Source organism: Rousettus aegyptiacus, unplaced genomic scaffold, assembly GCF_014176215.1.
Source record: "Rousettus aegyptiacus isolate mRouAeg1 unplaced genomic scaffold, mRouAeg1.p scaffold_m13_p_4, whole genome shotgun sequence".
NCBI lineage: Eukaryota > Metazoa > Chordata > Mammalia > Chiroptera > Pteropodidae > Rousettus > Rousettus aegyptiacus.
The window spans coordinates 5,217,501-5,268,358 of NW_023416307.1; the positions used below are offsets into that span (position 1 = coordinate 5,217,501).

A 50,858-nucleotide genomic window follows, 5' to 3' on the forward strand; every position below is an offset into this window, starting at 1 on the left:
GGATGATGCACACTATAAAATAAAATTTAAAAAAAAGGCTTTTTCATATATATATATATATATGCTATTCTTTAAAAATTCTTCCAAAGCCACTGGCTGAAGGAGGCATGAACGGGAGCCTGACCTCACCCCGCGGTGTTTGTGCGTGTGTCGGGGGTGCACATGCGTGGGTATGTGTGTGTCAATGTGTGCGTGCATTGTGCGTGTTCGTGTACATGTGTGCTGAGTGTGCATCTGTGTTATTTGTGCACATGTGTGTGCTGGGGACAATGTTGTGTTACGTGTAGAGCATCTGTATGCGTTTGTGTGTGGGTGAGTGTGTGTCCGTGTGCGGGCGAAGGGCTTGGGAACGCATTCCGCTCCTGGGGATGGTCCCCGCAGATTGGAAGTAACCTACTGAGACCTCTGGTCTCCTAGCAGGCTTTTCCTGGGCTGTGGTCCATCGCTCCCTCCCCATCTGCTGGGCAGTGTCCAGAAAGTACGACTTTGTGACACTCTCGGATTCATTCCCAGCTTGTATTTGGAGATTGTGTTCAGGAGGGAAGCTGACTCTTTTCCGATTGTCAGGCTTCTCCCGGCTAGAACCTTCTCACATCAGCCTGGAAGGAGAGATTCCTGCTCTGTGTGTTGGCACCTGAGTTCTGTACGGGATGCTTTGAAAAACCGATGCATTTTGTTTCGAAAACCACACTGTAATAAGATTTTGGCCAGCCAAGCAGCCCAGAAACCTATCTTACCTTCCCGCATAAGAGCAGCTTTTGAGGGGCTCGTGAAGGAGGTGTGGGAGTGAGGAGCTGGGAGGGGAAGCCTCCCAGAAACTATCCACTTTCCGACAACTGCATTTAAAATTAAGAGCCTGTGGTATACAGCACAGGGAATATAGTCAATCATACTGCAAGAACTTTGCACTGTGACAGATGGTTACTACACTGAGTGGGGAGATCACGTCATAAGGTATGTAAATGTCGAATCACTAGGCTGTACACATGAAACTAATATCATATTGCATGATAAGTATACCTTAATTTAAAAAAAAAATTCTTTTAAATCAGAAAAGTCTGCAGGGTCTCTGTTACAGCCACCTGGACAAGAACAGGTCACCCCGTCTTTTCAGACCTCTTTAAGGCTCCCTTAAAACGTCTTTGTGGTTCACAATTCAAATGCAGATTATCTCTCATTCGGATACCACAAATCTCTGGTTCAAAGCTGCTCTGCCATTTTAAAGAAAACCTATTTCCGTTCGTTTTATCTCTTTAAATCTAACTGAAGGGTGCAAAGTTAAAAAAAAAAAAGTAAAGAGATCTGTTCCACGTAAACATTTTTATAATTGTTTAATGTTTAAGGCACACGGAGATCATTTTAACATCTAAAAATACAAAGTTAGCACTAGGTACAAGTGGTACGTTCACCATTTAAATATAACATGATAAACTAGTCTTAAAACTCCGACTCCTAAACAGATGTGAACGCTGTGTGAGCAGTGATACACATCAGAAGCGACGAGGACTTTGTTTCTCCCACCGGACATTTCCCCCTACATCGCAGAACAGTTACGTTCATCATTTTACTCTCTTCCAAACGAATTGCACATAGAGTAGACGTATACTATTTTTTTTTTTAAAGAGCATTTTAGCATCAACCACAGGCTCCAACCAACTCGACAAGAGGGTTTTCTCTAAGACGTGTGTAAATGTCACAGGAACACAGCCGGGTAGGGAGCACTTCAGCCCTGCGAGGTCCTGACGAGCGTCTAAAAGCCTCCCATCTTGTCTTCCAGGCCTTGAGCTGGAGCCCTGCAAGCCAGCCCACGCATGCAGATGCTGGGGACGGGCCAGCTGCAGGTATGGCGGAGTGAAAGCCACAGACACACCAGAAAATTCTTTTGAGTCAACAGTTTCCACTTCCTCCCCCGACTTGACCATTTACCAGAACTGCCCAAGAGGAGTCGCCACAAATTTTATCTCTCTGGATTTTCCCTTTCCGACCCTGAAATGACATGAGACAGGGCAGAGAAGCAGCGAGGACCAGGCTGGCCCCACACCACGTCGGCGCCGAAGAGATGAGATGTTGCTGGGTCGTAGGCCATTAGAAGGACACGAGGTGTGCCTGGTGCACCTTTCAACACAGGGTAGAAGATTCTCTGTATTCAGAGTCCTCCAGAGGGAAGGGTGTGGGGGAGGGAGCGAGAGAAGACAGGGGGGAGGAGGCTGGAAGGAGCGGCGGAGTAGGCGGAGTAGGCGTTCTCCTCTGTTGTCTTCCCGGGCCCCACCGAGGCGGTGACAAGGCGGAGTGGGGACCATCCACAGCTTCTGGTCCCTGCCGGTCCCTGCCGGTCCCTGCTGTCTGTGGACGCTGCAGCTCTCCACGCCTGTGAAACCTGACCGCGAGCATCCCCTCTAGCCCTGCAGGGCCAAATCTGTTTGTCTGTTCTACGTCCTCTCTGGAGGATCGTCAAGGCGTTCCCAAGAGGTCCCCTCACCAGTCCTTCGAAATACAGTAATGCCATACCACATGTGAATGAAATTGTATGTGCGTGAACGTGTGTACGCGAGAGGGAGACTGAAGATTCGGAAGGTGTTCCCCAATACGTGATCACTAGTTATCTGAGTATAATGACATTTCAGGTGATTTTTTTCCTCCCATCTTTATACCCTCTGACATCATTTTAAAATATTAAAATAGGCATGTATCATTTTGTAATTACAAAAACAGCATTTTCATTCTGAAAAATATTAATATACTATTTCAGATGAGAAAAAACAGGCTACACATGATTATGAAAACTATCAAAGAGACGAACTTTTTAAAAATTGAAGTTGGGGTTGAACCCAAACTTAATTTGCTTTGACTCTTAAACTGCAAAATACGTGTCCTAAATACTACGGATAACAATGCCAGCGAATGTCAAAGACATAAATTAACTAACATAAACGGGACAATTGGTCGTATAATAATAGATGCTGGAGCGGTTCGGATGCCCGAGTAAGTTGACAATTTACGAGGCCTCGTATCATTGGGTGTCGAGTGGATCAGGCTATGATATGTCATTATTAGGATGCAGGTGTTATTTTGCAAAGGATGGGTACTGGGGAGAAAGACAAGGAACACGTTCTTTTCATAGCTTAGCTCAAATAACCGAGGAATGAGACAGAAACGCCTCGGGGTCACTTCATTCTTTTCGCAACATCTGAATAGGCGTGTTCAATCTCCTGGTCAGCCGGACACGTGTTTGTGAACTCGTCCCTAGCATAGGCATTGTGCAAGTATCTCCAGATGCCGGTCATGTCAGGAGGAAATTCAAAGTCTCTGTATCTTTTGGCCACAATCTGAAAATGAAGAGGAAATGATCAGCGAAGGGAAAACCCACCAACGTAGGCAATTAGAGCAAGCTACTCTTTTGAGGTATGTAATATATTCTCTTTCTCAAGTCCCGATGTCATCCTCCCGTCGTTTGGGCCACCTGAGTCGCACTTTGACTTCGCATGGGACACACTGGGTACAGGAGAGGTGACTAAAGGCACTGGACTCAAAACGGTGGCTCCACACGCGCCCGCCCACGGGTGTCTAGGGCGGGCCCCATGATGGGCTGGCCTGGCTTCGCTCTGTATCTCAGATTTGCCTGCAGCGTTTCCGGTGGTTTTCTCTTCGTGCATCCTGCTGCTGCGTTACTTGGTGCCTAAAAAATTCAAGATGGGTCTTCGGTTCAGGTTGTGCTCAGACCTCTGGGAAGCGCCCCCTTTGGCCTACTCTCCAGGCCTCGCCTCCTGAGATCCCAAATACCTTGTACGTTTTCCCGTTTTCCCCCAGACCGCCGTCCTTCTGCCGCCGAGGGGATCCTTTCATCGTGCGTGGCCTGCCGTGCGCAGAGGGCGGAGCCGTGAATGACGTGGACACGAGCCCCGAGCTCGCGGAAGCAGTGGGTGCAAGGACGGGGCGACTGAGCACAGACAGCGCGAGCAACACCGCGCCTTGGCGTGTGCTTCCTCCGGAAGGTTCTTCGATTTGCTGGAGCGTTTCTTCATCAGATACGGGTATCTCATCTGTCTTCTGCGCGAGCTTCCCTTCTCTTTATCCATTCTCCCTCCCCTCACCCCCCGCTTGTATCGTCTTCATCCACAGAGGGGTCCCACTCGGATTCTCCCGGTTAGTAATCATCTTTGAATGAGGCAGATCTCTCAGACCCTACCAATTGCTTAAAGATAGTGTGGAGGGTCACCGAAGTAGACGGGGCAGCTAGTAGACCAACGTGGATATTTACCCTCAAACACCGTCTCACCAAACACTGCTCTGCACTCTGCCCTAGGGTCTTGCTGGGGTGAGCGTTAGGGCTACCATCAGGGTCAGGGTTCAGATTAGGGTCAAGGTCAGAATTCTGGGTAGGGCATCCTCCACCCGGAGGTTCACAAATGAGGCAGGAGGTCACCATGGCTTAAAAAAATGAAGTTGAGGCAATTCACAGTTCTTCTCGACTGGTTCGAGGCTTCTTTTCTTCTCTGCTGGGCAACCACGCAGCAGAACGCCACGCCCCCTCTCTCCTCCACTCGACCTGCCCTCTCGGGTCCCTTGGACTAGGGGACCGCGGCAGAATGCAAGGATGGCACCGCCTTCCGCTCCACCTCCCCAGAGAGCTCAGCTCGAAAGCGATCTCTGCGAGGGTGTCCTCGGCTTCTCACGCCCCACGCCACACCCTCGTCTCAGACGGAGAAGTGTGGGCCGGCATTTCAGGACAGTGAGATTCACCTTCAGAGCGCTCCGAACCTTGCTGAAGAATTCAAGAAGCATGCCTTGCCTCTGGCGCCTCGCGCTGGATGAAGTTTCTTGGTCTTCGCGTTGGTGACCTGCCCTTTTCTGGTTTTATGAAAGATGAAGCTAATTCTCTGTTTCTTTTTCATACTGTTTTTGCTGGGCTTCGGGAAGGTGAACAAATTATAAATTCCTTTACTCTCTCATCTCTTACCATGAATTCCTTTAGACCGAGTCTCATTTCCTTTCAGAAGTGTTCCACCCTGGAAGATTATTAAGCTGTTTGGTATTTTGAGTGCTAAACGGCTTTGAGGATTCTGCTGTTAGGTCTTCCGTTGGAGCCATGGACTGCTTGACTCTAAATAAATACTTCATCTTTCCCAAAATGTCAAATACTCTTTTTTTTTTTTTTTTGTAGGGGTTAAACAAGTAGCAAGTGGTGTCAGACGGCTGGGCATTTCGCTTGCTCTTTCCTAACCCTCGTGTGCGTCTATGATACGACGACACTGGTCATAGCAATGATCGGAACATTCGCTGAAGAGACTAAACCCAGACGCGGCTACGTAAATAGCTTATTGGAAAATGGCTCCCAAATTTCCGATTTCAACAAGCGCCAAGGTAGAAGGTTTAAGGGATTAACGTCCTTGCATTCACTCTCAGTCGTCAGGGCCCTGGACACATTATTTATATTGTTACTGTAACATTATCGAGTTATTTGTCGCGTTCTTTCAAACAGAACGATTCTCTTGCGGAATCAGCAATGTCTTTAAGGCTGGAATTTCAAACTGGCGCCCTGAGCACTGTGACAAGGAGAGGAGAAAGAAGGGACTGGGGCGGAGATTGGGAGGGGAGTAAGAAAAGGAGAGGAAATGCGGGCAGAGGACGGTAGGAGAACGACTCGGAGTGACCAGCGGTAGCCATAAGGGCCTCAGGGCCGCAGGTCAGAGAATCTAATTTGTAACGTTCTAAATGCCAATCAAATGTGCATTAGAACACGGGGCCCCTGGACCGCATTTCCCTGTGTCTTCTCTCCCACGGGCCCTATCCTTATACCAAGGACCCAGCTCGGGGCCTGGTGGGATGCGAATGATATAGGTGCCCCAGAACAAGGCTTGGGCTTCTCCCTGTGCCATTTGGAGCCACCGAGGGCCAAGGACATAACCCCTGTGATAATGACAAGAATAATTAACACCTGTAAGTAAGAGAGGGGCTGAGGGCAGGACTGAGGGACAGCCATAACGAAGCAGTCTCTTGGGGGGAGGCCATCTGCCTTGGAATCTCAGGATCACCCCAGAAGTTTTGATTTAGTAGGTCAGGGGCTGGATTGAGAGGCTTACATTTCTAAAAAGCTCCCCGAAACCACTCACGGGTCTAGAGAGCCTTTAAACCGTAATTATATATGACCCATGACTTTTATGTCACGTTTAAGTATCTGGGAAGACGGGGTGTCAAATCTGCAGAGGCACGGCCAAGGAGCTGTCAGTGCGCCCCAGCTGTCCTGAGGCCAATGTTAACAACAGAGAGAACAGGCCTTCCTAGACCCTAGGGAAAGCTTTGTTTGCCCTGACAGTCGCCAACAATGGACGGAATTTACATTTTAATACTACGTCATTTCCAAGCCTTGCTGGTGAAATGCCAGGTATAATCAATGTATTCCTTCAAGTGGCTTCCAAGTAACTTTTCTTTAGGTTTGGGGGGGGGGCGGGGTAGGGGGAGGCAAGACTTGAGAAAAGCAGCATTGAGCGTGGAGGGACTGGAGCCAAGTCCCCAGGCGCTTCTCGAGACTATCTGAAGAGCACCTGAGAACATCCACACATCTGAAACCTGGGGTTTGGCTGCCTCCAACAGAAACAGGCTAGACTGCTGACCGCATTTTAGATCGTCTTGCTGTCCGGCCAGGACACACGTCAGAACAAAATAAAACGAAGCCCCGTTCCCGCATGCGGCTCACGGGGCAGGAGGAGCGACGAACCTTAATGATGTGGAGCTTGGGTAAGAGGTTACAGTCGGCAAGCGTGAGCTCGTCTCCATCCAGGAACTTCCTCCCAGAAACGGCGACTTCCTCTGTGCTGTAGGCATCGACTTCGTCAGGCAGAGGGCTATTTAAGTAATTATCCAGCTTCTTCAGGGCCTTGAGCAGGTTCTTTTCATAAACTAGAACAGAAAGGCCAACAACGATGACGATAAGCCGTGCGAGTTAGTGTCCCCTTTCTCTAGGGACGGAGGAAGGAGTCTGACGTGGCCCCGCCCCTCCCCGAAAACTAACTCTGCTGTCTGCGCAACGGTGCTGCTTCTAGAACTCATTCATCTCTTCAAAAGCCTTTATGGGGATCCTACCATGAAGCAGACGCTGGCAGGAGCATCGTTCGAGCAAATTCCCATGATGCAGCTGGGCACTCTTGATGGTTATCATTCCCCGCCTTCCCCCCTCCCCCCCAAAAAATGTCATTTTCTGGGCTCTCAACCTCTAGAAGAAGCACTCAGTCTGAAACCTCGTGCACAGTCAAAGTTGGAGATACGTTTCCCTTATCGCTGGACACAGGTCCTCCACCCCTCAGCGAAATGAGGCCACATTCCCAGGATCGCACAGGAAGCCAGCCCAGAGGCCAGCCAGAGGACCACGTGGAAAAAACAACGGAAACCAGGAAGCGGGGACGCACTCACCTTCATGCACGTCCTTCTTGGTGTTTTTTATAAACGCCGAGAACTTCGCAAACACATCATTTCCTGCAGAGTTAGACTCAGGGTACTGGGTCCCCAACTTAGGGTACCTTGAAAAATTGGACATTAGAACATCACAGATGAGCAACGTTCGAGTTAGGATAAAACAATGGGGGAAAGTGTCCCACCGAGGGGGGTGGATATAAAAATGAAACCTTCCCCTCGAACATTTCCCCAATCTTTCTATGTGCAAGGTCCGGAGCCACACGATTTGGAGAAAAGCTCTAGGCTCACTGTTTTCACCCTGGGCTACCGGGCCACCAGGCCTCACTGGCCTCAGTGCCCTCCCTACTAAAATGAAGGTGAGGACTAGCAGGTCCTTCCGCGTCCAGCCCTGGGCGAGGCTGCATGCCGGCACTCAGTCCTGCCCTCCCAGCAGAGCGCCCGACCGCCCCCCACTTCCTGCCATCAAACCCTCTTCGCCGAACGGCAGCTGCAAAGACATCCAGGCCACCTTCGCCCACGGGTGCTCGTCTCACCCTGTGTTTTCTGTAGCACGCCATGGGGACAGTGAGGCCGCAGAAAACCAAGCACACGAAACCAAGATCTGGCGTGTCGGGGGAGGGGGCGGGGAAAGAGGGGGCGGGAGGGACGACCAGGTGGTTGTGACCCTGGTTTCACAGGGCGTACCTCGGGGGAGCTAATTTCTCCTCTAAGAACTCCTCGATCTTATTCACATCCGTCTGGACTTCGCCATCAAAAGTCATAAAAGGAGGGTTGGTTCCGGGAGCCAGGTTCTGCAGGTCTGCGGGCTTCCTGGGTGGGAGGGAACGTCAGAGTCTGTGGGCGGCCGCCAGCGTTCAGGGTCATTGCCACGGCTGAGCCACATCCTCCCCAGTGGAAGAGAAACGACCCTTGAGAATTTCAAAGGGGATCGCGCACTCATAAAGTGTCTGTCTCACTGGCGCTGAAAGTGGGGCCCCTTCTCTAGACACAGGACCCTCCCCTTTGGGAAATGAGGCCAAATTCCCAGGATCCGAGGTGAAAAAGTCAGCTCCCCCCCAGCATTGTCGCCAGCAGGGGCGCCCAGACAGGCCTGAGAGAGGTTCAGGGCTGACCAGGAACTGGGGGAGCAGGTTCCTCTGGCGCCCCCAACTCCCACTCCTTCCTTATCACGTCTGACCTGATGCCGTAACGACGGCTTAGCTCACGCTCGGCGTCGGGGCAGGGTGCGGAGGCGCTCCGGCATGCCCGCCATGACCTCACGGGTCTGAGGAGTGCCTGTGCGTGCGCGTGGAATCAGGAGCAGTTATCCACACAGCGCGGAAACCACGTGTTACCTTTTCAGGTCCACCGTCGTCACGTTGAAGATGACGCCCTTGAGCCAGAGAATCATAAAGAGACGCTGAGAAAACGGGCAGTTTCCAATACTCTCCCCGTCATAACCAGCCTACGAATGGGAAAAAAAAAAATCTTTACTGGAGCCGGATTGCGCAATGCCTGAGCAGAAAGCCATTATGAGTTTTTGTTAATGGTCGCGATACGGTAACTACCCTCCAGAGGCCCTTTCACTCGGCCTCCAGGCCAAGGCGGGGGCGGGGCGGGCAGGACATGGCCACGCTGGGCCCAACACGTTCTTTCTTCCTTTCCACCGCCTTGCCGCTTCCTGCTGCGCGGGGCCCCTGCACAGTCCGCAGAGGCAAGGCAGACAGACACGCCCTCTCCCCCTGGCCTGTCCCCGGGTCCTCTGCAGAAGCAACACGCCTCCCTTTCCAGGACGAGGGTGCCTAGCATCAGGCCAGCAGACTCCCCAGCGAGGCGCGACCCCTGACGGTCTCCGCCGTGCTCGGCCGCAGACCGAGAGGGTTGGACGACGTGCCTTCGGCGATGCCGGGACACTGTACAAACCGTTATGTCCCCTCTCCGCGTCAGAGGGCGGCAGGGAGAGGCGGAGAGATCGTGCCGAAAAGGCGGGGTGTTACGCAGTTGGCATCGGGGGCGGAAGGATGTGAAACGGGTCCTCTCCGACGACCCGAAGCTGGGCACACCCGCACGCACACCTCCCCAAACACAGGCACAGAACACACTGAGCACACGTCCCCCACCAGGGCAGAAAGACAGGTGCCAGGTGCGGGCGGATGGAGGCGGGAGACGTGGGCTTTGCGACCCCCGGGGAACCGGGAGTGCTGGAACCCGGCCGACGGCGGAAGTTCCAAACCGCCACTTTCTCGCCCCGGCCTCTCACTCCACGCGCCCCTGACGAGGTCCTCGTGCTGGGGGAACGCTGCTGGGGACGCCCGGAGGAGGCTCGGGCGTGCTGCTCACACCCCGAGATTTCCAGGGAACACGCCGCGTTTGACCCGCGAAGCCCGTTCCCGCCTCGCGCGGGTGAAAGAGAGGTCGGAAGAGCAGCACGCCTCGACCCTGCACAGGAGGGGCCCGCGGGGCAGGGCGAGGGCTACCGTCCGGGAACCTGAAACCAGACGCCTTGAGAAAACTGGACGAGGCGAGACATCCTCCGGAGAGGTGGTTCCCCGGTGTTACGTCGCCCGGAGGCTGTCGACAACGAGACGCCTCGACCGATCGAGAGGATGAGAGATCCACGGCCCGGTTTTTCAAAGCCTCGTCACTAAAGGCACCATCCCGATGGCCGGTGACACCTGGAAAGGTTCTAAACCTCGTCAGCCAGCAGGGCAACGAAAACTCGAACCGCAGAGACGCCGCTACGCGCCGGCCGGAGCGGCCGCGGGAGAAAAGGCCTGACCCTGCCGCGTGGGGACGAGCGTGCGGAGCCGCTGGGCTCTCGGCCATCGCCCGCGAGGGTGGGGACTGGCACGGCGGCTCCGGGACACCGTCCAGCAGCGAGCTGCCGAAAGCTAAACACGCGGCTGCCCAATGCCACAGCAAGGCCCCTCCCGGCAGCAACGAGCACAGACAGGAACGTTCCCGACAGCTTCAGGGAAACAGCACGACCCGGGGACAGCCCAGGTGCCATCGAGCATAGAACGAGGAAATGAGTTGGGGTGTATCCAGACGGCAGGGCACTCCGTGGAAGAGAATTGATTAGCCGTTGTGCAGAGGACGATGCAGATCAATCGCACACACACATACGACGTCGAGCCAAAGAAACCGGACTCCACAGAGTCCCGTATGATCCAGTGTAGGTGAAGTTCAAACACAGGCAGACGTTGCTGTGTGACGGGAAGGGACTCAGAACAGCAGGTGCCCCGGAAGCTGGGTGTCGTCTGGGAAGGATGGGAGGGAGCCTTCCAGGTGGCGACGCGTCCTATGTCTTGACCTTGGCGGTGGCGACATGAGTACATCCAACTCGTAAAGTCTTACGGTCGGGGTACTTTAGGGCATGTTTCACGTCAATCCAGAAGAAAAGAAGGTAAAAATGTTCATTCGAAAACAAAGACAGAGAGTCAGATCCAGTAGGTCTGGCACGGGGCCCGGGAATCTGAATTCTTACCAAGCGTCCCCCAAGGCACTGTGACGCTGGTGGTCAGGGACCCGTGAAGATAATGGGTGGACTTCACACACGTAAAGAGGCGCCAATACACCCAGATAACTGAAGTCAGAGTCCCCCGAGCTCTGGGCGCCTGCTGCACCCACTCCAACCCCTCCAGCTCTCCCGACCTCCCTCCTGCATGTCATCTCCTGCCTACTTAGTGAAGGGGCGGAGCCGAGCGCCCCCCGGCTGGAGTCTGTGAGGCTGCTGGGCGCCTGCGGGGTGGGGAGGTGGACGGTTAGGACCCGAGCGTGCAGGCGGTCCTCACGGCTCCCCTGAAATGGCGACCCCTCGGCCGCCTGAGCCCCGTCCTCCCAGCTGAAGGCCGCCCAGCTCCTGCTCGCTCTGCTCCGGAGCGAGCAGCAGCACAGAGCAGAGTCCTTGAAACTGCCAGCGGCCGGCTCCTCGGGATGCCTCCTAGACCGCGCCGCCTCACCTGCTGCAGGTGGGGGCAGAGTCGAGCCGCAGGGACACGAAGCCACATGCTGCGGCCAGTGCTGACCTGCCCCGCAGCCCGCCAGCCTCTCGTCGTTACAGCAGTTACGCCGAGCGCGGCGACGTCCGGGGTGAGCTCCGCGGAGTGGGGCCCTCAGGTTCCTCCCCCCGCTCCCCGGCGTCCCTGAGCCTGCAGGTCCCGTCGTCACACAGCCTGAACGTGGCGCGCCCCCGCTGAGCCCGCGCGCGCTCTGCCGTCACCCCTGGGTGTCTCGACTGCAGCGGACCCGACGACGGGCTCCGTGTCCGGGACAGGGCGGGACGGGCCTCCCCCCGGGAGCACACCGTTTTCTGCCGTGGCGTCTGGACAAGACCCACGCCGCGAGGGCCTCTCTCCACCCAGCTCCGGGTCTTTAAGTCTCCAGCTCACGCCAGGGTTCTGCTGGCCATTGCTGGAGTTCTGGCAGCTACTTCTCTGGGACAATAAATGGGGGAAGGAGCCGTGCGTTTTTTAAAAAAATAATAAAAATAAAAACTGCCTTTGTCATCGGACTCTGTAAAAACTTAAGACTCCTTACCAGGTTCCTTCCCAGAGGTGCAGCTGGGACGGGACACGTGGCCGGAGGGTGGGTCGCTGGTCCGCACGGCCACGCACCCCGGCTTCCAGCTTACGAGACGGCGACGGAAGCCACGACGCTCTGTGTGTGTCCCTCACCCTCGCCCCACCGCGTCCTCAGAAGAGGAGCAGCCACAGCGGCCAGGAAAGCGGGACTGACATCCCCCGGGTTGCCTCGTCTTCGATCGCTCTAAAAAAAACAGCAAACGTTCTGCCTCATCTGTCGTCAATGAGGGCGTTACGGGAACATGGCGGGGGCGGCCAGGACGCCCTGCCGCCTGATTTTCTTTCTTTCACGTTCGCTTCGGTTCTAGGACGTCCGGCAGAAGGCAAGGCGGACACACGCCGTCCCCAAAGCCCGAGCAACACGGGGGGCGCGTCGACGTCCCTGCGGGACGCGTCCGGCAGACAAGACAAGGCGGCGGGATACAGACGCTCGTGTCAGGAGCGAGCGCCCGACACCGTCGCCGTGAGCGGCGCGTTTTATCGCGCGGAGTCTCGTTTTCCGTCGCCGATAATGCTCTCGGGCTAATGACACTCTGGGCTCACATTTCTCAGCAGCGCTCTCAGCCTACGGGGGAGATTTTGTCTGTACAAATTTCCGATAAAATCAAACTAAGCGGTTTGAGAGCTCGGCGTGTCTTTCGTCTCCAGGGACGACCCGGGCACTTGGGATAACCCAGAACTGCCTGTCCGCCTTTCAAACTCCAACTTGTTTGAGCGCCGACGATGGCCCATCTCCGAAGAAAAGCCCGAGTGCTTCTGACGTGTGCCCAGAAATTCCGTTTGCGACTGAGACCAGCGGTGGCATCGGAGACCCAAGGCCGGAAGCGATTCTGCCGGGTGCGGCCCGCGCCCAACTCTCTGTCACGGGGGCCCAAGGTGTTAGGTTCCAAAGGTCACTGCAAAGGTCAGCGGTGCCTCTTCACCCCGGGCCTTCTTCAAATTAGAGCTCCTCCCACCAACTCTTTGTACACTTAACTCTCTTCAGAATTTGTGGGGAAATTTTTTTTCGTAATTTTCCTTTCGGTGCTTTTTGCTTTAGGCGAATGACCTCTGCAATGCTGGGCTGAAGTTCCACGCCAGGGGTACCACCCACTCCCCCAGCTTCCACTAAGTGACTCCTGCCTGGCCACCGCTCGCGAAGGGTCAAACAGACCCCAGGCACCCTGGTCTAGACTTGACAGCCGGGTGATGATGACCCTTGGATTTAGTCTTGGTGGCTCTTTGGCACCCCACCCACTCCTTCCTGCCAGAGCAGCAGCCCATGCACACACCATCTTGATTCCCCGCCTTCTTGGCACTGCCTTCTTTCTAGAACATTCTATGTAAGTCTAACTGGTAAACACATTCCGCAACGTAAGCACGTTTCCTGACTCTACCCAAACGTGAAAAATAACTTGGGTGGTAGAGAGAAAATAAAGAACATTGGGAACATTCTAATTATCCCATTTCTGATCGCTGGCTTTCAGCCAAAGAGGTGGGAAGCGCATCCTGCGAGCAGGGAACACTTCCAAGGCCTTCAGAAGACCAGGACACATCTGGGGACACACAGCTAGCTCTGCTGGCTCCATCGCGGGGATATGGTGAAAATCAGTGAGGAAAGATGGCCTGCTCCGTTTCCAACATTCCACAGGGACTGAGGCTGAAGGAAAACAGTAGCTGACCAGAGGGGTCAAGGGTCAGAGGCGGATTTTGATGTGGGAGGCCTTGGGCAGCCACCAGAATCGGTTCTCCTCTGAGAAGAACAATGTGGTCAAAAGGACCGGCCAGGACTCTCCCCCGCTGGCCACTGGCCCAGTGGGAGGCTGGACACCGCGCGGCCGGAGAGAGAGCTCAAGCCAGCCGGGCGGGAGATGACTCCCTCTCCCCGAGTCCACCCACAGGTCCCCCTGAATTCTTCCTGCGCCTTCGCTGAAAGCACGGCGGCCTCCCACCCTTGGGAGCTGGCAGTGGGCACGTGCTGTGTGGCCAGGCACAACGGTCCAGGCCTTCTGGCCGAACGGTCAGCCTCCCCGGTTCTGATGTCTTTCCTGGACCTGTCCGCGGAGGCCGAGGCCCCTCTCCCCTGCACGTGTAATATCATCGCACATACGGCCGACCCCGGAGTTTGATGACCACCTCTCGTGGCGGGCGAGGGCCTGAGAGTCGCCAGGACCAAACGGGGCGTGTGGAGCAGCAGCTGCTCGTCGGGGGACGGTGAGGGCTCCGCGTGGCACCCCACCGCACCCGGTGTCTCTGCAGCAGGCTGGGCTGGAAAAACTGTCCCCCGCCCCGGCGAGCAGGCCTTGTGGGCTGGCGGGGGACACTCTTGCTGGTCTTTTCTTGGCCCCGAGAGGAAGCGGATGGGAGAGCGGGCATCTCGCTAACCCCTCAGACGGCGGTGTCTGGAGTCAGGGCCCATTGCACTCCTCAGAGCGGCTCCCGCGGGCCCCGGCAGAGGCCCTGGCGTGCACCGAACGACCCAGAGAAAGGACCAGGGGCTCGAGTCCAGGCGCTCCCCGCGTGGCTGGAGCCCGGTGCCCGCCCTGCTCTCCCTTTTCGGAGCCACTTCCGTGCGCTTTTCCCTTTCAGAAGCTCAGAGTCTCACCACTCAGAGATCACCCGGCCATGGCGAGTGATATCCAGCAGGCGGGACGAGAGCAGCGTGAGGAGGAGACAGGCGGAGAGCGGAGCGTGCAAAGGGCCTGAGTCACCCGCGGCAGCGTCTGCCCCAAGCCGCCGGAGCTAACGGTCTGACTTAAAACGCGGGCTTTAAATAGATCTGCGACTTCCTGCTTTTGAATAATTCTGTGAGTTTCAAGAAAAAAAGTGTGTGTGTGTGTGTAATTCTTTCCATTCGCCTGATAAGTTGAAGTTTCCACTTTCAAACAGCGTCAGGTGTCTCCGAGGCGACGTGGCCGAGCAGGGGCAGGCCTGCAGCCACGGAGAGCGAGCGGGCGCGACGTCGGCCCCGCTACTCACGACCTGTGTGGCCTTGAGCAGGCCTTCGGTTCTCCCTGAGCCTCAGTTTCTCCATGTTAAAAACAGGGGTAGAGATTCCAACGCCTGGCAGGGCCTTGTGTGCTACGCCCGAGTCTCCCGGGCACCCCATAAAGGCAGCTATTACTGTCATTATCATCGTCAACATCATTATCATGACTCCTCCGAACCTGCGTGAGCCAGAACAGGCAATTATGGAATTTACGGTACTTTTTAATAAGGCTCAATTAGTCTGATTTTCATGCCGAACCATACAGTCCTTAAAGAACCACCGATTCTTCCCCCACCCCCAAAAAAGTAACGCCTCTGATACCTAGTCCAAGTGAAAATTAACAACCGAAGTCATTTTCTTAATTGCAAAAGCGAGCGTCTCTTCCGTCGGGAAGCAAAAAAGGCAGGATCCTGGCCTGGCATTGGTGCCTGGGAGTTACACCAGCTCCAGAGGAAAGGCCCCGATGAGAGCACAGCTGGAGAGCCGTGTGCCCCTGACCGACGGCAGGGCCCACGGGTCCACGGGAACTGCTCTCTTCAAGAACTGGCACCAGAGGCCTCTGTATACAAAAGTTAAAAGGCCGATCCTTCTGCCTTTTGCAGCTGGCGCTAAGTAAGGGAATCTGAGAAGTCGCCAGCCGTCCCCTGTCCCCTGCCGCCTGGGGGAGAAAGAATTCCACACAGTGGGAGAAGGAGGCAGCACTACCCCGTCGGGGTGTGAAGTTCGACACGCTGGGGTTCCAGGCCCACGTGAAGACAGGTCGCCGCAACCAAGTGGGGGAGAAACCACTTAGCTCAGCCCTCACCGCCCAGCGAGGACGACTCTAAAGGAAACATCCTCCAAAAACCTGTGATTTCGAAGGCGATTTTCAGGACTGGTAACAGCGAACACTCATCGCTCTGATTTCAAGGATGGACTATTACTGGTCCCATTTTACAGATGGAGCTCGGAGGGACGACATCACCTGCCCAAAGGCATGAGCAGGACTAGCGGAAGAAAGCTCTCTCCCGGTCTCCCAACCCGGATGCCGTTAAAGGTCCCGGCGTCTTTGCAGGTCCCCGAGATGGGAACCGGACTCTCTCCTACCCTCCTCCAAACGTCACCATTTCCACCTCTGACGTCCCCCTCACCCAGGTCTTCGTCCTGGATGTCTGCTCCCTCTTATCTTTCCCGTACCCCGCCCAAGGTGAACCCCGATAAAGCGTCGTTTTCCTTAGATCGCCCTGTTGGACGTTATTCGAGTACAAATTCGAATTCCCTGGCTCTCGAACCCCCCGGCCGGGGCACAGCCCCTGAGCTGCCCACTGCAGCCCACCCCTGCCTTAAGGGACAGGACAACCGCCCCTCAGGGCTGGATGAGAACTAATCAGACGTTGCGTGGACGACGCACAGAATGACGCCCGACACTCAGACACAGCCGAACGCCCTCCCTCCCTTCTTCTCCCTCCCCATTCCTGGGGGCCCCCTCCCCCTTCTCTCCCTCTCTCACTCCCCTTCCCTCAGCCGTCCAGCAGTCCTTGGTCTGTCTTTCCTTCTTCCCTTCCTTCTCTCCTTCCTTTCCTTTCTACTTTCCAATATGTGCCCGTCAAGCCAATCACCCTCCTCGAATGCTGTCTCCTCTCAGACCAACTGCTGTGCCCTTAACTATCCCACGTCACCTCCTGTCCACCTCCTCGCCGCACGGCCCCTCCTTCCGGCCTGGCAGGGGCGGTCTCCCACTCGGGGTCCCTTTCTCTGACTCTCTCTCTCTCTCTCTCTGGTCAGCTTTACTCTCTCCCTTTTTTGAAGTCCACTTAAAATATAGGCAGCTCTGCCTGGTTTCGCAGCAAATTGTTTACTAATTGTTTCCTGTTGGTTACATTCCTTCGGGGTGGACCTCTGTACAAAACGGGTGATTAACTGTTCCCTTGAGTGCCTGGGACAAGCTCATGTTCTTCCCACTCCCCTGACAGAGTCCACAGCACAGAGCCAGGCCCATGGAAGTCACACCGTAAAACCATACATCATGGAGGAAATGGCGATTCTTTAAAAATGACGAAACCTGAGGGCCCAGCAGTCCTGCCGGCCTGATCGGGCCCCAAATGTCTCCCCAACCTGCCTGTCTTGGGGCTCCTTCCCCATGCACCCAAAATGACAAGCTCTGGTGGGCCGGGACTGTCCTGATTTTAAAACTGGGAATCGCATGCCCCATGTAAGTCCCAGGTGAGCTGGGACCATGGGTCACCCCACCACCTGCCCAGATGACAGCCTCATTTTTAGAGGAGGGGACATTATGAAAGTCCTCACAGGTGCCCCGGAAGCAGGGCTGTGCCCCTCCCCTAGTGGCAAGTGGGTACAGATCAGTCCATCGGTCAGTCAGAGGAGGTGGCCGATACCCGCGAGGGCTGAGGAGGCGGAACCTGTGAGCTCCCTAGGAGAGGGGACAGATAGACGGGCTGAGCTTGCAAGTCGGAGGAGAAAGTGGGGATGCCAGACAAGCCTGGCAGACTCCCTACGTTACGTGGGGCCAGCTACCGGGCTGTCCCTTCCGCTGTCAGGCCACCTTCAGGAAAGAGAAGCATTTAAACTCAGGGGGCAGTCGAGGGGGCAAACTGCACCCCAGACTGGCCCATCTCTGGGTGTGACAGACTCTCCAGACCAAAGGGCACTGCATGAAGGGGCCAGAAAGCAGGACCACCTCATTTTTAAGTCCCTAAATCACTCTCGACAAAGGCCACAATTTCTCTTCGATCCTTCATATTTCCCCTTGGATTAAAAAAGAAGAGCAAGAACCTCTGTCCCAATTCAAATAGGAAGACTACCCGGGTGTCCCCGAAGTCAGCAGCAGCTGGGGAGACACCCTGGTGCACTCGAGTGTCTGCCTCTTGGGAATGTACGATCGAGAGATCGGTATCAATTCGTGTTACCTTGGAATTCAGCTCTCACCCCTCATTCAAAAAGGGAAGATACATCTTCTCAGAGACCACAGATTCCAGTCATTGACAAATGTCAATAAAACAGCTGCTGTGAAATAGAAATGATGATGGTGATGATGATGGTAATGGTGATGGTGATGATGATGGTAATGGTGATGGTGATGATGATGGTGATGGTGGTGATGATGATGGTGGTGATGGTGATGGTGATGATGGTGATGATGATGGTGATGATGATGGTGGTGATGATGGTGATGGTGATGGTGATGGTGATGATGATGGTGGTGATAGCAACTACCACTTTCACAGCATTTACCCTCCACTACTCACCGTTTTGAACACTTTGCTTACAGTAACTCAATTAATCCTGACAACGACTCTATTCAATGCAGGACCTGTTACTATCTCCATTTATAGGCGAGAAAATGAAGACAAAGGGAGGTAGACTAACCTGCCCCAGGTCACCCAACAGGATTCGAACCCAGGAGTCGGCCGGAGTCCGTCCCCTTCACCCCACTGCTGACATGGCCCATGTCCAAACGGAGGGGCTCCCCCTGTTGGCGTCACCCTACCTCTTTCCAGTAAGGACCGGAGGCGGCTCGCAGGAATCCACAGTAACAAGAAAACGCACTGGAAGCAGATGAAAGCGCAAAGGACAGAAAATGGAGCCGGGCTGAGGTTATCCAACACGCACGCCCCGTGTGCTAGGGGAGGGTAGGAGCAGTGGCAAGGAGACATGGGACACTCCTGGGGACAGCTTCTGTGACCGAGTGGGCGGGGGGTGGGGCACTCTGGCCATGTGCTACGCGGTCTGTTTCCTCTCTAGGAAACTTGCGCTAGAACTCGAGGTGAGATGAGTTTGACATTGCAACCCCCATCACCACACTTAGAGCGTGAACGGTCCTTCTGCCCGATCGATGACAGGGTGCCACCACACCCACGCGGGCCCGGCCCCGCCTCAGGGACCGGGGCGTCCTGCAGGGCCGAGCCCCTTGGCAGGAGGTGCTACCCCTTCCGCCGGCAGAGCAGGTGGGACCAAGGCGCTCCTTGAAAGAGCCTGTCGAATCCACGCTAACCCGAGCCATCACGGCCCGGGAAGCATGTTCCGGGTCGTGTGGACAAAAAAGTTTCTTCTTAAGGCAGGTAAAACCAAATGCCTGATCTTGGCCTGGCATAGCTTTCAGTAAAAGCAGCCGGAGAGCGCCGAGCGCAAGGCAGGGCCACGTCCTGCGGCAGAAAAAGGACCTTTCAGGTTCACGCTCCTCATTTCAGGGTCTGAGAAGGCCAGCAGGGCAATCTCTGAAGCAGCCGGGAATATACCACCTGCCGACTCTCCGGCTAGGTCCGCCCTTGACCACAGCTCATTCTGGCCATGGCTTAGGGTGTCGATGACAGAATATGAAAAGCTCTAAGACGATTTACTGGTATGGTAGGCAGAATAATGGCCCCTCAAAGATGTCCACACTCGAATATGCAGAACCTGTAAATATGTTTCCATACACAACCAGGAAAAAAAAGATAAAAACAGGACTTTGCAAACGTGGTTAAGATTATGAATTCGCGATGGAGAGATGATTCTGGATTATCAGGTGGGCCAAATCTGATCACGTGCGCCCTGAGAAGTGAGAACGTTTCCTAGCTGTGGTCAGAGAAGCCTTCGCTAGGGAGCAATGGCCAGAGATAGGAACACTGCAGGCTTTGAAGAGGAAGGAAGCCACCACGAGCCAAAGAATGCCGGTGGCCTCTAGAGGCTGGAAAGGCAAAAGCGTGGGTTCTCTGGAAAGAGATGGAGGCCTGCTCATGCCTTAGTTTTAGCCCAGTGAGACCCGTGCCAAGCTTCTGGCCAATAGAACTATAAGAGAATAAATTTACAGATGAGCTGTTCTGAGCCACCAAGTTTGTGGCAAGTCTCTAATTCTTTTGCTGTTAGCTCCCCCTAGTGGTCTTGAGATGCACATTCAAATTTATCGCCTTCACTTACACCTCGTCCATTCCTGATTAGGTTCTGTTAAAAAATGTCGCAAATTCGTTTTAAGCCCCTGTCAGAAGTTACACCTCCCCACTTTATCCAGGACTCTGGTTTCCCTCAACCTAGGATTTTCGGTTTTAAACCTGGGAAAGTCCTGAAAAGACTAGTGCACACTGGTCTTCAGACCCGTAACTTCCCTGTTAGACCCCGTGGGAAAACCACCCCAAGAGAGCGATGTCTTTCCACCCTAGACGCTGCCATGACGGAGCCTCAAATACAACTGGCACTTGGGCAGTGCGCCTTTAAAAATGCATCTCGATTTGAGATCAGCAACGGAAGTGCCTACTTTGCTCGTGGCAGGAAAACAACAGTCGAAGATTTGTAAATTATTTCTCAACTCTCTTTGAAGAGGAATGAAGAGATGAGGGAGGATGCATGGGTGCGGGCGGGCGGGGGTGGGGGCGGGGAGGGACAGAGCAGGCCAGGAAGAAGAAATCCTGATCATCTCTAAAAGTGTTCACGTTCAGCTTTCTCAATTCGTTCATGATTCTCTAGCACTGTTGCAAACTTCTTTAGCAACATGTACCTTCCTGAAAAATAAAAAAATGGTACCTGCTTTCTCCCTACTACTCTCTGAAACGTTTATAAGTTTTAAGGAGGCGAAAGGCCTGAGAAAGCCTAGTACCTCAAAGACAAACAGGTTGGTTTCAATGACCGACTTATGAAAGTTCTTTGGGCTGGGGTTGGGGAGAGCTGGTATTTCTGTACTTTTTGTTCAGATTGAAACTAGTCAGTTAATCAGAAATATGTTAAAGGTTACTGAGGGAATTCTTACGAGATAAGGTTTAGGATCAGTGTGGCTTTTAGAATGCTTTCCTTTTAATGTTAAAAGATAGCAGAAATCAGAGGCTTTGTGGTTAACTTTTCAGGTAGAAGACAGGGATGCCCTTTGTGGCATGATACGTGAGATCCGGGAGAATCCACCTGACTAAAAATGCACACCCAAGCCTTCCAAGAAAGCCTGAATCTCAGAGAATTACCTAGAAAAAAAGCCACAGTCTGTGAAGGTGAGTGGAGGTTGTGACCCTTGCTTTCCTCAGGGCCAACCCAGGAGAGGGTACCAGTTCCCGTGACCACTTACCTTCCCACGAGCTGATACTGTCCATTTCCCCACACACAACACCAAAGGGTCCATTCTGGTGGCTCTCACTGCAGCCACCTACAGGTGTCCGATGAGGCAGCCAAGCCAGATGAACACTCATGTCTTATTTTACTGAAGTTCGCTTTGTGAAGATATGCTTGTGGATCTCTTTCCGAAAGGTCTGAGGCACTTTGGAGAAGCCGCAGTAATGACTACAGCTGGTCACCATAGCTATGAAAGACATTCAAAACCTAAATCCAGAAGACCCCAAAGAGCCAAAGCAGTCTTAAGAAAGAGGAACGACGCTGAAGGCATCACACGCCCTGATTTCAAACTGTATAACAAAGCTATAGTAATGAAAACGGTACGATGCTGGCATAAAAACGAGAGCACGGATCAACTGAACGAAACAGAGAGCCCAAAAATGAATGCGCAAACACATGGCTAGCTAACTTATGACTAAGGAGCCAAAATATACAGTGAGGAGAGGGCAGTCACTTTGATAAGTGCTATCGGAAAACTGGACAGCGCCATGCAAAAGAATGAAACTGGACCACTATCTACACTGCGCGCGCACACACACACACACATATACGCACACACACCTACCTCAAAAAGGATTAAAGACTTGAATGTAAAGCCCCACACCATAAAACTCTTAGAAGAAAACTCAAAAGGTAAGCTCCTTGACATTGGTTTTGGCAATGATTTTGTTTTGGATTTCACAACTAAAACAAAGGCAACCGAAGCAAAAACAAGCGAGTACACCACAACAAACTATAAAGCTTCTGTACGACAGAGGGAACCATCAACAAAATAAAAAGACAACCTACTGAAGGAGAGAAGACGTGTGGAAATCAAATATCCGATAAGGGGTTAAAATCCAAAACATGTTGGAAAGAAAACTCACCCAACCGAGTAGCAAAAAACCAAATCACCTGATTAAAAACTGGTGGAGGATCTGAGTAGATGCTCTTCCAAAGACATACAGATGACCAACAGGTACTTGAAAAGATGTTCAGCATCGCTGGCCACCAGGGAGATGCACATCAAAACCAGAGCGAGAGACCAGCTCGCACCTGTTAGAATGGTTATTATTGAAAGGACAAGAAATAACTAGTGCAAGTGAAGATGTGGAGAAAAGGTTATCCTTGATAAAAAGCCACTATGGATAGGTTCTCTTAAAAATTAAAATAGAACTATTCAGCAATTCTACTTCTGGGTACTTATCTAAAAAAAAAAAAAAAACTGATTCAAAAAGACATCTGCATCCCCATGTTGTGTTGCAGCATTGTACACAACAGCCAAAATACGGAAAAAACCTAAGAGTCCATCAACAGGTGAATGCATAAAGAAATTGTAATATATACGTATATGCAATGAAATACTATTAAACCACAAAAAGAAGGAAATATGGCCATTTGTGACAACATGGATGGATCTCAAAGGCATTATATTAAGTGAAATAAGTCAAACGGAGAAAGACATACATCATATGTCTCCCTTATATATGGGATCTAAAAAAAAGAAAAAAGCTCAGACTGGTGGTTGCCGGGGGGAGTTGGAGGGGGAGGGGGACGGGGGTCAAAAGCAACAAACTTCCGGTTATTAAATAAATAAGTCCTGGGGATGGACTGTAAAGCACAGTGACTACAGTTAATGACACTGTATTGTATATTTGAAAGTAGCTAATCTTGAAAGTTCTCATTGCAAGAAATAATCAATTCGGTAACTATGTAGGGCGCTGGAAGTTAACTTATTTGTGGTAATCATTCCCCAATGCAGACAAACATCAAATCATTACGTTGTATGCCTGAAACTAATATAGCATCCTGTGTCAATTACACCTCAATGAAAATAAGTAATTAATAAATAGACAAACACAAAATTAAATCACCTGGTATACTGAAAAATCGCAACCTAGGGAACTAAGTAGATTTGGCTTTCTAAATTAAAGTTCGCGATAGATCTCATGGACGACAGTGTTCACTGAAAATGTTTGCTTTGTTTTCAAAGATAAACAAAACAGAGCTATTTCTAGTCAATTAGGTGATCAGTTTCTCCTGCAGTTGTCTCGCTTAATGGAATAATGGAATTCTTTCTGAAAGGCTCTGCAACTTCTGCAGGGATAGCAAACAAAGGAACCACTCCCGGCACAAACGAAACTCCTCCTTAAGGACAGAGCTGACTGCATAAGGCTCTGTGGGACAGACTGCCAGATTCCTGCCATAGTGGGTCGGTATTCTTTTATTTAAATGTAAATTTAATAGACTTCGTCCTCCCTATTCACGGTTAAGAAACCTAAGCTCCATCAAGTTGCTAATTGTCCCTGCTCTCCTTGCCCCTGAGAGTGGAAGGTAAGTCTGCATTGGTAAATCGAAACCTCAGGTTTCTTTCACAAGCTTTGGGCTCAAATCAGCCCATCCTTTTTGCATTCATGAAAATAAGACAAAAGAATCAACCAGGAATACATAAAATCACATTATGTATAAAATAGGAAAACTCAAAAGCAAGTAAATCAGAGTCAGCATCCAAAAAAAAAAAAATGTGTTGTTTAGGAAAATCACTAGGTTTTACTAGGATTAGAGATGGTAACTACCCCAACTTTAACAATTAGATTTCGTTTTGCATTTCCTCATAGTTTCTAAATGCTTGCAAGCTCAAAGGTTTCTAGGTCATGGATAATTAATTTGCTGAACTTGAAAGGTCTCTGTCAGTGAGCAGAGACACCTGGTACCACCCTACAGGTGTTAGCAATTTAAACAGAGATTTTTAGAAGATGTCAGACATTATAGAACTATCTGGAAGCTTCACCCACCCCTCTTTCCCACTGTTAGATAAATGACCATATTCTATGGCCTGACTTGATCCACGGAACAAGGAAGCCTGTGGCCAAAGGAGATGAGCCACTCTCCAAATAGAAACACCAAACTGGCCGGACAAGGTCAAGGCTAACGCCCTGGCTTTATTATAAGGAAATCTTTTCTGTGCCACATGACTTTTTTTTTTGGCAAATACTCACTCCCTGTCCACTCTCACCCCTGGGAAAAGAAAAGAGGGAGGGGTCCTGATCCTGTTTTAAGAGTCCCTAACCCTGACCTATTAATTAAAAAAAAAAAAAAAAAGACAGTGAACTTGAGATCAGCTTCACAGAGTTGTCCACAAAGCAGTCGCGAGGAAAACTATTCCGAGGCTCCTGTTTTCAAAAGGGGCAGCTACGCTAAGTGGCCAGGAAACCAGTGTCCCTCATTAACTGTACACCGTCCTGTGGCCAAAGCAATCCAGTGTCAAAGCTTTGCCCACCTCATGAACACAGTGACACCACACGAGGGAAGGCTAGAATTTTCCGAAGATGTTCATTTATTACCCTAAATTCGATCGAGGCAAGTCCAGTCCTTGAGAACTGACACGTTTCAGTTTTATGTTACAGGAGAAAGTAAGGCTTGGAAAACTGGACTTCGAAGATGACGCAACAAAATACTGGGTTTTGTTTTGTTTTTTTGTACAAAATATCGACAATATTTTACACCAGGGGGGGTCTGTAGGTAATTAACTAAATAGGAAACACCAAGTGTATTTCAGGAAGGAAACGGAGTGGGAAGCTTCTTGTCTGTTTGTCCCTGATATAAAGGCATCCGCACAGGTAGGAAAATGAGAGAGCTGAGGAGGTTTAAGGGGCAGGGGGAGAGCCTGCTTCGTCTTAGGTGGCATTGCCCCTGAGTAACCCACATGCCTTAGCCTGTCCAGCCCACCCCTGGGCATCACCCGAACCAGACCCGCTCTAGTTCCTCGGACCTCGTTTCTGTCCAAATCCACACTGACCGAGAATGACGCTCGAGGGTGCGACCCTGGTCACAGAGCCCCTCCAGGGACCACCGGGAGAAAAGGGAGCTGCGAGGCGGCTGGTTTGGCGCTGTCGTGTCTCTGAGTCTGTTTTCGATCAAGGCCGACTTGACAGAATGAGGCGCGAGGGCAGAAATGGCACGAAACAGCGGCTACCCCCAAACCGGGAAGCGCCGCGCCTCGTTCTGAAAGACAAACGTGTCCGAAACTAGTATGAAAAGATTTTCTTTTATGGAACCCGGGATGCTTAATAACGGTTGCCGATTCGATGAATGAACGAATCCGTGACCCTCAAAACGAAAACCGTGCGGGCAGCACTCCGCGGCGCCGAGAGCACAGAGACAATGGGGCAGGAAGACAGGTCCCCTGAGAGAAGGGCCGGCCCCCGGGGCGTCACACGCGGCTCTCCACTCCTCGCCTGGTTTGGGGTACCGCCCGCGGTGTCCAGAACATTCCGAAATCCCACCCACAGGGGCTAGCGGCGGAGAAACCCCGAGCCGCAGACGCGCTCCGCACATTCTTCTCTGTGAATCAGCTGAACGCTTTCAGGGGATGTTTAACGCGTTCCGTTTGCATTCAGGTGCTCTCGGTGCCAGAAGTGAGAACACAGTAAACAGTACTCTGCGAAAACCTCGAAAAGCTAAATTCACCTAACTCGCCTGAATAAAATATGCCATGGCTCTGAAAATCCAGACGGCGGATTTTAAAAACGCCCGTTTCTGAAATATCGCCCACTGGTCCCTTGAAGGGGAAGGGCATCCTCGGTCAGCGGACAGGACGAGTTGAACTGGTAGCCTAACGATTTCCCCATGGAAACGAGGATGTAACAGGTGATTTTCTTGGCCAAGAGCTAAACGAACAAGGTTTCTAGCAATGTCCAATCGAGTTGGGGGAGGGGTGTCTTATGAAAAGTCAAGTGTCCTAGAGGATATATAAAGAACATGACACGGGGGGCGGGGTGGGGGGGTACTGACAGAAACATGGCAGAGCGGGCCAGTCCCTGAGGCGCGGAGTGCTCACCGAGTGCCCCAATGTCCGTGAGGGCACGGGCTGCAGGAGAGCCACTTTCTCTGGGGGGGGACGCCGACCTTGCCGCCACCGGAATCCGATCCCCCTGCTCAAACTCCGGGTGTCCTACATACAAGGTCCCCCTGCTTAGAGAGCGCGGGAAACGGGTCTTGTCGCATCACGGTCGCCAGCCACGCCGCTTACGCGGGTCCGATCGTCTCTCTCGTCCACCCTCTGTGCAAGCTTTTCTCCGCTCAGCGTCCCCTTCTCCCTTCCTCTACAGCGTGTGCCAGCGAAGCAGGGAGCCTCTCTGCTGGGTGCAGGGCGGGGTCCCATGGGGGTGAGTGGGGGGGGGGCAGGCGCTAAGCGGGCTGCGTCCTGAGCCCGTCCAGCCCACCCCCTGGGCCTCTCCGCAAGGTAGAGGAACGGCTCGCTGGTCGGCCCGGAGACCGCCCCGCTGGCCCGGAGACCGCCCCGCTGGCCCTTTGTCCCCGCCAGTGCCTTGCCTTCCCTCGCCTGCCCCCTGTGGAGCAACACAGAGCCACCGAGGATGGTGACAACCCGCAGAGCCCAGCGCCGGGAAGAAGGCGGAACGTGGATCGCAGCCACCGACCGGGCTCCTCCTCGGCCGCGCGCGGGGCAGTGAGGGGAATGGCCGCCCGCCCCGCGTCTCGGCTGGGCTCGTTTATCCACGCGGCACCAGCAGATCCCGCCAGGCGAACGCGACCCCGTTCCGTGTAAGCCGGTCGAGGAAAAACGTGTCATCAGCGCAGCAAGGCCTACGTCAAGAAACAAACACGCGGTATTTTTTTTTTTTTCGTGAATAAATGAAAGTTCGCCCAGTTGGTAACGGTCTCTCTACCGCCTGGGCCGAGGCCGGCCGGCCCGGCGGCAGGGACGGCGACGTGCCCTGGCTGAGAGCGACGGCCCCTCACACCTGTGGGCTGCTCTCCTCACGCCAGGCCACAGAGCGGGGCTCGCTCGGCCATTCACGGCACTCCTCGCTCCCGGTATCCTCTGGACTTCAGCGTCCTTCCATTCATCTTTACACCCACATCCTAAGAAACGTATTCTAGATCTTAAGACTGGGAAACACAAATCGGAGCTCTTCGGAGAGCTTATCCATGCTAAAGATGACCCCCGGATGCATAGCATTTACTCTGCTCAATTGTCACAACCATCAGTGCGTTATCAGATGGACCAGGTGGTTGACCGCCCTTGACCCACACAAGCTGAATCATTGGACCAGTTGCTCTTAGCTTTACGTTCCGGCCGAGGCTCAGTGTTCCTGTCCCAGTGGGTGGAATCAAGTCCCAGGAAGTACGTGGACAACCAAAATGGAACTCGCTGCTTATCCTCATGGACGAATCATGCTTCAAAGACTCCAGGGCTATTTCTAATCCGTATTTAATAACGTGGCCTGATACCAACTGAAGCTTTTACGTGGAGACGAAAAGCTTATTTCCTTGTAAAATGCTCACAAGGAATTATTCCAACAAAGGAACGTCTTGTTCTGGATGGAAAGCCTGCCCGACGGGGCAGCCTGTTTTCACATACGCTGGTAGTTTACATTCTTGATTGAGTGGGAGTATTTCAACCCCTATAGTGACTCAAAGGGGGAAAAATGCACACACCAAACGGAAGAACTGGCCTCACAGAGGCCCCCTCAACCCCCCCCCCCATCATCTGCACGGCCCCCTCCTTCGGACGGCTTTAAACCGCCCTGTACCCCGCACCTCGCCCCCGTCCGTTCACTCACCCAGATCTCACCAAGCTTAGAAAAGACACGTGTCCCAGCTCTCTACTGCCTTAAAGCAAATGCCCCTAAATCCAGCAGCCTGAGGTGTCTGTCCTATTCTCCCTCGCGATTTCGTGAGTCGGGAATTCGAACGAGGCCGTGACCAGGTGGTCCTTTGCTCCATGCGACATCTCCGACAGCGAGGTCTCTGCCCTCCGCTGCGTCTCCCCCTGGAAGGTTGCGCCACGCACGACGGACTTGTGAATGGACCGTGGCAGTGCCCAAGCACAGCCATCGTATCCGGCGGCCAGTTCGTAATGACACGTTTTGCAGAACGTAAACTTTATAACCCCATAAACTCTCTCCGTTGAAGCCGGCCAATCGCTCGCCGGTCGGATTGCATTTACAGACACGGGCGGTAATTGGACCCTGGTGAGGCAGGGACTGTCAGGTGGAGCACGTTCCGGTGGCCCCTCCACGTGGCGGCCTCGAGGTGGTCGTATTTATTTATCGATCCAGTTCTTTACTAATGCGAGCTGGTTCAGGAACACGTTAGCAGCGTCGCAAAGCAACGGAGCTGTTTGGCTTGGGTTTCCATTTTCGTTGGGCGACAGACCTGCAGCAAAGCCCGCTGTCCGGAGAGTGGCGTAGCGATCTGGCTGTATTGCTGCTGCTTATGACGCACAGAATCGTAATCCGTCGGTCGAAACGGCAGTTGATGAAAACGTATCTGATGCGTTAGGACCTCTGAGTTTTCCTGAGTACGGAGCCCTCTGTTTAGAGGGATGAACGACACAATGAAGCCATTGAGTGCAGCCCCGAACTTCACCCAGGCTAGCCGTCCATGGGAACAGAGTCAAAGGCATCAGCCCGGAGTTCAAGCAAAGGGAACAGAGTCGGGGAGAGATTAAGTCTTCCCAAGAGTCTTTGAACTCACCGCTGCTAATGCCCTGACACCAAAGGCACCGAGAAAGTATTAATTTTCCTCTCCTAGGGAGAAAGCCCGGTGCCCCTCGACCTCCAGACCAAAAGCGCGTGACGGCTGCGTGTGCTCGATGATCATACACGCGGTGTGGCGGTCACCCTGAGGGCCGCGTCAGGAGCCCTCGTGTGTCCCCGCCAGGACAGCCATGACCCCCCGCCCTGCTCCTCGTCCCCACACCCCACCGCAGTTAGAGGAAGGCCAGAGGCGTTGTTGATGGGGGCTGTTACAGGCACAGAACGAGGGTCTTCCCCCCAAACTCCTGCACCCAAAGCCCCCAGGACGGTTAGAAAAATAGGGCCACACAGGTCCAGGGTTCCTCCTCTCCTGGCAGGGGGCCTCCCCCTCTTCAGCAGAATCTTGCAGGTTTATGAAAGGGGGGCCACCTCTCCCGCTCCTCAGGGATGGCCCTGAACCTGCAGCCTTGGAAAGCAAAGGGGCGCTGGGAATGGTATCCCCTTAACCAGCCCCGTATCGGCTCTCCGTCTCAATAAACGCGGCTTCTTAGAGATGGCAGAGAAACGACTGCGTAAAGGGCATCGGCAGCGGCCCCCACCAGGGCTCAGGGCCCTCTCTGCACGTAAGTCACGTGCCGATGACGTGTCGCTGAGATTTGCTGTAGGCGACACTGCGGGCACGTTGCTCCGCCCGCCGTTGACTGCAGAAACGAAAATGAAAGAGAAAAACAACTACTCCGTTGCTTTTAGCCGCTGCTAAAATGTTCTCAAACCAGCTCAAGTTAGTAAAGAACTGGAGCTATAAGAAAGTGGTTTGGACATTTAGGCACCTCCGGAAACCACACAGCCTGCGGCTTACAGGTGGCTGTGAGACTCCTCCGCTGGGAGGCGGGTGGCTCTCCCCTCTCCAGATCCGGCCTGAGCTTCGCAGCCCCCCGGGAGTGAGGCCGTGTGACTTTCCTCAGAAAAGGCTGGTCAGTCCCTGCTGCCTTGTGCCACTGACCACCTCGAGGCCACCACATGGAGGGGCCACCTGAACAGGCTCCACCTGACAGTCCCAGCCGAGCCCAGCCTGCCGGTCATGCTGCCAAGACACCAGCCAAGCACACGAAGCCGTCTCGGACCCCTTAGACCACCCCAGCTGCCAGCTGACCGCCACCGAGCGACCTTTGTCCCTCTTGCCGGTGTCGGCCTTCACCTGCACCCCGACTCCGGTCTCCTGCCACAGAAATGGAAAGACCAGAGCGACGGTCGACGGGCCGGCACTCTGCCAGGGTCCAATTACCGCCCGTGTCTGTAAATGCAATCTGACCGGCGAGCAATGGCCGGCTTCGACGGAGAGCGTTTATGGGGTTATAAAATTTACATTCTGCAAAACGTGTCATTACAAACCGACCACCCGGTTCTTTCCACCCGATACAGCGGCCACGCTCGGGCATCGCCGCCACCCACCGATGCGTCCGTCGCGCACGGCACAACCCTCCAGAGGGAGACGCAGCGGAGGGCGAATCTCCCCCCCGGCTGTCCCCGCGCAGCCTGCCGTCCTGCTCCGCCCTGTCTCGGCAGCCCCCGGGCTCCCCTTCCTCACACGGTACCGTCATCGTTTGCTCCTGTGTCATCTGCCAGGCTGAGGGCTCCGGAGAAGCTGTGTTCCTTGCCGTTGGTCCCTGCTCTGCCCCCAGCCCCAAGCGCGTTGTTCGATACACGACAGGCAATTAATAAATGTTCGCTCTCGATAGCCACTTGGGTCCAAAATATCACTCGTAGTTTGGGAAACTGAAAAGCGGCTTTTACTTCTCCCCACCCCAAAAGACTCAACGTTCATGTGGTTGACCGAGCACAGATGGCAAGAGAAACGGTGAGCTGGGTGGAGAGAGCCCACAAACCTAGCAAGAACTGGGAATTAGAGGAGGCTTCCATCTGATGATTTCTTGCAGGCAGCGATAGGGTTAGACTCACCGTTGCAGACAGAATAAGCATTCGACAGCACAATCTGTGTTTGTCCGTAGAGCTGCTTTCTCCAACGCTTCGGAATTCTCTTTCCAATCAGTTCTCCTTCTCACTCATTCAGCATAAGCTGGAGGTAGGCTCCCCCAATTCACTGGACCTCTACAAGTAGGGTTTGTCATCGGTCTCTAGAAGTTTTGGTCAATGCTTTCAACAACAGGGAAGCGTACACAGAGGCCGTGTCTGGGAAACGCAAACTCACAAATGATATTTTGATACCACTTAATCACAGACGATGACTTTTCGCGATGATTTTTATGTGCTGGAATTAAATTCATTTCAGTAGATGGCGAGCCAAGATCAAAGATGGAGCTGTGTGGGCATGAAATGATCCTGCTATCCATACGTTGCAAGCTTTGTTTTAACTAGGAATCCTTACGATGTGAAAAAAAAAAAAAAAGAGTTTGATCCTGAAAGACATGTGCTTGATAAACTGGAACCTGCTAATTAAGAAGAAAGGGAGAAAAGCGAGACTTAAAAGACCTAATCCCTCAGGATTTAAGAAGTCATGGAATGTAAAGCAAAACAGAGCATTTAAAGACTCCGGTGAATGAAGGTGGAGTCTCCAAGGATGACGTCACAGCCTACGCTTTGTTTCTTCCATGCGTCAATGACGAGAAATTACTGAGACTAAAAGGATAAATTACGCCAGTACGAACAGTCAAAACAGCCCCATAAAAATATATGAAATGCATATCACAGACGAAGGTTTAATTTTCTTAATATAAAAATCAGAAAGGATAAGGCTAAAAGGCAATTCGAAAAAAAAAATAGCAAAGGACATAAGCAGCCAGTTCACAGGAAAAGTTACCAACAGTCTTTAAATATATAAGTATACTCAATCTCACGCGTACTAAAAGAGATGTGAGTTCAAGGACAATGGACGTCATTTTTTTACCTTTTACATTCAGAAAGTTGGGTAATAACACTGAGCAGGGAAAGTTGGGGAGATAAGGCATTTGTATAGTGTCAGGGGACCACTGATCGACAAAGTCTTTGAGGAGGAAATTTGATAAAGGTCATCGAAATCTTAAATACACATATCCTTTGCCCTAGAATCATATTTCTAAGCATTTAAGTTCTGTATATGACTGCGCATCTGTGGAGTGATGGTCTCTGCAGCACTGTTCAGCGTATCAATGAGAGGAAACTACCTCAGCATCCATCTGTGGGGATCCAATTGTAGAATGCCATAATTAGAAAACTAAGAAATTCCTGGCAAGAGGCCTACAGGCACCAACAGAGAATGATTTCTAAGATATGCTGTTAAGAAAGGAAGATGTAACCCAACGTATTTCTGCTGTGCTACTCTTTATGGGGTAAAAAAAAAAAAAAAAAAGGTGGGTATTATATTTTTATAAAATTAATTTGCTTTCTCTTTAAAAAGCAGAGTTCAAGTCTACTCTTCTTGAGGGCTGGTCTTAGTAAATAGAATAAGGCAGAAATGACAATGTGTGACTTCTGAGACTAGGTCCTAAAAGGCATTATGGCTTCTTGTCTCTTGGATCCCTCCTCTGGGGAAAGCTGGATGCCATGCTGTCAGGACACTAAAACGGCCCCGTGGAGAAAGTCCAAGTGGTGAGGAACTGAGCCTCTTGCCAAGAGACGTGTGAGTTGGCCATGCTGGAAGCCCCAGCCAAGCCTTCAGATGAGACCACAGCCCTGCCGACATCTCAACCACGATCCCATCAGCCGGACTACCCGGTTAGATGCTCCCGAATTACACACACACACACGCGCGCACACACACACACACACACACAAACTGTGAATAAAAAATGTTTGTCATCTAAGTCTTGGAGTAATTTGTTACATAGCAATAGATAATGAAAGAAAGCAGTGAGGATATTTACATATATGCTCGAATATGCACAGGATATCTCTGGGGAAATAGTTAGTGGTTCTCTCTAGGGAGAAAACTGAGATGCTGGAAGACTTACCTCACTGTATCGTATCTTCTTATATTTATAAATGTTTCATTATCATAATGTATTATACATTTTTTTTAAATCAGTAAGTACATTTTATAAAGGAATTTCATGGACTACATGAGTGACCAAGTCATGCACAAATATGTTTAATCTCTATTTAATTTCAACCTTACCTAAATTAATATTCATAAGTAAAAATAAATTCTAACCGTATATATATAAGATGTTCAATATATAAAATGTCTTAAACATTTTTAACTGTGGTAGACACTGTTGATTCCTCTTTCTCTTTGCTAAATAAAATGACTTTGTGCCAAAAGCAATGTATCTAGCCCCCAATGATAAATCAAAGTAGATTTAAGCTAGGAATTAGCAAACTTTTTCTAAGAGGCCTGATAGGAAATATTTCAGGCTTTGTGGACTCCAGCTAAAGATGTAGTCAGACACTGCCTCCCTATGGGGAGGAGACTGGGCTGCCAGAAAACAAGCCAACATTTTTTCAGAAACTGTCTATATTGTAAAGAAAATCTCTCCTCCCAACCATGCCCCAACCACGCCCAGATACAGAGCCCAGTATATGAATCACTGCTCCATCAGAAAAGGTGCAGAAAAAATTAGTGATGGAAGAGACAAAGTTTAGCTGTAAGCATCTGCCTCCCCAACTCTCGGAGAACATTTGTTATGTGTGTGCTGGGTGTCACGGCAGCTCGGAGAATGGCTACCGCAGAGCCAGCCTATTTTTATAAAATCTTCAAAGATGTGTGCTAGGGATTATCAAGGGTCTCATTTTCTGTGTCTTCCCAAACACAATGAAATCAATAACTATTTAGTGATTACTGCTGTATCTGCAAGTCTCCTTGCGATATATTCTTTTAGCGTCCTATTGATCATCACGCCTGCCTTCCCTCCCCACCAGCATTAACGGGGTACCTGTCATACGCCAGACCCTGTGCTGGGGCTGGGAGAACAATGGCGAGCAAAGCCATACAGTCCTGCTTACTGCAAGCTTTCAGCCCGCTGGCGATGTTCAGAGATTGCTGAACAATGCTGCCGAGATTATCACTCCACAGATGTACAAGACATGGCTCAATATCTGTCTTCTGTGCTAGACAATGAGCTGTATGTGGGCACAGAAGCTCTGTCAGCTTTGCTGGCCACCATGCCCCCAGACTCTAGCACAGTGCCTGACGCACAGTGAGTGATAAAGCCACATGGACTGAGTTAACGGATTCACCTGCTGCACTATGGCCCACTTGAACCTAAAGCGTGGATCAGAGCTTTGAATTTTGCACACTCACTCCTTCAAACTCTGGGTGTTATTTTTCCTATGTATCAGAATCAAAAGGGTAAATTTACATGCTTCAAAGACCCAGTGCAGTGTTTCTGGAGGTTTCTCGCTGATCTTCAGAAACTCTGGGAGAGAGGGTATCGGGGAGGAGCTGGCCACGGGGAACTGGGCATTAAAAGGGACTCCATGAGGAGAAGGAGCCCATGCTGAAGGCAGGCACATGGCTCACTTACCCCCAGGAGTCCAGAGCCCTGACAGGGACGGGAGCTGTGGCATCTGCACATGGGACAGGGCCGAGCCACAAACTGCCACAGCCTCGTAGAATTGCAGCATCATGAAGCCGCTAAGATGTCTTTGTGGAGGGGAACAGCGTTGGCCCCCTCACAGGGGACACTGGATCGAGACAGTGGGAAACAGGACTTGTGTCCAGCTTCTCGTCAACCAAGTCGCCTTGAACCAGTCATCCCTCTATCTGGCTTTTAGCCTATCATCACCCAAAAGCGCTGATTGACAGGTGCCACGAGCCCACTGCCGTGCCCGGTGGTGAGCACACCGTGCGGACCTCAGGGCGCATGAGCTGTGTGTGCATGCGTGCGCAAGGGGTTAGCGAGACGTGCCGGCCCACCTCAGTTTCCACCCCAACGAACCCTCCACAGATTTCATACACGCCCTTGGGAAGCAAGTCATAGAAGACGCTGAGAAAACAAATGGCAAAGAAGGGTTCTTCTGAAGAGAACCAAAGTCACCGAAGTGCATCTTTGCTCACGTCCCTTCAGAATACACAGTCCGCACACGCTGTTATGAAAACAACATCTCTCTCTCAAGCTCCTTGGAGACCAAGCCCACAAAACAAGTCTCAACATGCGCTCTCCTGGCCAAGTGTCCACGGAGAGCTGAAGCCTTCTGGTCTACCAGGAGTCAATTAGATGCTGGTCCCAGCAGATCCCCGACCTACTCCCATTTTGCCACGTGGTGTGACAAAGCTTGGGTGACTTGATTGATTGATTGATTGATTGAGAGAGGCATTTCTGAGCGACAATTACTCAAAGACCTTGCCGTTTTTGAATTTTACTTGCTCTACCCTCCACCTCTCCGGAGAATCCAAGCGAGATGGCGGATGCAAGTCTTCAAGCTCAGCAGTAGCTGCACGTTAGTAGATAAATGTATGTCTAAAACATTATTTAAGAAATTATTAGACGTGGGCCCAGGATTATTCACTGGTCACACTGAGGTTTTTTGGTGTGGGTTTTTTTTTTGGGGGGGGGGGGAAGGGGTCACACTAAGGTTTTTTAAGTCACGAGAAATTTGTCAGAAAATTCATGTCTTGGACTGGTCCCACGCCTGGACCTTGCCTCAAAGTATGCACGCCGCATGAGAGGAAACAAGCCTGCAGGCGAGACTTCCTTAGTGACCAAATCCCACAGCTACGGAAGTCCTTACTTCACTCTTTGTCATTAATGCTTTATTTGTCCTTAGTTGCTATTACCTGGTTTGTTACCACGTTGTCGCACGTCATTATGAGTAAAGAAGAAAAGAATCTTTCTTATTGTGGCCCCATAATTTGATGACAAATTAACACTTCTTTGAGAAAACAAAACTAAAAATTAGCACCATGCAGTGGTAACTCAAGGAAACTGTCCTTGGCCTGTTCTATGTGTTCCTGGATGTTTAATGTCCAAGAATACATGCTTACATACTTACACACGATAAAACAAATGACAAGTTGAGAAGATGAGGATTCTCACTAAGATGAGGAATATAAGCCACGAAGTAGCTAAAATTAGTAGCTAAAATTACACACACACACACACACACACACACATTTCGGATATACCAGAAAGTATGACCTATGACCCAGTAACATGTCATAATAAAATATATATTTATATATTTAAATATATATATTTATATATTTTATATATTTAAATATAGATATTTATATTTAAATATATATATTTATATTTAAATATAGATATTTATATATAAATATCTATATTTAAATAGGAAGAAATGTAAAAGTTAAAAGTGTACAAATATCATCTGATTAATCTCAAACTGTTCACTGTGAGGCTGTCACATGAAGGCTAGAGGAATGCTCGGAAGAATGTGTGGCATTCTTCGTAAGGAATAGCTCCATGAATTCCACACTCCAGCGATGGCATAGAAAACGCACCACGACACACCCGCCTGGACATGTCTACGGAACCCAGGAGGTCAGATGTCCACTATGGGAATAAAAAGTCCGAATAAAGCAGGAAGGAACCTAGAAAAGGCTAAATCTGGCAAAGAACCCCTATTCTGAACTAATTTAAGGATTTCAAAACAAGTATTACAATCTCGAAAAGTGTAAGAGTCTAACTGGGTTTTGCTTGTTTTTTTTTTTTTTTTTTTTTTTTTTCGCTCTGGCGCCTTTGGTTTTGTTTTAAAGAGAATGATTAGTAGGATAAGAAGAACGTGAGATGCCTTCGCAGTTCTATGAGACATCTTAAGTGACCCTCAGAAGTTGGATCAAGTAGTAGTTGCTTGAAAACCAATCTCACTGTTTGGAGATCTGTTTGTTTCCTTAAAGGGAAAAAAAAAAAAAAAAGAATAACAGCTGATCATGAAATAATCTTCAGAGGAAAACCTTCTGGATAAGCTGTCCATGCTACACATGCCTCTTGCCTCTGCCTACACAAACCACTCCCAAGCAGAATCTGAGAAAGCAGCTCGTTTCTACTTTTCGCAACATTCTTATCCCCAGAGAATGGAGGTAATTAGGTGCTTTGAGGGATTCGCCCTAAAAATGATTGAATGAATAAATGCATGCATGCATGCATGAATGAATGAATAAAATGTCAGGGATGGAATAGGAAGGGGATAGTTTCTGGGCAAAAATCAATGAAAGTTTATGAGAGCTCGGCAGATATAACAATAAGAATTCCTGCTTCTCCTATGCTTCAAGCGGGGTACTGTTCTAAGTGCTTTATATAACAAATTCTTGAATCTTCTCAACAACCTCACCAGGTAGGTACTATTATTGTCCCCATGTTATCCAATACAAGCAACAAAGGCACAGGAAGGTTAAGTAACTTGCCCAAGGTCACACAGCAAGAAAGCAGCAGAGCCAGGATTTGATCCCAGATCTGCAAGCACTAAGGTCTGTAAACTACCGCAGTAAACTACCTCATGCAGGCAGCCACCACCCAACCCTCCATCACACACACTCCAGACCTGCGCTCCACACCAGACACGTAAGAATAGTTTCACACAGTGAAGGGAAGAGACAGAGCATGCAGAGGGTAGTCTTGAGTGTGAGTGGAGCTTCAAGAGAGAGACAGCCAACCTAGGCTGAAGTTGGAAAAGGTTCCCCCAAGGAAATGATACCTGCTCTGAATCTTGGACACATATCAGATAACAAGGCTGGGGGCATGGGGAGGAGTAAGGGGGAAGTCACACTTTCAAGGCAGGAAAAAAAAAAATGTGTTCTCTCAAGGGACAGTAAGCAGTTCAATACAGCTAGGATAGCGGTACCATGGGTGACAAAGGGTGGGGACACCCAGGTGATGCCAAGGAGGCAGGAATGACATCACGAAGGGCCTCGGGGCCTGGCGAAGGAGTGAGGATTTACCTGAAATTCTGTAACAAACAACTGGAGAACTTTGGACTAAGAAATGAAATGATCAGATCTTTTTGCCCTAGCTCACTGCCTGTCACGAAGGGACTAGAGAGGAGAGAGCAGAGAATGAAGCAGGAAGACTAGCTGGGAAGCCGTTACTGTATTTCAAAAGTGTAACAGGAGGCTAGAGTCACCACGCGACCAGAACGTGGCAACGTCTTGAACCAAGGAGGAGAGCTGGGGTGCGCACAGCAGCATCGAGCTTCAGCTTCCCGCCTCTCCCAACTTCCCTGCCGACTCTCAGCTCCCAGCGGCCTTCCTAGGAGTTATGCCTTCAGTTTATGTCCCAATAAATAACCCTTAAATGCCCCCAAGGTCTTTTTTAAAATGCCCGGAAAAGCACCTTCTCACTCATGAGGAAGCAAACGCATGCCCTCTTCCTCCCGGACCCCCTCACCACCCAAACAATTCTTGTAATTCTGATGTTAATCACTTTGGGAACATTTCCCTTTTTTGCTTATTATAATTTGCTTACATTTCAGTCAAGGGGGTTTAAGCGGTAACTGGTTTCTCTAAACCTAAAGTATTTTGGAAGGATTATGATTCAACATGCAATGCACATTCTTGGTCTTATTATCTGCCGCTTTCCTGGTCTCAAAGAGGTTTTTGAACAAAGATCCTCGTGCGAGCTGTGGCTGGACCTTGTCCCTGATTTTTGATGCCTTGTGGAAATGCCTATTTAAACTTTCAACTTCTTGGTCGTGTCTCCTACAATTCTTCAGCAAAATCATTACTCTCTACTCATTTGAAGTCAGGCTGAAAATATGACAGAAAGGCAAGTCACCAAAAGAAACTTCCACTTTCCTCCCAAACATACCTTATAGACTCTACCAAAATGGGATACCTTTCCAGAGCTGAAAACATTGACAAGATCCCCTGGGGTACGTATGAGTCCCCGATGCTTCTCACATTCCAGCCTACCTGTCTGCATTTTTTCACTTCAAGCATTAGAGCTTCTTTGGCAGAAATGGTTTGGAACATCGATAGGGCTTGTCACTTTTTTTTTTCTTTTTAAGTCAATTCTTTAATAACCTCCTGACTAGAAGGGCCAGTTAGGATTTTCAGGACAAAAGACAGTGGGATGTCGACCCTTGCATCGGGACTTCCCACCACCCCCACCCCCACCCCTCTGCCACCAAATCGACTTCTTTGCCTTCCAAAAACGCTCCTTTAACTGTTCTCCGTGAAACCCAGGCTGTCCCGCACCCCTCCCACCCATAAAAGCGCTTGATGACAATCAGGACACCTAGGGCAGGGACCTCGTCCTCCCTCTTGCACCTGAGAAGACCAGACTAAGGACGGGAGGGGCGTCCTTAGCGTCGGGGGAAGCCGGGCTTACCTTCACGAAGAGGGTGATGTCGTGCTCCCGACGCGGAGCCCCCTCCTCGGACGCCTCGCGGTCTTCCCCGCGCCCGTTCACCCGCGCGGCCTCGTGGGCGTCCTCGGCGCCGCCCTCCTCCGCCAGGTGGTTGCTGAGCGGGCCCTCGGGCTCCGCCGCCCCGGTCTGCGCGGCCGCCGCCGGCTCCGCGCTGCCGCCGCCGGGCGCCTCCGCGCCTGGCCCCTCGGGGCCGCGCTCTCGCCTCTCCTCCTCTGCCTCCTCCTCCTGGGGGGCCCCCTGGTCCCCGTCCTCTCTGGCGTCTGCGCTCGCGTCCCCGGGGCTCGCTTCCTCTGAATCCTCTTCCCCCGGGGCCCCCGCTTCCTCCGCGGCGCCCACCCCTGCGCCGTGGGGCTCCCCGGGGGCGCACTCCACGGTCACCGCCGCTGCGGCCTCCGTCGCCCCGACGTGGGGCTGAGGGCTACCGTTCCCGCCGTCCCGGGGCGCCCCCTCGGCGCTCGGCGCCGCTCCCTCGGACCCTTCGGCCTCCATACTGGCCCCCCGCGAGCCCCCCACGTCCACGCTGGTCGGCGGCGCCCCGCACGCGCTGCTTCCCGGCTCCTCCGGCCCGCGCTCCGCCTCCTCCTCAGCCTTGGGGGCCGCGGGCTCCCCGCGCTCGCCCTGAGCTTCCTCGCTCTCCGCTCCGCACCCCACGCTCGCCTCCTCCGCCTGCTGGGCGCCGCCCGCCTCCCCCCCTCCCTGGGGGGGCTCGGCGCCCTGAGGGGCGCCCTCCTCCGCCTGCTCCACGCACCCCGCCTCGTCGCCTCCCTGGGGGGGCTCGGCACCTTGCGGGGCGCCCTCCTCCGCCTGCCCCGCGCCCCCCGCCTCCTGGCCCCCCTGGGGGGGCTCGGCACCTTGCGGGGCGCCCTCCTCCGCCTGCTCCGCGCACCCCGCCTCCGCCCCTCCCCGGGGGGACTCGGCGCCCTGCGGGGCGCCCTCCTCCGCCCGCGGCTCGCCCTGCGCTCCGCTCGAGCCCGGCGTCTCGGTCCCCGGGTCCCTGCCGGTGCCAGGCGCCGGCTCGTCCGCGCTCCCCCCGTCCCGCACGGGGCCCTCTCTCTCTGTCCCCGCGGCGATCGCGCCTACACCTGTCCCCTCGCCCCTCGGCGCCCCCGCGGCGCCCTCTCCCGCCTCCTGCGCGCTCGCCGCCAGGCCCGCGGCCCCTGGCTCTCCGGGCCTCTCCGCCAGCGGCGCGGGGCCCCCGGGCGGCCCCTGCGGCCCCGGGGCGCCCCCCTCCGGCTCTGTGGCCTCCGCCATGGCCGCAGATCTCTGTCTTCGACCAAACGCCCTTCCTGGGTGCTGCTCAGGGAGCAGGTGGAGCTGGCCGAGCGGCTCCGGGGCCGGGGGCCAGTGCCCCGCTGGGGGCCGTGCGCTGGGCTCCGCGCCCGCTTCCTAAGTGTCGACTCTATGGACTCTTCGCCGCCGGTGCTTCTCTCCGATTCTTCGTCTGCTTCTCACCCGCAGACCCTAATAACGACGCGAGTTCCCTAAACGCCCAGGCCTCAGCAGAGCAGCGCGCGGGTGGGGAGGGCCGCCTCGCTCCTGCGACCTTCGGAGTGCCTGGCCTGCAGTCCTGGGGTTGTGCAGTAAAGTCCCTGGTGCCAACTCCATCCTTCTGGGGGTTGGGCGGGGTTTTCACTCCCTCCTGTCCCCCGATCGGATAACCTGGGAGCCTGGCCAATGACAGCCTTTCCCATGGCCCTTGTGGATTTCAGTGGAAAGATCCTGGTTTTACTGGCCGCTTGAGTGTTTTCTGGAACAGCTTAAAGTTCCAGAGACATTTAAATCACCTCCCAAACACACACCCCACGGCCAAATACCTAATCCCCACTTATGCCCCAGGAGCCAGGCGTTAAGCTGCTCAGCTGGTACCCAACTGCAGATGCCCACCTGGTGCCTCAGCGTCCAAGAGCAAGGGTGGTGCATCTCGGGAGAAAAGAGAAGGCGAGGAGGCCACACGGCCTCCTTCCAATTTTGCAAGGCCCTCCTGAGAAGTTCCAGGGGCCCCAACATAGACTCAAGAGGGGCCCCCTGAGCAGCCCTAACCAGACAGGAGCTCTGTTGTGCATGAGGGACCCTCCCTCTCCCCGGGAGACAAGCACTGGGGATCTCGCGCTGGGAGAAGTTCCTACGCTTCCTCTCTCTGCTCTCTGAGAACTGAGAGTCTGTGTATCTTGCGGGTTCGCCCAGAATTTCTAAACTCCTGACGAATGCTTCTGCCTCAAAGTTGTGTGTTAAGAGCTTGGGGAGCTGGCAGTGAGAGATGGAAATATAAGACTTAAAGCAGGAGAAGCTGTGGGGTTCACTGGGTTAGGAACCTCCCTTGACCAAGGGCTCCCGTGCCCCCCTCCCCCACCTCTAACCACCGTTCTACTCCTTTTCTTTGCCCTGGACTGTTTTAGATCCCGCATGTCAGTGCGATCACGCAGCATTCATCCTGCCTCCGGCTTATTTCGCTTGGCGGAATGTTCTCCAGGTTCATCCATGCCGCCTCGAATGGCAGGGTTCCCTTCTCTTGGTGGCCGAATGTGCTCTATATAGCACGTCTTCTTTATCCAGTCATCTATCAAAGGACACTTAGGTGGTTTCCATAGCTTGACTGTCATGAATAGTGCTGCAATGAACAGGGATATAAACGCCCTATTTTAAAACACGACGCCTACTCTCTGTCACCTTTTCCTGCCTTATATTCCCCAGCGCAGTCATCTCCACATGACATAGGACACATTTTGCTTATTCATTACCTGTCTCCCCTATCCCACCCCGCTAGGACGGTGGTTCTGTAAAGACTAGGCTTTCTATTTGTCGCTGCTTGGGACAGGACTGAAAACACGGTAGCAGCTCAATAAATATGTACCGAATGAATGAAAACCTTCATGCTTTCACATACATGTGTATCAGCCTGAACCGGTCTTCAAAAATATTTTTCTTAGTTGGTTTTATACAGTAGGGGACAAGCTAAAGTCACAAGGCATACTGTTCACAGAAATTCTTATCTACTGACTTTGGTGGATACTTCAGCGAATGCTTTCAATTATTAGCAGAGGCCAAGTCAGTTCATAGAAAGGAAGTACCAAGTAAATAGAATTGTGAAGGTCACTGCGAAGTCACTTAGAGATTTGCACATTGTTAACTGGGCAGCCAGCACCAGATTAGCTTTTTAAATACCAAGGAGGGTTAAACAGAGGTGACAAATTCAGGGATGGTGGAGCAAATCAAAAATGCTGATTATTAAGTGGCTTTTAGTCATTGCAGAGTTTTCCTACGGTATATTACGAGGAATCACGAAGCAAGGTAACTCGGAAAGAGAATAACCTCAGGGATCTATAAATAAACAATTCACAGGTGTGTCGTTCCTGCTGTTCTTGCAGAAGGGATGGGCCCACTTCCTCAGAGGCCCCCTCTCCCTCTGCAGCTCTCGCCTGTCAGCAGAGTCGTTGGGATCCTGATGTATCGACGACCTTCTTCGGATGGCAGGATGCACGTCCAGCCGGACGAGAGCTCCCCTCGCTCTGCCTTCCCCTCCCACCGCTCCTCCTCATGGAAGCGTGTCCCCGAGCTGCCTCAATCTGCCTGGCTTTTCAGCCCCTTGTCAAGGTACCTTTCTGCTCAAAAGACGGATATTGCTGCCGAACAGACCTAAACGAGGAGGCAGGGACTGAAGCGTAGATACGGCACCTTGCGAGTCAAACAGAACATGACGCAGACCCAAGACAAACCGCGGCGATGCGGGTGCGTTCATAGGTCACGTCCCTCTCTCGTGCTGACTAAGTGATCCTAAGGTTTTCACCCAGAACAGTGGGACCATTGTAATGGGACCATTGTCGTTGTGAGTTTTAAACCGCAGTGACAGTCACAATCACAGCGTCTCATGCTCGGCACTCGTTCTGGTCAACATTGTGACCTCATTGTCAGAGTTGTCCCAGAGGACAGAGCTGTCACATCTTGACTGTACAATGTATTAAAGCTCTGAAAGAGCCACAGAGCACTAACGTGACACTTTGTTTCACTTAGGCCCGATAGTTCTGCGTTACGCTTGTCATCACGGCAGCATGATATAAGAGCATCTCCTGTCACTCTGGAAAGTGTCCTAGTTTGAACAGTGAATTGCAGGGCGACCCTGCCGTGAACTAACTCATCTTGCCCGTGAGAGCTTTTCCTGTTTCCTTCCCACATGATCTTGCACTGTTCTCAAAACAAACTAGGTTTCCAACAGATACTTGTCAGTTTGTAGAAGAGATTTTTTTAAAGGAGTAGAGAGAGAGGGGAGGAGGAGGGGAGATGTGGAAGTAGGGGAAGGGGGAGAGAAACCCCCCAAATTCTATTACAAACCACTTGCTGGGAGCCCTTCTGGAAAAGCAGCCTATAATCTGGAAAGGAATGAATATCAGAGGCCTCGACATAACCATGGGAACAGTACTAACACTTGAGATCGAAAGTCCGTTTTAACCCTTCCACCTCTATCTGTAAAGTTTTCTAATTTAAGCATTTGGGGATTTTTCTAAAGCTATCCAATCTTCTGTATTTGCTTCCTACACGTTTTAGAAACCTGCATTTCTTCGAACTCTTTTTAAACTCCAAGGTTTTGATCTTCTCCCTCTAGTTCCCAGAACCCTGAAATTGGCATTGGTGGATGCTGACTTGACAAAGCAGATCTGTGGTCACGCGCTCCAGCAGTGGGTTTCAAATGGGGCCAGCGCTGGCCCTCATGGGACACTTGCCAATGACGGAGCATGGTTTTTGTTGTCATGATTGGAGCGTGCTACTGGCATCTGAGAGTTAGATGCTGCTAAACCTCCTCCAAGGCATAAGACAGCATTGTCCTCCCCCATGACCCAACAACGCCCATGACAAAGAATTCACCATCCCCTAATGCTAACCATTGTGTTAGAAGGACAGCCTATCTCCCTAATTACAGGTCCCTAATTACAGGGTTTCCCATAGAAAGTGTCCTCCTCCAATATGTTGACTCAACCAAACACTTGAGGCAAGGACATGAGGGGAGGTGTGCTGCATCGGGGGACTGTCACCCCTTGAAACAGCTCCTGCAGATTACTAATGAGTCCTTTGGGAAGACAGAGAGATTGTGAGATTTGCATCTAGAAGTGCAGGCTCACGTCCAAATTCTGCGGCTTTCTGGCTGTGTGACACTGTGAGAGCCACTTCGTGGTCCTGGGTCCCTCTGAGCACCAAGGGTGATAATATGTGAAGCGTTTTGTAATTATGCAATATCTACACAATCGCCAAGTCATAGAATTAATTTACCTTCGGGCAAGGGTTGGCCCTATCGTTTGTCACTGCTCGAGCATTGGAATTGACCTCGCTCTTCTGGCACAGGACATTTATCTAAAATATGAGTCCCTCAACATGCCAAAAAGTGAGCTTTCATGGCCCTGATCATCTACTGACTCATGAGGGTTTAGAAAATTCTATTTCCTAAACTTTCATTTTCCACAGGAAACACTGATGAAAAAAATCTGTCAGAATGAAAAAGATAGATGAAACTGGAGAGAAAGAATGGCGGTAGGGCACGTCTTGTCCCTACGTGTCCAGAAAGTGCCCCTCACCCGCCAGGACCTAGGTGATCTCCGCGAGGCCAGTAGAAGCAAGAGCCGACCGTCGTGAGACTTTCTAACTCAGTTTTCATTATTCCACCTGTGAATGTTGAGGTTTGCAGCACACCTCAACATTCATTAACCATCTCCATGTGATATAGTCATGAATTGTCATCCAGAAAAACCATTTCCATTCTACTCACAGGACCGAGAAGATCCATCCGTCCATCCATCATCCTTCCGTCCATCCAGCCACCATCCCTCCATCCATCTATTCACCACACCTCAAACTTTTTCTGAGGACCTTGTCTGGTGACACAGACTCAACTAGTGTCGGAGAAATGCACATAAACAAGATAGTGTTTCTACGCTGCCGAGTGGTTTTGCAGAGCGGGAGAAGCTCACTGCGGTGTAGAGTTTCCGATATCCATGCCGGTTCATGCGGAGAGCTCAAGCCATGCTTCGGCAGTAGCTTTGGTTGCACATTTATTTATTTCGAAGATCCCCAGTTACACTCTGCCAAGGCCATGCTTTGTCACAATGTTTTCACTACTGATATTTTGAAGCACATTTCTGAAAAACGTGGAACCAAATGTTTAAAATGTATTTGTTTATGGAGTGATGTCATTCCAGGTGTGCTGGATTTTACACATTTGGGTTTTTATTTCTAACTTGGTTGAATTCAATCTGATTGGTCCAGGAGGAGATTAAGGCTCAGCAGGTGAGAACTGGGCTATGTTGGCTCCTTTTCCCGGAGGCGCACGTGTCTGATTCCCAAGTTGTGAGTTCAGTGACCCTGGAAATCACTTTCGCTTATTGAGACATTACCTTGGAGGGGGACCTTGGCTCAGATGATGATGGGGTTCTTTCAGCACTTGAATTCTGTAATTTATGGTCTAACATCTCACGTATTCGAAAGTCGCACTAGTCAGAGTGGGTCAAAGCTCCGAATCAGAAAGCGAGCACAAAAGGCCTCCCAGAGCCGAAAGGAATAGCACTGAGTTTCCCTCTCGGTGTGTGCGAGTTTCCCTCAAGGATGAGCAGTGGGGCTCTCTCTGTGAGCCTGTGACCTTATTCTAAATTCAGTCTAATCGATGTTCTGGCACCTTGATCTAGAATCCACGAGAAACAGAAAACCAGCAAGGCTGCGATGGTTCTCATGAAACGAAATGCTTAAAGCCTTAAGTTTCAGTTATCAATAAGGTTTCAAATGAACTCGTTTCAAACGAACTGAGAAAATGGCATACTGATTCGACAAAAGAAGAGAAAAGGAAGGAAAGAAAGAAGAAGGGAGGGAGGGAGGAAAGAAAAGGGTCCTAAAAGCCTAGCACGTAGTACCTAACGAAGAACGAATATCTCAAAAGCAGCCGATGGGTGCACATGTTGGGGAAAAAAACATTCCCGCGGAAGCTGTAGCACAGGGAGCAGAGCCTCGGGCTGACCTCTGACCGTCTGGATAAACCACAGCTGACGGCAGCACCTGGGGCCCGGCCGTTCTGACGGACCCCCTGTCCTCCTGATGCACAGCTGGGTTTCGGCATCGCTGCCTTCCAGCACTGCTTTATTTTATTATACTTACTTCACAATTAGTATATTGTTATTGGGGCAAAACCCCCTGTGTGAATATTCCAGATAGAATAATTTAATTTCAATACTATATATATATATGTAACTGCTACATGTTATAATTATTCATCTTGCAAATAAAGCATTATAGTATCGATTAAAAGTGTATGTGGTACAGTAATTGCTTCTCTTCATGCTTCCTCTACTGCAGTCTAAGTTAGGTTTAAAAGTCTTCCATTATTCTATTGCAGGTGTGGTGGAAGTTTTTGTTGATGTAAAGTTGGTTTCTAGGGGAACGGCAGGGAGCAGAATCCTTGTCAATGGAGTCCAGCAAGAAAAAAGGCAACAAATAGAGTCCAACGCTGAAACGAAAGGGACTTGAAGGGTGACAGACCCTTTGTCCCCCGGGATGAGGCTTGAACGTTCACTGGCACTTTCTGAGCAGGTACGTTCTGCCAGGCAAGCGCGTGCCACACTGCAAGTCCTCAGTGCAGATCTCGCGGCCTCTTCGAATATTAAAACGCGAAATGGCCCTAAAGATGTTCTGTCCAGCTTCCGTGTGTCCACAGAATGGTCTGCATTTCACCACCATAAAGAGGGGTCTTTACTTTAAATCATCAGCTGCTCTCAGTGACAGAGGACGCCACAGCATGAAACGGCGTGGAAATGACGTGCATGAAATTACGAAGAGTTAAGAAAAACTGACCCTTAGATATAATTTTTATTTGAAATATTTTCCGTGAGGACAGTGTGATTGATCACTTTCAAGCCTTGTGTAAAATAACAATCGTCATAAAATAAGGTTTCGTGTACCAGTTTTCCAGCTGTACTGAGCTATAATTGACACGTGACATTGTATAAGTTTAAGATCTGCAACGGATGACCTGATCTGATATGTGTCTATATTATGAAATGACCACAACAAGGGTCGTTAACAATCCCTCGTCTCACGTAATAACCCTTTTGGGGTGTGGTGAGAACATATGAGCCCTACTCTCTTAGCTATGTTCAAGTATACAATACAGAGAATCTTTGACAGTTCCCTGAAGCTCACCCACCTAGGACCTTTGATGAAAGAATATAATTAAGGTATATTAGAACCATATGGGATTTTATAGTGAAGAAGTAAACAAGAAACGTGGTAGATCTAAAAGCAATTTAGACACATGGCAGGAAGGGGGAAAAATACTAGATTTTTTTGGAGAAGTGAGAAAAAAGTTGAAGAGATAGATCTGGAAGCAAACTTATTTGGAGGAGATTTTGATTTTTGTAGCTCCAGTTATTCCTCCTATCTAAGTGGTTTGAAGATATCACTAGTCTGTATGTTGGTGGTGCACTAACCTGCCTTATATCTGAGACAAATCCTGCTGGACTGGTGCAGAGCATTTGATATACGCACGGCTTGAATAAGCCTAGCCTCGAACCAGGAAGTCGAATTTTCCCAGAGTCAAACTGGCTCATGTTTCAATAGAAACTCAGAGCTCATACGATCCAGGTTGTATTTTTCTACGCCTAGCTAAATAGTTTTCGCTCTTTTTTTTTTTTTTTTTTTTTTTTTTTTTTTGCTTTTGCATACACTGCTATAAATTCAGGCGGCAGGTCTCCTAGGTTGAAATAAAGTTAGACATTTCACCTCTCCGAGGACTTAGAGACTTTGTTCGAGTTCTCTTTTACGGGACTTGAAGGCATAATTGTAAATACTGCTGTAAACTGAGCGGTTTCTGCAGTCACAGAAATGAGCGGGGATCATGTACCTGCTTGAAACAGGTGAGTTATGCACCAATCAGCAGCTGTGAGTCAGCAGAGATAAGAATCCAGCCTCTGTCTCTGAGGATATGGAAACCAGCAAACAGTAGTTGATCCTGCTTCCCCATTTTTAAGGTTGTAGCAACAAAATGAGCAGGAAGATCTTATTACATCCAGGCGCCATAATCAGAGTGCCCAGCAGATGCATGGATCGATTCAAGAGGTTCCTGGGGAACAATCGTGTTTTTAAATTCATAAACCTCAAATTGAAATTTAGCATTTCCTTCCATGATGAGTTGGGGGGAGTGGGAACAGCAACAGTAATAAGTGTATCTGTGACTTTGTCTCCGATAAAAGCCGCAGATATTTTTGTATCTCATTCTAGGCAAGAGTTCTTTCACAGTGTCACTAATACCCACCACGACTTTGAAATTTCAACAGTTACGAGAACTGCCTCTGGATTCATTGAACGTGTTCGTAAAGAAATACATACATTATTTCATTTCTTTGTATATTTCTTTTTAATCATACATTTCTCCTTAATATTTGATATGGATTATCTTTCAATATAATTGCCTTTCTTTGAGAAACTGTGTATTTTATTTTACGCTCTCAAAACATTGCTTGGGGTAAAGTCCACCAGAGCAGTAAAGGTATCCATAACAGAAGAAAGTTAAGAGCCCTCGAACTGGCATTTGTTTCTCAGTGGTATTTTAAATGAGACTCGTATGAGTAGCTTAAGAGGGGTGACAGGTACACAAACACGTTGCTTCGTCAAAATCGTCAAAATCGTACTGATAATGAAAACAAGCCAAGTAAAACAAAAACACCCCGGAGCATGGGGAGTGGATGAACAGACCGCGGTAACACCGTACAATGGCGTGGTCTCGGCAATGGAAAGGGGCCCGGCTAGTGAGCACGCAGATGTACGGAGGAATCTCAAATGTGTTACGAAAAATAAAAGACGCCAAACCCCACAGGCTACATACTGTGGCATTCCGTTTACATGACACTATTTCTAAGCAAAAACCAGGCAGAAAACAGCCGTAGTTGGCTGGAGGCAGGTGGGGGAGGGAACTGCCAGGGGATTTCTGGGATGGATGGGATTCTCGCATTTTAATGTATGCAACTTCACCTAAAAATCTATAAATACAACCCATGTGCTAGTTCCCTGCTGACCCCCACCTTCCAGCTCTCCCTAAAGACAGAAGCGGCTGGAAGCCCCTTCTAGAACACGGAGGGCAGCCAGCACCTGCGCTATTTATTGCCTTCTGTCTCCCCGGGGCCCCTCTGGCTCTGTGTCTGCCCCACCCCCACCCCATCTCTACCTTCCGCTCTCTCCTCCCCTCTCCCGAAGTCAGTCCAGGTGAGTCCAGCCTCTTTTCCTTGGTTTTTCCAACACACCACCTCACAGAAGGTGGTTGGCATCATTGGGACATAATTTATAGCCCAAACTCAGACACTTTTGAAAGTGAAAGTAATTATACTGTGGCTTCAGGTGTAAACCATGAGACTGTCCTGGCAAACTTGGATGCATGGCCTCACGGCTTGGGAGAAGTTTGCTTCATATGTAAGGCTAATGCTGGGTTAGATATCTTAGAGCCACACTGAAAAAAAAAGGCCGGAAATTCAAGTACTAGACATATAGACATTCTTAAGAGCTTTAGGGCATTTCTGACCTCGGGACTTTTCACTGGTTACACCTTCTGCTCAAAATAGGGCTCCATTCTCTACTTGGCCTCATCCTGAATTCTTCCCCATAGCATGCTCACACTCAAACCCAAAATCCCTATTTATTTATTACACAAAGCAATTTAGCCATCTCTCTGTTTCATCCCTCACCCAAGCTGCCCATTTCATGGGGGCTATTGTCCCCAAACCAAAAAGGCACATCAAGGGGCTTTTGCTAATCAGTTTTCCCCTTGATAGGAGCCTTTCATCACGGGTGACCTCTAAAGTAGAGGCATAATATCAACGCTGAATGCATAGCGAGGAATCACAGCGCTAAGCTGTTCATATGGATTGTCTCATTTCAAACTTGCCTCTACGAGGAAACTGAAATCATGACCTCTGGTTTAAAGATGAGTAGATTGAGATCCAGAGATATCGAATGACTTTGGAAAGTATCAGAGCAGGAATCCCACCCACGTCTCTCCTAAGGCACAGGTGACCCCTCGAGGCATTACATCAGGCCACCGTTGCCCTTGCTTGTCCCAGGGTACCAAGCTCAGGTGTTGGGCAAATGTTTGCTGTCTGCTTGCCTACCTGCCCGCCTGATTTAATTGTTTGAACAGCCAAATTAACTCAATGGCTGAAAAATAACCCTATCGTTTCCATTGCATTCTCAACTATATGAGCTCAAATAATTAGCAAAGGTCAGTGTGAGCCGATGAACGCGGGCTCAGGGATCAAGAACATGTTCCTATTCTTGATTCTGCTCAAGCCACGATAACCTTGTCCAGAAGTTCAAAGTCATTTTCCCTCTAGAACCCAGACTTGGTTGTTTCTCTTTGACACCAGACCTGTGAATGGAACCCGAAAATGTGATGGAGAATTCAGGTTTCAGTTTACTATTCAATGGCATAAATATAAAGAATTAGAAATGCCTCCAAGACAGGTTTAAAATCTCCTTTTCATCCGAATGCTGGAAAATAAGAAGCCACCTTGGTTTTATATGACGGGCAGTCCCGCCTTTTCTAATGGATGTGTTGACAAGACAGAGGGTAGGGACTTGAAATGCATTTTTCTCATGGAAATGTTGTGACGATTGGTGACCAGACATCTGGGGGAGCTTTGTCATGTGAGTCCTTGGAAGAGAAGGCCACATAGGGAGAGAAGGAAGAAAGCGAGTTTCATTCTCCTCTCCTGGCCGCAAGATGAACCAACCACAAATTCTTACAAAATAAGTGAGTTTCTGAATCTTCCCACCCTCTCTGCAGTCCTCTCCGTGGTCCTCAGCTTATTCCTGAGAATTCTCGATTTTCTCGCGAGGACTCCCGGCCTACCCCGCCCCCCCTCTCCTCTTCATCCCAATCACCTGCAGTCCCCCTCAAGCCAAAACTCGTATCCTCCTAACATGGGTAAGTTCTGTTAAGTGTCCGGAAACTATAATGGCAAATTCGTTTGTGGTGCTGACCGAATGCTAAGCACTCTTTTATGCACGTATCATATATTAATTACCCATATGATTCGCACAATAATCTTTCAGGTAAGTACTGTTATTACTGCCCCACACTACAGAT

The 50,858-nt window shown here is 50.9% G+C and overlaps 1 protein-coding gene across 1 annotated transcript; it reads right to left on the minus strand.

Annotated features, from left to right (window-relative positions):
* Positions 1-1,871: 1,871 nt before the first annotated feature.
* On the minus strand, positions 1,872-40,006 carry CLIC6 (chloride intracellular channel 6). Its single transcript, XM_036218886.1, has 6 exons — positions 38,717-40,006; positions 8,745-8,854; positions 8,095-8,220; positions 7,408-7,514; positions 6,716-6,897; positions 1,872-3,326 (listed from the first exon to the last, which is right to left on the minus strand). The coding sequence occupies exons 1-6, from the start codon at positions 40,004-40,006 to the stop codon at positions 3,165-3,167; spliced, it is 1,977 nt and encodes a 658-aa protein (XP_036074779.1). The 3' UTR covers positions 1,872-3,164.
* Positions 40,007-50,858: the final 10,852 nt, after the last annotated feature.

Coding starts and splice junctions, on each gene's coding strand:
- CLIC6 (XM_036218886.1), bottom strand. CDS start 40,006: ATGGCGGAGGCCACAGAGCCGGAGGGGGGCGCCCCGGGGCCGCAGGGG. Junction 8,855..38,716: donor ACATCACCCTCTTCGTGAAG/GTAAGCCCGGCT, acceptor TCCCATTCGTAG/GCTGGTTATGACGGGGAGAG. Junction 7,515..8,094: donor GAGAAATTAGCTCCCCCGAG/GTACGCCCTGTG, acceptor CAATTTTTCAAG/GTACCCTAAGTTGGGGACCC.